Source organism: Taudactylus pleione, unplaced genomic scaffold, assembly GCF_031769625.1.
Source record: "Taudactylus pleione unplaced genomic scaffold, aTauple2 ptg000499l, whole genome shotgun sequence".
In the NCBI taxonomy this organism is placed as follows: Eukaryota; Metazoa; Chordata; class Amphibia; order Anura; family Myobatrachidae; genus Taudactylus; species Taudactylus pleione.
Genome location: NW_028284901.1, coordinates 217747 through 289835, shown reverse-complemented (window position 1 = coordinate 289835; position 72089 = coordinate 217747). Strand labels below are relative to the sequence as shown.

The window sequence follows — 72089 nt, the reverse complement described above, 5'->3', positions numbered from 1 at the left end:
CCCACTGTGTGTATATTATACAAGCTCCGTGACTGGACTTAGCCAACTGTGTGCACTGTGTATTATACAAGCTCCATGACTGGACTTAGCCCACTGAGTGTATTATTTATATTATACAAGCTCCGTGACTGGGCTTAGCCCACTGTGTGTATATTATACAAGCTCCGTGACTGGACTTAGCCAACTATGTGCACTGTGTGTATATTATACAAGCTCCGTGACTGGACTTAGCCCACTGAGTGTATTATACAAGCTCCGTGACTGGTCTTAGCCCACTGAGTGTATTATTTATATTATACAAGCTCCGTGACTGGAATTAGCCCACTGAGTGTATTATTTATATTATACAAGCTCTGTGACTGGGCTTAGCCCACTGTGTGTATATTATACAAGCTCCGTGACTGGACTTAGCCAACTGTGTGCACTGTGTATTATACAAGCTCCAAGAAAGGGCTTAAGCCCACTGAGTGTATTATACAAGCTCTGTGACAGGGCATAAACCCACTGAATGTATTATACAAGCTCCGTGACAGGGCATAAGCCCACTGAGTGTATTATACAAGCTCCGTGACAGGGCATAAGCCCAGTGAGTGCATACATGCTCCGTGAAAGGGCATAGCCCACTGTGTGTATTATACAAGCTCTGTGAAAGGGCATAAACCCACTGAATGTATTATACAAGCTCCGTGACAGGGCTTAAGCCCACTGAGTGTATTATACAAGCTCTGTGACAGGGCATAAACCCACTGAATGTATTATACAAGCTCCGTGACAGGGCATAAGCCCACTGAGTGTATTATACAAGCTCCGTGACAGGGCATAAGCCCAGTGAGTGCATACATGCTCCGTGAAAGGGCATAGCCCACTGTGTGTATTATACAAGCTCTGTGAAAGGGCATAAGCCCACTGTGTCTATTATACAAGATCCGTGACAGGGCATAAGCCCACTGTGTCTTTTATACAAGATCCGTGACAGGGCATAAGCCCACTGAGTGTATTATACAAACTCCGTGACTGGGCTTAGCCCACTGTGTGTATATTATACAAACTGTGTATTATACAAGCTCCGTGACTGGACTTAGCCAACTGTGTGCACTGTGTATTATACAAGCTCTGTGACTGGACTTAGCCCACTGAGTGTATTATACAAACTCCGTGACTGGACTTAGGGCCTGATTCAGAGCTGCTCGTAACCTGCCGCTCGTTCGCACATCTGCGCATGCGTATGGGTTGTAATGCGCATGCGTCAACCTGTCAGTGCCGTCGGAAATCGTGTGCTCGCAAAATAGCGAATGCCTGCTAATTTGAGTGACAGGATGAGGCGTTTGTGGGTGGTAACAGGGGAAGGTGCTTGAAAACGGGGAGTGGAGATCCGAACGCAGGCATGCCAAACGGTCAAAACGGGCGTTTTAAGGGTGTGCATAATTAACAAAGCAGCGTCATCGACCACGTCACTTGGTTGTCTTTTAGCCTGAACTGCTCGCATGATTGCGGTAGGAAAATGCTACCACAAGCACTGCGAGCAGTTCATACGCCTTTCGATGTACTCGATTGATCTAATAAATAGCGGAGATGACGTATGATGCGAACGGTCAGGGGGCGTCTTTACAAAATAGCGAGTGCATGTTTTGTTCGCTCGTTCAGACATAGAGGCGTCAACAGACCGCAAAGAGCGAGCGCTCTATTTAAATATCCGGCCCCTTTTTCTGAAAGAGCGAGCGCAAATAGCGTCCGGCTCTGAATCAGGCCCTTAGCCCACTGTGTGTATTATACAAGCTCCGTGACTGGGCTTAGCCCACTGTGTGTATAATACAAGCTCCGTGACTGGACTTAGCCCACTGAGTGTATTATACAAACTCCGTGACTGGACTTAGCCCACTGTGTGTATTATACAAGCTCCGTGACTGGACTTAGGGTCTGATTCAGAGCCGGACGCTATTTGCGCTCGCTCGTTCAAAAAAATGGGGTGGCTATTCAAATGAACCGTTCGTTCTTTGCGGTCTGTTCACGCCTCTATGTCTGAATGAGCGAACAAAACTTGCGGTCGTAGATTTGAAAAAAACGCCCCCTGGCCGCTCGCACCATAGGTCATGTCCGCTATTTATTAGATTAATCGAGTACATCGAACAGCGTATGAACTGCTCGCTGTTCTTGTGGTTGGTTTTTCCTACCGCAATCTTGCGAGCAGTTCTGACTATAAATCAACCAAGTGACGTGGTCAATGACGCTGCTGTATTAATTATGCACACCCTTAAAACGCCCGTTTTGACCTTTAAGCACGCCTGCGTTCTGAATTCCACTTCCCGTTTTCAAGCACCTTCCCCTGTTACCACCCACATACGCCTCCTCCTGTCACTTAAAATAGTAGGCATTCGCTAATTAGAGAACAAACGATTTTCTGCCGCACTGACTGGTTCGCGCATGCGTATTACAATCCGTACGCATGTGCAGATGTGCGAACATCACTCATAACGAACGAGCGTCCGCTTACGAGCGGCTCTGAATGAATGCCTTAGCCCACTGTGTGTATATTATACAAGCTCCGTGACTGGACTTAGCCCACTGAGTGTATTATACAAGCTCCGTGACTGGGCTTAGCCCACTGAGTGTATTATACAAACTCCGTGACTGGACTTAGCCCACTGTGTGTATTATACAAGCTCCGTGACTGGGCTTAGCCCACTGTGTGAATATTATACAAGCTCCGTGACTGGACTTAGCCCACTGTGTGTATTATACAAGCTCCGTGACAGGGCATAAGCCCACTGTGTCTATTATACAAGCTCCGTGAAAGGGCATAAGCCCACTGAGTGTATTATACAAGCTCCGTGACAGGGCATAAGCCCACTAAGTGTATTATACAAGCTCCGTGACAGGGCATAAGCCCACTGAGTGTATTATACAAGCTCCGTGACAGGGCATAGCCCACTGTGTCTATTTTACAAGCTCTGTAACAGAGCATAAGCCCAGTGAGTGTATTATACAAGCTCCGTTACAGGGCATAAGCCCACTGAGTGTATTATACAAGCTCCGTGACAGGGCATAGCCCACTGTGTCTATTATACAAGCTCCGTGAAAGGGCATAAGCCCACTGAGTGTATTATACAAGCTCCGTGACAGGGCATAAGCCCAGTGAGTGCATACAAGCTCCGTGAAAGGGCATAGCCCACTGTGTCTATTATACAAGCTCCGTGAAAGGGTATAAGCCCACTGTGTGTATTATACAAGCTCCGTGACTGGACTTAGGGTCTGATTCAAAGCCGGACGCTATTTGCGCTCGCTCGTTCAAAAAAAAGGGGTGGCTATTCAAATGAACCGTTCGTTCTTTGCGGTCTGTTCACGCCTCTATGTCTCAACGAGCGAACAAAACTTGCGGACGCAAATTTAAGAAAAACGCCCCCTGGCCCCTCGCACCATAGGTCATGTCCGCTATTTATTAGATTAATCGAGTACATCGAACAGCGTATGAACTGCTCGCTATTCTTGTGGTTGGTTTTTCCTACCGCAATCTTGTGAGCAGTTCTGACTATAAATCAACCAAGTGACGTGGTCAATGACGGTGCTGTATTATTTATGCACACCCTTAAAACGCCCGTTTTGACCTTTAAGCACGCCTGCGTTCTGATCTCCACTCCCCGGGGATCTTGCGGGTCAATGGCAGAAAAAAAGGTGGATGGCCAGGATTTCCTGTACTACAGTAGCTTTAGCACCTTGGCAGACCCTCCAGTCATTCAGTGGCAGAAGGGCTAAACAAGCCTAGGGGGGTTTACGACGAGTTGAACGGGATGATGTCAGCATTCTGGTTCAGGATTCTTCTTCCTCCACACCACTCGAGTGTGCAGCACTGAGTGACATTGAGATCAGCACCACTTTTTACAACGCACAGGAAAAACACAACTTCTTCGAATGCTGTGTGACAGAAAACTAACTGTACTAGAGGGGTGAAACGCAAAACCGCTTTGGGATAGTCCAAGGTCAATGTTCCCCCACTCCCTTTTAATTCACGCAGTATAGTTTATATTTTTACAAGTACAGTCTTGTTTTTTAATAGTCACACCTGTATACTCACTGAGCTGTTTAGAATCCTGCTCGGCTCAAGTTTTGCTCCATTACCAGTCTGCATGTAACAGTGAGTACAGCTGTACCTACTATATTTAAACAAATCAACACCACTGGTTAAGTTACTAGGCTTTTCAAAGAGTCATCTGCTGGTGTGTGCCTACATAACTCTGCAATAACAACACCTGCACACAAGTAATTTCCAACACTAGAATCCGATTGGTTGCTATTGGCAACTTCTCCACTTTATCTCTCTACAAGGCTTGATAAATCTCCACTAGAATGAGGTTAGCATACTCACTGGTGACATCATCACTGACAACCTCCTATACACATCCCATAAATGTTGCAGTCCTCATATGTATTTATCAGCATTTATACTTTCTTATGTTACTGGGGATACATTCAATCTCATTTTTACTGATACCCATTTATATTAATCTAATCAAATTATCTCCACTCGGCTCAAAGATCTGTAACTAAACAAAGAATCCACAAAATCACTAACCCATTTACAGAGGGCGGGTTGCAGATTTGCAGCTATTGTACTGTATATCGTGCCAAGACTTTTGTAATGATTTACAAATAAGACATCACACAAACTGGTCTCTGCTGCATATGTACATGCAGGTCTTTATTGTTTTAGAAAAACCTGTTTATGGATCGACGTCCAATTTAGAAAGCAAATTTCTATTTTTTTCGGCTTTTCTAAACAATACTAAAGATTGTGTAAAGACCATGGCCCTGATTGTTTTTTTTTGAGTCCGTCCTTCTGGACGCTCGCTTTAGCGAGCGGCCAGGTGATGGTCGCGATTGTCCCGACCATCGCGGCTTGCGACGAGATCCTTGTGGTAGGGTCTCGTCTGCCACAAGCCCCAGTGAGCTTCCGGCTCTAATAGAGCCGGAAGCTCACCTCTGACATCACTCGTGATGTCAGTGGGGCCATCCCCAAAAGGCAGGCGTTCCTTCGGGAACGCCTCCGTTTGACCAGCCACCCCCCCCACCCGCCTACCAAACGGGGCGAGCTGTCGATCAACATCGACAGCCGCCCCTTTTGGATGTGAGCCCCATAGCAAGTGATGTCTCGCTCGCTCCGGGGCTCGCGCGTGCGCACTGCCCGGCCATCGACCCGCTTGTGAGCGCATAGCGCTTGCGAGCGGGTCTGAATCAGGCACCATGTGCATACAACAGTGTGAAATGGACCTAAAACAGGGAGCCAAATTCATAAATGACTGATTTCCTTGAGAACATTAAACAAGTTTCTACAGGTCTCCTTTATGTGGAAACCTTGTTGTAGTTGGTTTATAGATGGTATCTTGAGCCATTAAAACTTCACATCCTTCTTTCTCATTCAAACTTATGATGGAGAACCTTTAACAATATATGTTGTTTATCTCGTCTGTTATGGGACTGTACAAAAGTCAAACCAACACGAAAATTTGTATATCATCACGAGAGGCATTTTGGAGGGGGATTGTGTGCAGACGTCCGTGGGCCCCCTCTCCCAAAGAAAAAAAAGCAGGCGCCAGCAGATTATGATATTATGTGCATATCTCCAGTATAGTCTACAGAAACATGGCGCCTGTGCCATAATTACAAAGCCAGTGCCGGAGACCTGCACATGCAGCGGCCAGGTGGTAGGTAAAATGATGGGTGCAGGGTGTGCAGTGTAGGCCCCTCTGGACCAAGAGGGCCATGTGCACGGTGCCCATTATAGATATGCCTATGATCATAACCATTCAACTGGTCTGCTAATGTTTTGTAAGATACATTCTGACCCGTACTCCCTATCCTGCAATCAGACAAGATCTTCAATCAAATTGTTAATGCAACTAAATACACCGTCACCAGTGTTGGAGGATACCAAACCCTCTGGTTCTGGTACAGCGTTGGACGCAATTTACTCTTAAATGCTGATATAAATTGATTCCAGAAAAGATCTGCATTTTGCGCAACGGGGAGAACCTGCAATTCTGCATAGTATTAAAAATGCTAATTTTTCAGCATGATACATTAATAGTGTAATATGTGCTTTAAATATATCGGAACTGAATCAGAGTAGTACGCAAACACAATGGCTTGCGTACAACTCCGATGTTTGAAGTTCTGCGCATACGCAAGATCTGTACTGCGCATGTGCAGATCTCTCCTGATCAATAAGCTGCGGCTGCTGAGTGGCGATGCCAGGCAGCGTCCCAGAAAACAGAGTAGTGTCGACCCACGTTTTCTGGGCATTCTAAAGTCAGTGGCTTCACTGGCTTGCAAACACCGACCGTCCTGAGTAACCTGAAGGTTCACGAAAACAGTGATCTGATGCTGCGTCTACACAGTGGCTGCGCCTTTAACGTCGATCTCTGAATCAGTCTATGAGTCGGCAATTGCATCGCCCCTCGAAAAAGCACTTATGGAGCAAGTCAAAATGCTTGCCCACTTTCCCACTTATTCTAGGTACACATTGAGATGACAGGGCCTGATTCAGAGCCGCTCATAAGCGGCTGCTCATTCGCGCCGAGCGATGTTCGCACATCTGCGCATGTGTATGGGTCGTAATGCGCATGCGCCAACCAGTCAGTGCGGTCAGAAATCGTGTGCTCGCAAAATAGCGAATGCCTGCTAATTTGAGTGACAGGATGAGGCGTTTGTGGGTGGTAACAGGGGAAGGTGATTGAAAACAGGGAGTGGAGATCCAAACGCAGGCGTGCCAAACGGTCAAAACGGGCGTTTTAAGGGTGTGCATAATTAACAAAGCAGCGTCATCGACCACGTCACTTGGTTGTCTTTTAGTCTGAACTGTTCGCATGATTGCGTTAGGAAAATCCAACCACAAGCACTGCGAGCAGTTCAGGCGCCTTTCGATGTACTCGATTAATCAAATAAATAGCGGAGATGACGTATGATGCGAGCGGCCAAGGGGCGTCTTTACAAAATAGCGAGCACATGTTTCGTTCGCTCGCTCAGACATAGAGGCGTCAACAGACCGCAAAGAGCGAGCGCTCAATTTAAATATCCAGACCCTTTTTCTGAACGAGCATCCGCAAATAGCGTCCGGCTCTGAATCAGGCCCAGAATGTTTTTTTTTCAGATGTGGGCACCATTCTTGAGCATTGGAGCAAGTCCGGGAGTCTGAGGGAGCAGCAGAAGAACTTAGCACTGCCCTGGACATATATGTGCATATCGGTCTCCTTATGTACTGGATAGTGTATTATTTTACAGTATTAATTATTAACCCTATTGATGGTCTATAGCAGTGCACCCCTAACAGTGCATGTTTTCCACATCTCCTAGTTGGTGCACAGGTATATTTATTACTGGCTGACACATTTTAAAAGATCCACAGTTGGTGCTAATCATTTCATTTGTGATACTGAGAAGAACATGCAGCACTAGTAACATTCTATTATATTACTATTTCTATTGTGGTCATGGTGTGTGCTGGAGAGGGGGGTTTCCAGGCAGACAGAACCCCCCCCTGCGTTTGCCTATGAGCATCCCGGCAGCAGTGGAAATCCTGATCGTCCTCAGGTAAGTATTAGCTAACCTAATTCTACCCCCTAACCCTCCCTTAGGGGTGCCTAACCCTAACCTCCCCCCCAGTACCTAACCCTAATCCCCCATCTAAGTGGCTAACCCTAAACCCCCTTCCCCTAGCCTAAACCTAACCTCCCGGGGGAGTGCCTACTAGGTACTCCCGGGAACCCTAAACCTAATCCTCCCCCCCCGCGGCTATCCACGCTCGGCGTCCCTTCGATCGGGATGCCGGGCGTCGAGCTCCTGCTGTATGTCTAATGACAGGCGTCGGCATATCGACGCCTGTCTTTAGACCCTTGCCGGGATATGACAGTCGGGAAGTCGGCTGTCAGGATTAAGCCTGCCGGCTTCCCGACTGCATACCTTTGAAATATGGCTTCCATATGTACACACCTTATCAACCACAATAAGGGAGGTTTAAGGAAATGCTTCAATCTCACATCATGGTACAATATGGAAGTACTTAGTTCTAGAGTCCCTTTTTGAGATGTGTATCAGATTACGTTCCTTTTTATTTTTCTCATACTATGTATATCGTTAATTGGTGTACTTTATGGTGTAATTCACCCATATTTGAATGTTTCAATTTATATTGAGTGGATAATTATATAATTTTTCTAGATTGTTGTAATATGACTGTCATGTTACTGTATTTTGGTTGTGAAACACATGCCTTATGAATTATATATACCTGTCAATAAAAATTTGTTGAAAAAAAAAAAAAGTTGAAAAAAAAAAGTTTTCTTTTGCTTCTGATATCCACCAGGGGGCAGTGCAGTCTCACTTTAAACTACACAGCAGCCAGTGTGCTTGGCTCAGAACTGAAATTGCTTTATATCTGTACAATTCCTCTCACGTCTGACAAACTACTGAAAAGCGCAGTGTTTTTCTGCATTGAAAAAACAGGGAGGATTGTAGCCGCTGGGAGGGACAGTGCAAGGTATTAGCATGCATATAGATGTTTTGCTGCATTCAGCCTGCTTAATGAATATGTTAATACATAACATGTACACTTGACAATAAATATGTTTACAAGAAACATGTGTAAGCCAATTCCATCTTTATTTTGTTTGCTGCACTCATGTATATAAAAAATGTGTATGTTTAACTATTCCATCTTAGATTACAAGGATTTCATTATAAAACAAACAAACAAAACATTGAAGTGATTTCCGCAGGACGTAATCTCCAGTTCACATCAAATCTCTATTTTGCAACACTCCCGAGATGTAAAGAAAATTATGCATTTTAGGAACACAGAAGCACTATACCAGGGATGGGGAACCTCAGGCCCGGAGGCATTTGGTCTGGCCCTCAGAGCTCTTTTCTGCTAGCCTCATCTGGCTAGCAGGGTGCCTAGAATGGCACACTGCAGCTAGAATCTATGCAGCAGTGCTGTCTGCAGCATCCTTAGGACACTTCAGACAGTCACACCGCTGCCCTTACATCTTCAGGATGCTCCGGGCATTGCTGTAATCACAAGCGATTGTGGCCCCGCCCTATGTAATGTCACATGCAGGGGGCGTGGCTTGCACCAGGCCCGCAAATAATGTTATATATATAGCAAAATGGCCCTCGGCAGCAAAAAGGTTCCCCACCCCTGCACTATACAAACATTATTGCATGTTACAATGGCTCCAGAACAAACAAGTGTATTTAGAGATGTTTGGTTCCAGAATGTTTGAGGACAGACCACAGAAGGCTTACTAGATCACTTTGACATGGTTATTACATTTGATAAAAGGGTGGAGTGGAGATGATCTATTATAGAATAACTCAACTGATTTCCCAGAGCGTCCTGGAGACTCCCGAATTTCAGGAATGGACAGGAGACCAGCCCTCGAGATACTTCTCACTTCCCCAGGGAAGAGGGCAGTCCGGGACCTATGACTTGCAAATTGTGGTGCTACGCTTAGAGCTCTGATCACTTGGGCGTATCCTCGGGTATTCTTGCAGAGTGTAAATTTAGAAAGTCATAAAGAAGTATGTATTACAGCATTGCAGTGATGGTCAACTGTAGGCACATTATTCTGTGTACAATTTTTAAAAAATGGCCATACTTTTGGACTGGATATCAGCTTACTGTATTTGAAAGTGAATGGGGAGGTTTGAGAGGATGTCGGGAGAAGAAAGCATATGATTGGGCCTCATCAGAGGCTAATAATTCAGAGGACACCTTCATCCCAAGACATCACAATACACCGGTTAAAGCTTCCTTGTTCCAAGAGATTAGGAATATGTATACAGCATGCACATGTGTGGAGTTTAGTCACTGGATGTGTAATGTCAATTGTAGACAATGTGCTGTTCCTGGACGGCACATCGCTAACACCTGTATCGCAAATTTCCTGCCCCACTCTAGAGAGGTGCGAGGGAAAACGCAGTAACTGGCTGATATGTGCTTGGCAACATACAAATGAATTCCCCCAAAGACAGAGGTTCCCAAATGCGGTCCTCAAGATTCCCCAGCAGTTCAGGTTTTTCAGATATCCATGGTTGAGCACAAGTGGTTAAAACAAATTGACTGCGGTACTAATTAAGTCACCTGTGCTCAACCATGGATAGCTCTAAAACCTGAACTGTTGGTGAGCCTTGAGGACTGTGTTTGGGGACCTCTGCCCTAAGAGGTAGATTTACTACCACTTCTAAAAAAGAACACTGGAGGTGTCGCCCCACAACAACCAATCAGGTACATTCTAGAAAGGATTGGCTGCAATGGGAAACTCCTTCACGTCTTCTTTTAAGTACATCCACAACAGGGATGGGGAACCTTTTCTCTGCCGAGGGCCATTTTGGTATACAGAACATTATTCACGGGCCTGGTGCAAGCCGTGCCCCTTCCGTGTGACATGGGGGCAGGACCACAATCGTCGATGATTACAGCAATGCCTGGAATATCGTTAGGATGCTCCGGAGAGCTATAAGGGCAGCGGTGTGACCATCTGAAGCATCCTAAGGACCCTCCAGGCGGCCCTGCTGCCTAGATTCTGGCTGCATGATGCCATTCTAGCCACCCAGCTAGCCAGAGGAGTTTAGCAGAAAAAAGCTCAGAGGGCCAGACCAAATGATTCCGCGGGCCTTATACGGCCAGTGCTCAGGACCCCGGTGGTGAGAATCCCTACGCTGGCATCCCAGTTAGAAATCCGACGCCCCCAGGTAAGTAAGCCTAACCTAACCCCTAACCCTAAGCCTCTCTCCCCGATGCCTAAACCTAACCACCCCCCTAGTGCCTAACCCTCCCTCCCCGCAGCCTAACCCTAAACCTCCCCCTAGTGCCTTACCTTAACCCTAACCACAGTACTTAACTTCGGGATTCCCGGCATTCTCACCTCATCCCCTTTCAGATATATCGCTTCTGCCATGCTGCATGACCGATGCGATATATCAGTAAAAGACATTGTACACAGATATATCGTTCAGTGCATCGGGTCGTGTGTGCACGCGATACATCATTTGTCGGCTGTACGCACGATATGCCACCCAGTGTGTACCCAGCATAAGGGAAGCAGCTACTGTCTCTATTGGAATAGCTACAGTATTTATTCTCAACTAATACCAAATAAATGTGATGCGCTTAGATCGGATCATGTAATAGTCATCTTACAATAGCATTCAAAGATTTATACTATACCCGATAACAACATGTAAAAAATTCAATAAAAAAAAATCACATTTCTAAAATCTTCTAACAATTAGAAATACCTGTTGGTAACTATATAGGAGACTTCCATGTGAAAAATAGCATCATAAACACACACAAGTGTATTTTTCCAGACTAAGGGGGAAATTTACTAGGATGGAAGTTCTATTTAACCAATCAGATTCCAGGTATTATCTTCTAGAAGGTGCTAGATAAATGAGAAGTAGAATCTGATTGGCTGCTTTAGGCAACATCACTTCTTAAATATAACTCCCATCTTAGTAAATTTACCCCTAGGTGTAATGTTATGCTGCACAAATCCAAGATAATTAAATTGTGTGTACTTTTATAAGGTATATAACACAGCAGTCCAACAACTGGAGAAGAGACGTAATATCCAGGTGAATGTAGATCAAGAAGAGTCCTCCAGTATTAAATGGTGAATACGCCACTAACTTCCGAAATGTTTCTACGGGATAAAATTGTCCGCCTTGTGCCCCGCTGGGGGGTCTTACTTTGGGGACTGATGTGAGCACTCCAGTTTCACGTTAGATGTCTTAAGAGTAGTGGTGTAAATTTGTCAGAGACAATCAATACGAGTAGGTGGGATTGGGTTCACAATTGAATAGACCCACGGGTTCCAATCTTCCCTTTTGGGACCTAGAATGAGACTTTTGCCGGATATAGTCAGTGCCGGAAATGTTAATGCTTCAATGTTGTATGTGACCATACTTTTGCCGCACAGCGGGAACACTAGCTGAAGAACAAGGGGTTAGCGAGTATCAGCCACAGAGTTATTCCAGCAACAACAGTGCCAGGAGCCATTTAGCGAGCTCACAGGCTGAAGGGAAACGTCCTTCCCCCTCTCTCGATCTCCATCATGACCTTTCTATATGGGGTATATTTAGTAATGTTAATTTAGATTATTTTTTTTTTGTGATTTGCTAGGGGGGGGGGGGCTGGCTCCTGCAGCGCCCTCCCCATTCCCACTTTCCCCCACACAACTAAGTCGTTTGTGGCATTTTTATTTTTTACGGAGAGCAGCAGCAGCATTGCTGCTGTCTCCTTCAGGTTAGGTTGAGCCAGCGGCGAGCACTAGGACCCATCGCGGCTCTAACAGCCGTGTTCCATCCTGCAGCGCACAGGCGTGCCAATGCCCCAAATAGGAGACAGCACTGCAGTGGCACGCAAAGCAGGTAAGTTCAAATGCACTGACAGCATGCAGTGCTGTGCCTTTAAAAGAGGAGGGAGGGGGCTCGATACACAGAAGGGGCCTGGCTGTACACTCATGAGATGGGGGCCTGGCTGGACACTCATGAGATGGGGCCTGGCTGGACACTCATGAAAGGGGTTCCTGGCTAGACACATAGACAGGGGCTGGATGGACACAGACAGGGGCTGGCTGGACACACAGAAGGAGACTGGATGGACACATAGAAGGGGGCAGACTGGACACACAGATGGGGGCTGGCTGGACACAGATGTGGGCTGGCTGGATACACATGAAAGGGAGGCCTGGCTGGACAGACATGAAAGGGAGGCCTGGCTGGACACTCATGAAAGGGAGGCCTGGCTGGACACTCATGAAAGGGGTTCCTGGCTAGACACATAGACAGGGCCTGGATGGACACACAGACAGGGCCTGGCTGGACACACAGACGGGGGGCTGGCTGGACACATAGAAGGGGGCTGACTGGACACAGATGGGGGCTGGGTGGACACAGACAGGGGCTGGCTGGATACACATGAAAGGGGGGGCTGGCTGGACACACAGATGGGAGCTGGCTGGACACACAGACAGGGGCTGGCTGGACTCACATAAGGGGGGTGGCTGGACACACAGATGGGGGCTGGCTGGACACAGACAGGGGCTGGCTGGACACACAGATGGGGGCTGGCTGGACACAGACGGGAGCTGGCTGGATACACATGAAAGGGGGGGCTGCTGGACACACATAAGGGGGCTGGCTGGACACACATAAGGGGGCTGGCTGGACACACATAAGGGGGGCTGGCTGGACAGATATAAGGGGGCTGGCTGGACACACATAAGGGGGGCTGGCTGGACACATTAGGGGGGTTGGTAGTACACACATTAGGGGGCCTGGCTGGATGCAGAGAAATGGGGTCTGGCAGGTTGCACATATAGTAGGGGCTGGCTTAAATCAGAAGATGGCAGGTTTGATATTTTTTGGGCAATTTTTTTTTTGTGTAGGAATAAGGTAGCGGGGGAGGGCCTGCCGATTTTGTCAGTCCTGGGCCCCACAATTTCTGATGGCAGCCCTGGTGATTTGTCATTAGATTTGCATTTGGTTTGCCTTTGTAGATTTACTTAAGGCAAAACCGAATGTCAAATCCAAAATAAAACCAAATCCCACCCAATATCGAACATCGGCAAAACATCTGTATCTTTTACATAGACCAACATACAAATCCCACATCTACTAATATTTGATTTGAAAAAGAACACCAAATCGAACTTCAAATCCCCAAAATAGTAGACCTGCTTCAACATAAAATCAACTGCAAAATCAAACTTTGATAAATATACAGCGCCCCTATATCTCCCTCACTGTCCCTCCCTCTCTGTCTCCCTCCCTCTATTTATGTTTCTCTCTCCCCCACCCTCCATCAGGGTACATCTATGGAAAGGGATCTTGCTATAACCCTGCAGCAAAAGGACCCGGGCACCTCCTCGATTCGTTAGGCTCCACCCTCTCAAAGTAATGACCCGATTCACAGGGATATGGGGGTGGGGCTTTACATATTGGCTCTGACCCCAATGTGGCCAGTGGAGAGGAGGTATCGGTGGGGGGGGTTATGCGCTAGTGTAAAGCTGGCTCCTCACCCCCCACTAACCGTGCTGCTGCATGCAGTTTGTCGAACAGCCACGACTTCAGAGCCACTACCCGGGTGCCGCAGGACACTTGTTCTCGGCAGGGCCACATAGATCCTGTGTGTGGGCTCCTCTGTATGTGGGGGCCCTGGGATGACTACTCCTGTCGCCCCCCCACCTTAATCCAGCCCTGATTGTGGATAATATTATATTGTGGTGACTGGTGAGTGCTTGCAGATAATATATTATGGGGACTGGTGTGTGCTTGCAGATAATATATTGTGGGGACTGGTGTGTGCTTGTGGATAATATATTGTGGGGACTGGTGAGGGCTTGCATATATTATATTGTGTGGACAGGTGTGTGCTTGTGGATAATATATTGTTGGGACTGGTGAGTGCTTGCAGATAATATATTGTGGGGACTGGTGAGGGTTTGCAGATAAAATATTGTGGGGACTGGTGTGTGCTTGCGGATAATATATTGTGGGGACTGGTGTGTGCTTGCAGATAATATATTGTGGGGACTGGTGTGCACTTGCAGATAATATATTGTGGGGACTGGTGTGTGCTTGTGGATAATATATTGTGGGGACTGGTGAGGGCTTGCATATATTATATTGTGTGGACAGGTGTGTGCTTGTGGATAATATATTGTGGGGACTGGTGAGGGTTTGCGGATAATATATTGTGGGGACTCGTGTGTGCTTGCAGATAATATATTGTGGGGACTTGTGTGCGCTTGCAGATAATATATTGTGGGGACTGGTGTGTGCTTGTGGATAATATATTGTGGGGACTGGTGAGGGCTTGCATATATTATATTGTGTGGACAGGTGTGTGCTTGTGGATAATATTTTGTGGGGACTGGTGAGTGCTTGCAGATAATATATTGTGGGGACTGGTGAGGGTTTGCAGATAATATATTGTGGGGACTGGTGGGTGCTTGCGGTTAATATATTGTGGGGACTGGTGTGCGCTTGCAGATAATATATTGTGGGGACTGGTGTGTGCTAGAGGATAATATATTGTGGGGACTGGTGAGGGCTTGCATATATTGTATTGTGTGGACAGGTGTGTGCTTGTGGATAATATATTGTTGGGACTGGTGAGTGCTTGCAGATAATATATTGTGGGGACTGGTGAGGGTTTGCAGATAATATATTGTGAGGACTGGTGTGTGCTTGCGGATAATATATTGTGGGGACTGGTGTGCGCTTGCAGATAATATATTGTGGGTACTCTTGTGTGCTTGTGGATAATATATTGTGGGGACTGGTCTGCACTTGCAGATAATATATTGTGGGGACTGGTGTGTGCTTGTGGATAATATATTGTGGGAACTGGTGAGGGCTTGCATATATTATATTGTGTGGACAGGTGTGTGCTTGTGGATAATATATTGTGGGGACTGGTGAGGGTTTGCGGATAATATATTGTGGGGACTCGTGTGTGCTTGCAGATAATATATTGTGGGGACTTGTGTGCGCTTGCAGATAATATATTGTGGGGACTGGTGTGTGCTTGTGGATAATATATTGTGGGGACTGGTGAGGGCTTGCATATATTATATTGTGTGGACAGGTGTGTGCTTGTGGATAATATATTGTGGGGACTGGTGAGGGTTTGCAGATAATATATTGTGGGGACTGGTGTGTGCTTGCGGATAATATATTGTGGGGACTGGTGTGCGCTTGTGGATAATATATTGTGGGGACTGGTGTGTGCTAGAGGATAATATATTGTGGGGACTGGTGAGGGCTTGCATATATTATATTGTGTGGACAGGTGTGTGCTTGTGGATAATATATTGTTGGGACTGGTGAGTGCTTGCAGATAATATATTGTGGGGACTGGTGAGGGTTTGCAGATAATATATTGTGAGGACTGGTGTGTGCTTGCGGATAATATATTGTGGGGACTGGTGTGCGCTTGCAGATAATATATTGTGGGTACTGGTGTGTGCTTGTGGATAATATATTGTGGGGACTGGTGAGGGCTTGCATATATTATATTGTGTGGACAGGTGTGTGCTTGTGGATAATTTATTGTTGGGACTGGTGAGTGCTTGCAGATAATATATTGTGAGGACTGGTGAGGGTTTGCAGATAATATATTGTGGGGACTGGTGTGTGCTTGCGGATAATATATTGTGGGGACTGGTGTGCGCTTGTGGATAATATATTGTGGGGACTGGTGAGGGCTTGCATATATTATATTGTGTGGACAGGTGTGTGCTTGTGGATAATATTTTGTGGGGACTGGTGTGTGCTTGCGGATAATATATTGTGGGGACTGGTGAGGGTTTGCAGATAATATATTGTGGGGACTGGTGTGTGCTTGCGGATAATATATTGTGGGGACTGGTGTGTGCTTGCAGATAACATATTGTGGGAACTGGTGTGTGCTTGCGGATAATTTATTGTGGGGACTGGTGAGGGCTTGCATATATTATATTGTGTGGACAGGTGTGTGCTTGTGGATAATATATTGTTGGGACTGGTGAGTGCTTCAGATGATAAGATAATATTTTGTGGGGACTGGTGAGTGCTTGTGGATAATATATTGTGGGGACTGGTGTGCGCTTGTGGATAATATATTGTGGGCACTGTTGTGAACTTGCAGATAATATATTGTTGGACTGGTGTGTGCTTGCAGATAATATATTGTGGGACTGGTGTGTGCTTGTGGATAATATATTATGGGGACTGGTGTGTGCTTGCAGATAATATATTTTAGGGACTGGTGTGTGCTTGCAGATAATATATTGTGGGGACTGGTGAGTGCTTGCGGATATTATATTGTGGGGACTGTTGTGTGCTTTCAGATAATATATAGGGCTCTATTTATTAACATTATTTTTACTAAAATAAAGTGAAAAAGGGTGTTTTCACACCCTTTTCACATTATTTTAGTTTCACCTGTTGTTATTACAGGGCAATTGGAGTAGAATTAGTAAAATTCTACTCCAACCCCCAGTATCACTTATTTTTAGTAAAGTAGATCGCATTTCCCATAATTGTAATAGGAAATGTGATCCGACCATAGTTACTAAAAATAAATTGTAAAAAAATACCGGGGGAAGCCCTGTGATAATAACACCACCTGGAGGTGGCGTTATCCAGGGTCTTCCCCGGTTACCGGGCTCCCACTCTGCTCTAACGGGGAGAGGAGAGGCGGGAGCAGGTACCAGTAATCAGCTGTGTGGTCTAAGCAGACCGCAAGCTGATTGCTGTAAAAAAAAGAAAAAAAAATTAAACATTTTTTTTTTACTTACCTGAATCCAGGGACCGGTTATTGGGCCTCCGGTGATGGCTCCTCTCCGGTCAGCTGGTCTCCCATAGTACACTGGGGCCTGGTCATCAGGTGATCGGGCCCCAGTGCAGTATGGGAGACCACCTGATCGGGAAGCCCCGAGAAGATCACCGGAGGCCAGGAGGATGCAGGTAAGTGTAATGAAGGGAGGGGGGGGCGCGGGGGGGATGGGGGGTCACGGGGGTCCGCGATCACGGGGGGTGGAGCTTAGTGCCAGGGGCGGGGCTTAGCATTGGTGGGGGGTAGTAGCGGTGGTCGGTTGGCGCATGCGCGGGCTCTTAGTCGCGGTATTTTTTCCGAGAATACCGCGACTAGAGTGCGGATGGGATCCGCAGGGACAGAGCAGTATCGCAAGCTCTGTCCCTGCAAGGGATTTATAGTAAATCCCTGTGATATTGCCTGAATTCGCAGTGTGAATTCACTCGGTAATATCACACTACAATCTGCATTCAATATGTGGATTGTAGTAAATAGAGCCGTCAGTGAGGACTGGGGTTAATATGGGGTTGAAATTATTTCTTTCTTGTGTCAGTAAATAAATGCAGTTTTGCAGAAAACTGGAGGCAGCCCAGGGGCACAGTGATTAGCATTGCTGCCTCACTGCCCTAGGGTCAATAGTTTAAATCCCAAGCAGGACCTTTTTTGTGTGAAGTTTGTGTTCTCCCTCCGGGTGCTCTGGCTTCCTCAGACTCCGAAAACTGATGTGCATAACAATTATTCTCTTTATAGCGCTATTTAGTGGCATTATAATACTACTACTACTACTACTACTTATAATAATAATAAAAAGCTTATAGTGTCAATTGGAGCAGTACCTCAAGGCAACTGTAGATGTCACCATTGTATGCAGTAGCCACTGCTGACCTGCACTGTACAAAACTTTAGGATCATTTTCCATTGCTTTTGGTGTCATTTCAGGTAGCCAGAACAGTGTTTAAAAAGTGACACATTATTTTATTTATTGCAGATTCAATAGAGCAGTGGTTCTCAAACTGGAAAACATGCACTGTTTGGGGTCCTGAGGACCCAGTTTGAGAACCTGTGCAATAGTGGTTCCAGCACAGAAATGTACAGCATACAGAAACAGAAAATAAGCGTATAGTGTACACTGTGGGGTTCAATGCAGAGCAGAGTTGCCCACCCCGGGAGAAGCCTGGGGAGGGGAAGCAGGTGGGCGGAGCTGGGGATGGGGTCGGCCGAGTCACATAATTAAGCCCCGCAACCCCCATGGGAATTGCCCGTGACTGCCAGATATTTCCAAGAGGGGGTAAGGCCTAATGACGCGATTCTCATAGAATTGCATCATTAGGTCCTGCCCCCAACATGCGGACCCGCTGATACATGGTAATATCTCCCCATTCTGCCCACTTCACTAGGAAGTGGGCAGAATGCGAGAGAAGTGCCTACCCTTCAGGGGGTGTGAGGGGTTACCCAAAGAATCGGGAGCCTCCTGCGACTTCCGGGGGGTAGGCAAGTATGATGCAGAGTTGAATACAAATCATCCATATTTGTGTGCATGGAACTAAGGGCCTCATTCTGAGATGTATGCTGTTCCGATTTCTATGCAGTTGAGCAATTATTGGTGCAATGTGCATGCCGCCAAGCCCCCTGTGCTATGCCTAAAGGGATCGCAGTGTGGCTGACAAGAAGACATCGTTTGGGGGAGGAAACTTTGGAGTGTTCGGCAAAACGCAGCCAGGTCGCTGCCGTTTTGGGGTCAGGTCGTAGCAGGTGTCTCTAATTCCCTACATAAGACAGGGGTGCCGATATTTTGGCTGCCCCTTCCGGGAGGAAGCAGCCAGACCGGAAGGCAGGGGGTGTGGCCATAATAGGGGGCGTGGCCGGACAGGTTTGTGAGCAGCGCAATCAGGTCATTTTGGCCCCAATGCACAATGCAGAGATTACCGCCATTGTGAAGCAAGGGGCGGGGCCAAAATTACATGAATCGCATCATTGGCTGTGGGGGTTTCTCTTAAAACTGCGCGGGAGGGGGGCCGGAGCACCTGCCTTGTTTGGGGGCCAGGAGCACCACCCGATTTTCATCCAAATTGGGAGGGTAGGCAAGTATGACATAAGATGGCACCAGCGTCTCAGTCTAGACGGCCATGCTGCATGACCATAAGGTTGCGCACAAGGGCTATTATCGGAGATCCTGTGTACAGGTTGCGAATGTGTACACAGTGCTGTTTGTGTTTACTCCGGTGGGCGTCTCAGTACTGTTAGAGGAGGGATCTCAGTACTGTTAGAGGAGGGATCTCAGTACCATTAGAAGAGGGATCTCAGTAATGTTAGAGGAAGGATCTCAGTACCGTTAGAGGAGGGATCTCAGTACTGTTAGAGGAGAGATCTCAGTACTGTTAGAGGAGAGATCTCAGTACTGTTAGAGGAGGGATCTCAGTACTGTTAGTGGAGAGATCTCAGTACAGTTAGAGGAGGCATCTCAGTACTGTTAGAGGAGGGATCTCAGTACTGTTAGAGGAGGGACCTCAGTACTGTTAGAGGAAGGATCTCAGTACTGTTAGAGGAAGGATCTCAGCACTATTAGAGGAGGGATCTCAGTACTGTTAGAGGGATCTCAGTACTGTTAGAGGAGGGATCTCAGTACCATTAGAGGAGGGATCTCAGTACTGTTAGAGGAGAGATCTCAGTACCGTTAGAGGAGGGATCTCAGTACTGTTAGAGGAGAGATCTCAGTACTGTTAGAGGAGGGATCTCAGTACTGTTAGAGGGATCTCAGTACTGTTAGAGGAGCGATGTCAGTACTATTAGAGATCTCAGTACTGTTAGAGGAGGCATCTCAGTACTGTTAGAGGAGGGATCTCAGTACTGTTAGAGGAAGGATCTCAGTACTGTTAGAGGAAGGATCTCAGTACCATTAGAGGAGAGATCTCAGTACTGTTAGAGGAGGGATCTCAGTACTGTTAGAGGAGGGATCTCAGTACTGTTAGAGGAGGGATCTCAGTAATGCTAGAGGAGGGATCTCAGTACTGTTAGAGGAGGGATCTCAGTACTGTTAGAGTAAAGATCTCAGTAATGTTAGAGGAGGGTCTCAGTACTGTTAGAGCAGGTATCTCAATACTGTTAGAGGAGGGATCTCAGTACTGTTAGAGGAGGGATCTCAGTACTGTTAGAGGAGGGATCTCAGTACTGTTAGAGGAGAGATCTCAGTACTGTTAGAGGAGGGATCTCAGTACTGTTAGAGGAGGGATCTCAGTACTGTTAGAGGAGGGATCTCAGTAATGCTAGAGGAGGGATCTCAGTACTGTTAGAGGAGGGATCTCAGTACTGTTAGAGTAAAGATCTCAGTAATGTTAGAGGAGGGTCTCAGTACTGTTAGAGCAGGTATCTCAATACTGTTAGAGGAGGGATCTCAGTACTGTTAGAGGAGGGATCTCAGTACTGTTAGAGGAGGGTCTCAGTACTGTTAAAGGAGGGATCTTAGTACTGTTAAAGGAGGGATCTCAGTACTGTTGGAGGAGGGATCTCAGTACTGTTAGAGGAGGGATCTCAGTACTTTTAGAGGAGGGTGTTATTTTACAAACAATCGCACGTTCGCAGTATACAAAATCGCAGCTGTGATTGCAACACCATCTCTGAACCGGGCCCTAGATGGGTACATTCGTTCATATGCAAATTTGTATACATCTGCGTCCGGACCGCAGCTATCCATGTGCTTGGTTCACCGCCATCATCGTTATCAGTGCGCACTTATACCATCTCTATGACTGGTGCAGATCTGTCTGAAAACAGTTATAATTACGCTTACACACAACTCTACATCATACTTGCCGGGGAGTAGAAGCAGCTGGGTAGCAATGGGGGTTGGGGACATGACGGTCCGCATCATTAAGCCCCGCTCCCTCACGGTAAATTGCTGTGATGCATGCATATTTAAATATGGGGTGGAGCCAAATGACAAGATTCTATTAAACCCCGCCCCATACACGGGGACCCGCGATCGCCGCATAAATTCTCCCCATTCTGCCCACTTCACTAGGAAGTGGGCAGGAATGCGGGAGAAATGCCTACTCTACCGAGGGTGCAGGGGGTTACCCGAAAAAACGGTGACTTCCGGGAGAGTAGGCATGTATGCTCTACATATACTGCTATTCTGTTGATGATCCCCCTCCAAATTTTGCCTACACCCCGTTGCAATCCAGTTACTCCCCACCAGCTGCAAGTGGAGATGCAACTGGATCGTGTACGACTCTGTATGATCCATACTTGTGTACGATTGGTTCCAGAGCACGTGCAGTACAAAAAAACGCAAGTAATGCTTGTCAGACAGACTTGCAATGAACTCAGCCCGTGTTCCTCCACAAAAATGTATTCAATAATTGAAGCACTCAACACGGGATGGGAGAGTGGTAAGATATATTGGTATGGTCGGCTTCTCCAATAATGTCCTCGGCGCTAAAGATTTCTATAAACCTTCTATCGGATGAGGTGTTGTCATGTGTGCAAACCACTTATCATACTAAGATAAAATAAAGACACTGAGACGTGGATTTGGCAGATAACTTGATGGCGATTTATTGGAGCAATAATAATTATTATTTATTTATTATTTATTTAAGGATGTATGGTGGCAAAGAAAGGACGGCCAGAAATCAGCCAGATCTGCTATGCCCACACACAAACAACAAAAGGCATAGCAGGCGTAGATCGCCCAGAGTGCATACACATAACCATGTAAATCATGTCAACAACAAAAGGTAACGCTCACCCCCATCTTGACTTCCCACCCGTTTAGGTGGTGATACTGCCCCCCGTTAGGTTGGTACAGCCAACTACCAGTCAACGAAGGTAGCGCCCTTAAATCATAATTGCACCCGGACTGGCGACCTGCCGTTCTTTCCCGCCACCCAAAACCAAACCCACCACATACAAAATTTATAGGGGAGGGAGGGTGGGGAATCTGGAACAAAGAGGCTTTGGCCCACACTTTTAGCCGACTATATAATGTTCCTGTTACAAACCCGCCCCTGCTTGCCATAGGCTAACTCCCACAAGTAATTTGCATACATGCCTGCCCCCATCCTAGATTTTTAAAACACCTCTTTTCTTATGCAATCTTTCGGTTTCTCTGACCTAAAATGAGAATCTATCATCGTGTAATATTTGGTGTGATCAAATTTAAAAATGTCATTTCTTACGGCTCTCTCCCCACTGAGGAGCTTCATTTATACAGCTCTACATTTTTGCACAGAATCATGGGGCAAACTTACCTACTTTCAATACAAAGAATTCGGGAGAATCCCGTAGGGGCAACCAGATGTGAGGTGCAGGAGTGAAGGTGGGCACGGCGTCACAATTGCGTCATTGTTGCTCATCACCCCGCGGTATAAAGTCACGTTATGTAATATTGTGCAATGTGAGCAGGACCAGGATAATGTGATTCGCAATAAATTGCGTCATCAAGCCCCCGGACTGCCCACTTCACTCAGGAAATGGGCAGCATTCAAGAAAGTGGCTAGCACTCTAAAGGGGTATATTTACTAAAGTGCGGGTTATTAGAAGTGGAGTTGTTGCCCATAGCAACCAATCAGATTCTACTTATTTATCTAGCATCTTCTAGAAGATAAAGGCTAGAAGCTGATTGGTTGCTATGTGCAACAACACCACTTCTAAAACCCACACTTTAGTAAATATACCTCTTAGGAGGCCAGGACAGTTCCCCAAAATGAGTGAGTATCCCGACCATTCCTGGAGAGTAAGTAAGTAGGAGATAGGGGTGAGCAATTAGCCCACATTTCGTGCTCTAAAACATTTGGGGATCTTTGCCTGTATTCAGATTTTGCTTCATCTACTGTACAGTATGTAACTAGACAGCCCTATACATCCGTTTGTGAGAGTAGCACTCTTCATTATCGGTGCACAGACACGAGTGGCGTCACAAGAGGGGTGTGGGCCGCACACGGATGTCACCCGGGGTGACACCAAAGTACAGACTCCCCCTCAGTGACAGAAGCCGAGTGCTGCACTGTAGTATTAAGTGCAGCACTCGGCCCCTGACATTGTGAGGGAGCCGGCACACTGCACACAACACAGTCCGCACTTCTTGCACCCCCCCAGTAGAAGAACTGGACCACAGGGGTTCATTGCAGGGCCGGATTAAGCCCTTGGGGGGCCCGGGGCATTTAATACAGAGGGGCCCTCCCCCTCTTCTCAGCACTACCCCCTGGCTTTGCCTGCTGTGTGCCTCCTCCCCCAAACATTTTCATGAGGCAGCAGCGCAGGTGCTACCTGCACTGGGGGTAGACTTGGAAACCTCCTCCAGGCTCCATCACCAGCAGCGTGCCATTTTGTTGTGTTGCTGCTGGGAGAGCTGCTGCTGGCAGCTGAGGCTGGAAAGGAGTAGAATCGTCCGTGGACCTGTGGCAAACACAGGAAGGGGAGGGTTTATATATATATATATATAATATATATATACATACACACACACACATACATACACACTGTACATGAAAAGTCATGCGCACTGATTGCAGCTGAATACATTATCTTTTACCTTGTAGCCAATCAGGTCGGTTTCTATGATATTGGAGGTTCAGTAGCACATAATTCATTTAGAGACAGGAGAAGACTTATGGAACATATTGTAATTAGTGCATAATGCTACAGCCATTACCCTGGAGGGAAATCCGCCTCCCAGACAGACAGTGGAGCATGGTGCCCACACTACTCACCTCCTGAAGTCAAATGGCAATGGCAATGTGTAGTGTACTGTCTGCCACCGACACTAGCTGCTGACTTGCAGGGGCTCCTGCGTGCGAGTCACAGTCTCTGCAGGGTAGACACAGAGGAACTGGCATCCGCAGTGGGTTGATAGTAGAATCTATCCGACCTAACCATCAGCGGTGCTCAGGAGCTCGCTGTGATTGGGAGCTGAGCGGAAGGCAGAAAAGAAGCATCCGGCCTTGGATACATGATAAATTCAAGTCAGAGAGCTCTGCTCTGAGGAGCTGCCGTCTGCCACGCATGCGCAGCAGTGCCGATCAAGCACCGCAGGCAGCGCAGTGACAGTCCCCAACCAGTGTGAGAAGGAGTGTGTCCAGATCGGACAGCAGTGCAAGTACTCAGTCAAGGTGTCTCTGAGTATGGCTGGGAAGGGGGCCCCTTAAGAAAGGGGGGCCCGGGGGTACTAGCCTCCTATGCCCCCCCCTTAATCCGGCTCTGGTTCATTGTCACCCAGTTACACCCATTTAGCCAGAAGTGGAGATGTGGCTAAATAGCCTGCAGGTCCACAGAGGTACATATGCCCGCCTCGGACACATCCGCAGTGCGAAAACTTGCAGATGCAGCCAATTTGCGTACGACTCTTACTCAGGCCTACAGTGAGCTCTTTACGCGTATTGACTTTTTACACATGTAGTACATTTCTGCGCCAGAATCACTACTGGGTTTGTCAGGTAATTGAGATTGAAAATCTATTACATCTGGCTTACACCAAAGCCACCATTTAAAAAAAAAAAAATTATATCGTATTAATAGGTGGAAAGTATTTTTATCGGGTTTCCAGGGAACATGTCGACAATTCAAATGTTGACACAGGAATGTCAACATGTTCTGAATGTCAGCAGACCACATGAGAATATCCACAATGTCAAAATTTTCAGTATGTCGACATTGTGAATGCGGACAGTAACGGCATATGCAATTAGGGTTAGCGTTACATTACAACTAGGGTTAAACTGTAATTAGAGTTATGGATAAGCTGCAATTAGGGTTAGGCTGCAATTAGGGTTAGGGATAGGCTGAAATTAAGGTTAAATATAGGCTGCAATTACGGTTAGGCTGCAATTAGGGTTATGGATTAGCTGCAATTAGGGTTAGGCTGCAATTAGAGTTATGTATAAACTGCAATTAGGGTTAGGATGCAATTACGGTTAGGCTGCAATTAGGGTTATGGATAAGCTGCAATTAGAGTTAAGGATAAGCTGCAATTAGGGTTAGGCTGCAATTAGAGTTACGGATAAATTGCAATTAGAGTTAGGCTGAAAATAGGGTTATAAACTGCAATTATGGTTAGGCTGCAATTTGGGTTATGGATAAGCTGCAATAAGGGTTAGGCTGCAATTAGAGTTATGTATAAACTGCCATTAGGGTTAGGGATAGGCAGATATTAAGGTTAAATATAGGCTGCAATTAGGGTTAGGAATAGGCTGCAATTACGGTTAGGGTGGTATATGTTCAAAGTGTCGACAAAGAAGGGGTGTCAACATTCACAATGTTGATGATGACATAATGTCAATTAAAAAGGAAGGAAGAGGGGAAGACTTGGAAAAACAATTGCACAGGAGTAAAAGTAGGTCAGAAAATAAAGTCTACTCAGGTAGGGTCTCTACTTCAAGGAAAAGATGGGGGAGCTCCCAGTCCAGACATAATGCTGAGCATAAAGCTAAAATGAAGTCTGTTTTCCATGTAAGGAATTTGAGGGCAACAGATTCTAGTAGCTCGAAAAGTGGAAACTGAAAAGCTGAGGACTAAATTTAGGTACTAATGAGCTATCGGCAGATCAGAAGGTAACTAAATGTGCAGGGGTCCATATGTTCTTGTGAGAAGGGTACACATAGGCACCTCAATCCTGGGGAGCCTACACTGCACACCATGCACTCATATAATTATTATAATTACTTTTCCAGAGTTCCACATGGGTCGGTTCTGTATACTGAAATCACTGGGAAAATGGCGTGGCAGCCATTTTCCAGGTGACATCATCACGTTGTAGAAAGCCAGAGTCCACTATACTGCCGGAGAAAAGGAGGCCCGCCTGTGGGCTGCACACGGGCCCTCTCCTCTCCTAAATCGTCCCCGATATTAATGGTTGACCTAAGAAATTACTGAATCTGTTGTTTGATCAATCTGAGAGAGAAATATGACTAACTATAACAGTTATTAACCTCTGTGATAATATGAAAATAGGGCATGTTCTAATACAGCTTGGATAATCAGGTTTATTGATGATGGTACATGTGTGGAGTAATATATGCACTCCATGTACTTTTCAATATTATGAAATAGTGATTTCTATTAATTTCTGTCTATTTCACACATATTTATACAGATTACCCCCAGCGCCATCATCTCTTTTACCCAAGCCCGGGCCTGTTGAAGGGGCCTGGTGGGGACCCGGGTCCAGCAGCCCGCCCCCCACCCCGTCCAAGCTGCCGTTGCTGCCGTCAACTTATGGACAGCAGAGAGAAGGGACTGACTGCTGCTGAAGCAGCCTCTCCCCAGCCCACACGCTGCTGTCACGCTGTTTGCTGGGCTAGGGAGACCTCTCTCCATGCGTTAGTCAGACCTCCCTTCCTGTATTATATGCGGGAGTGGGGAACAATTGCGCCCCCACCCCCTAACACCTGCACACCCTATGCAGTACGTGCACAGCAAATGTAGTCTTTTTTTTGGGATGGAGGGGGTCTGGCCACACCTCCCCAGTAGGCCATGCCCCCTCCCTATACCTGGGCCCGGCAGAGCTGTTGGCAGCCCTGCTCAGGATACCGGCAGTCACAATCCCAATGCCAGCATCCCGACAGGGTTAGGAAACCGACAACTGTTGGTATGTATCCTAACCCTGCCTCTATCCCTAAACCTAGCCCTCCCTCCCCGCAGCCTAAACCAAACCCTCCCCCCACAGCCTAAATCTAACCCCCCCACAGCCTAATTCTAACCCTTCCCCTAGTGTCTAACCCTCCCCCTAACCCCAATACTTACCAGTAGGATTCTGGCGGTCGGGATGCTGGTGTCAGGATTCTGGCACCGGCATTCTGAGCACTGTCATCTGGACCGCCAGGATATAAACTACATCCGGAAATCAGTGCTATGTCCTCAGAAGGTCACATTTATGGGTGATAACAAAGAAATGGGCATTAATCATGGACAGATAGTCATTACACCATAGAGAATATCATTTTTTTATTATAATAACTGGACATAGTGCAAATATCAGCAGCTCACACAGTATATAAAGCAGAAGCTGGTGGAAATTGGGTCCGGCCTGTGGTGGGTGCGCACCCGCGCACGCAGGGGGGTTTCTGAGTACCTAGAAACCCCCCCTGCCAGCTGCTCCATCGCTGCGCAGCTGAACTATTTTTTTTTTTTTTTTAAAGAGAAGCTCAGGCAACTGTGCCTGCTGTCATACTGTGCTGGCTGTAGGGGGAGCTGCAGCGGCAGCGCACAGTCCCTCCTAGGCAGTTCACATGGCAGCACCAGCATTGTGAGAGGCTGAGAGGGAGCTGCTGCCGGGTGACAGAGATCTGATGGTACTGCCGGCAGTCTCTCCTGGACTCGAGCTGCACTGCAGGTCTGTGTATAACATGTGGGGTGTAATGATGCCAGAGCTGTATTTATTTGTGTTTTTAAGTGAGAGGTGTGTGTCAGTGTAGTCTTTGTCAGTGTGTGTGTCTGTGTCTTTGTCAATGTGTGTGTCTGTAGTCTGTGTCAGTGTGTGTGTGTGTGTCTGTGTCAGTGTGTGTGTCTGTAGTCTGTGTGAGTGTGTCAGTGTGAGCCAGGACTTATTGCAGTGATCACTATAGGTTTCCTGTCCAGGCCAGACTCCCCATTTATAGTAGACTCTTCTGTGACTCCTGTTCCCATGTAGACCCGCCGTCATTCTCCGCTGCCAAATGCTCCTCTGCTCTGCAAGATGAAGGCAGGATCGTTTTGTTATAAATCAGTCATGTTTATATGGGGCTACTCTGAGACTGATATTAAATCATTAGTTTATTTAAACATGGAAAAGCTGTATGGTGACTCTTCTTTTAGCACCCAAATACTGTACCACTGACCACACTACTGAGCAGAATACCCCAGAACATCACACTATGTATGGCATTTCTCATTCATACAGGGGGCATAAGCAAAACCCAATAATTTTTGAAAGATGACTCCATGAACCATTAACAGTGCTTTATACCTGCCCTCTTACCCCCATTCATAACCATGTACCATTATCCCTCATTATACTGCCCCTCACACTTACCTCCAGCCATAAGTACAGTGATCCCTCATTATACTGCCCCTCACACTTACCTCCAGCCATAATAAGTACAGTGATCCCTCATTATGCTGCCCCTCACACTTACCATCAGTGATCCCTCATTATACTGACCCTCACACTTACATCCAGCCATAACTAAGTACAGTGATCCCTCATTATACTGCTTCTCACACTTACCATCAGTGATCCCTCATTATATTGCCCCTCACACTTACATCCAGCCATAACTAAGTACAGTGATCCCTCATTATACTGCTTCTCACACTTACCATCAGTGATCCCTCATTATACTGCCCCTCACACTTACATCCAGCCATAACTAAGTACAGTGATCCCTCATTATACTGCTTCTTGTACTTACCACCAGTGATCACTCATTATCCTGCCCCTCACACTTACCTCCAGCCACAACTAAGTACAGTGATCCCTCATTATACTGCTTCTCACACTTACCAACAGTGATCCCTCATTATACTGCCCCTCACACTTACATCCAGCCATAACTAAGTACAGTGATCCCTCATTATACTGCTTCTCACACTTACCATCAGTGGTCACTCATTATGCTGCCCCTCACACTTACCTCCAGCCACAACTAAGTACAATGATCCCTCATTATAATGCCTCTCACACTTACCTCCAGCCACAACCAAGTACAATGATCCCTCATTATACTGCCCCTCACACTTACCTCCAGCCATAACTAAGCACAATGATCCCTCATTATACTGCCCCTCACACTTACCTCCAGCCATAACTAAGTACAGTGATCAGTCATTATACTGCCCCTCACACTTACTTCCAGCCATAACTAAGTACAGTGATTCCTCATTATACTGACCCTCACACTTACCTCCAGCCATAACTAAGTACAGTTATCCCTCATTATACTGCCCCTCACACTTACATCCAGCCATAACTAAGTACAGTGATTCCTCATTATACTGACCCTCACACTTACCTCTAGCCACAACTAAGTACAGTTATCCCTCATTATACTGCCCCACCTGTCACTTATTATACTATTAGTAGTTCAGGTTTTTCAGTCGGTTTGTGGACGGCTAATGGTCAATTTCAAAACCGACTGTTAGTAAATCTTCAGTTTCTATAGTCGTCTATGTGAAAGTATCATTTGTTTGTCCAATGTTCTAAACTGTTGTAAAGTCAGATTTCTGGTTGGTTTTGCGTCGTTTTTTTACTTTAGTAAATCTCCACTTTGCACACAAGACAGCAAAATGCACAAGAATGCAAAATCAACCAAAACTGACTCTTAGTAACTTTAGCCCATAGTATGGAAAGGTCTTATGTACAAAGTAGTAATATATATTTACAGTTCTTCTCTCTCTATCTTACATCTGTCGAGCAGACAATTTATTACATGGGACTAGATTATAGGCTTGTTTATATCTGTGATTTATGAGTACGAGTAGCCAGTCATTGAATTAGGGTAAATAATGTATTCTGTAATCTGATAATACTGAACATTTATTTCCTATTAGTAATTTTGTTGGAATATTGACCATAGATACATCAGTGTCACTATAATGTGGTATATTGTGTTGGGGTGTGCACCATTATACACATCCTGTACATGGTGTGATTAGGGTGTAGAGATGCTGGTGACTGGTGGACCTCAGCAAATACAGAGTTGTGTACACAGCAAATCATTCTACAATCTAAATGTTATAATTTAGTCAAATACTGTAATAGAGTTGATTGTATATAAAAATATTACCTCTGCTGTCCCAAGTTTTGAAGTACAGAGGAACTGCTGCTGCAACTAACATGCCAGTTTTATGGAATGCCGAGATTATCCAGGTGCAAGAAATAATGCTGCTACAGACTTGAGGAGGACACAGCAGATGTTACTACTGTGATTGTTGGTAAACAGCAGATGTTACTACTGTGTTTGTTGGTAAACAGCAAATGTTACTACTGTGATTATTGGTAAACAGCAGATGTTACTACTGTGATTGTTGGTAAACAGCAGGTGTTACTACTGTATTGTTGATAATCAGCAGATGTTACTACTGTATTGTTGTTAATCAGCAGGTGTTATTGCTGTATTGTTGTTAATCAGCAGATGGTACTATTGTGATTGTTGGAAAACAGCAGATGTTACTACTCTGATTGTTGGTAAACAGCAGATGTTACTACTGTATTGTTGATAATCAGCAGATGTTACTACTGTATTGTTGTTAATCAGCAGGTGTTATTGCTGAATTGTTGGTATTCAGCAGATGGTATTGCTGTATTTGATGTTAATCAGCAGGTGAAAATTGCTGTGATGGAACCAGGCAGGATGTTATGCCGATCACTGGTTGTCCATGGTTCTCCACCGGTCACTTACAAACGAGAATCCACGGAACCGGCGCTCCTCCACCTTAGATATTGGTGGCTCCCGTGATGCTTGAGGTGGTACCAAGTCATCCAGTTTATGATGTTCACAGGTGGTAACTGGGGTCTAGGAACAGGAGACAAATCAGATCCATCATGTAAACACAAAATAAATACACAGTAATTGGGCTCTTTGTCACTGTGTCATAATGAAAAATAATTAGGTAATGTGCAAACTCTGCTTACTAATATTATGCTATACCTGTATGTTGTGTGATTATATAAGCAATCAGTATATTAATAGTAGATAATACTGTAACCTGCACATTAGGTGGCAGATATATTTATAATGGTAACTAGATGCCTCACTGACTTTGGGTTGCTGTATAATTACATTGTAGTTTGGATTTACCCTTCTACAATATCAATGCATGTTGCATGTGAAAGGAAGAATATTGCCATAGGCAAATGCAAGGGTTTTTTTGGTTGCCCCTCTCCAGCCCACACCATGACCACAATAGAAATAGTAAACTAATAGAATTATACTAGTGTTGCATGTTCTTCTCAGTATCAGAAATGGTCAGCACCATCTGTGGATCTTTTAATGTGTCAGCCAGAAATAAATACACCTGTGCACCAACTAGGAGATCTGGAAAACATGCACTAAGGGGTGCACTACTACAGACCATCTATAGGGATCATTAATCAAGTGCACAAGGAAACTAATGTGTACATATATGCCCAGGGCAGTGCTAGGTTCTTCTGCTGCTCGCCTAGACTCCTGGACTTGCTCCAATACTCTGGAATTGTGCCCACATCTGAAATAAAAACATTCAGCTCAGGCAGGATGGCCCTACTGCCACATCTAATGGGTTAACTATGTTTGCTGGCCCTTTATATGTCAGAATTATGACACACACAGTACTTTGGGCCTGATTCACTACCGATCGCATCTGAGATTACTTACGCAATCGACCGATCGTTGCATTCTGCGCATGGAACGCAGTGTGTGAACTGAACACTGCGATCGCAGTGACTATGCAGATCCATTGCAGAGTGATTGATAGAAAGTGGCGTTTGTGGGTGGTCACGCGAGGTGGTTGGCGAAACACAGGCGTGCCAGTGCGTTGGAACGCCGTTGCCTGGGCGTGTAAAAATTATCCACTGCAATGCCGTATGCAGCCTGAGGCCTCATAGCGTGAGCTGAAGTTAGCAATTCCTGAGTAAGGTCAGAGCTTGTGCAAGTGTGCGTGAGGCTGCGATGATACTCAATAGTACAGATGGTTTTGCAGTCGTACTAAACAGTACATATGTATGTGTGTAAGGTAAAGTGGGCGTCCTTATGTTCTGCGATGGCATAGTGATCGCAATGGATTAGCATACTACTATCGCAGTGAGTCTGCGTGCATAATCGCTATTGCATTCGCAGTTACGATCCTTGCTGAATCAGGCCCTTTGTATGACACAGTGTAAGTGCTAATGATGCCCTCTCCATGGACTGGCCACACTCGCTCAAAATCAAGGATTTCTAAACTCCCTCTAGAAATTCTGCATTTGCCACCGATTGCAATAAATTGGCTGAAAGTAACATATACGGCTGATAATAAACATATACTGTCCATGTGTTTACAATTGAATTTCAAAAACATTCTACAAAATATTCTCCACATTCTGCATTTGGCCACAACATTTTTACTGCAGTCATTTAGCCATACTGTGGGCCTGATCCAGCAAGGATGACAAGTAAGAGATTGCATGTACTTGTCCGCTGCGAGAATATGCTAATGAATGTTATCTCAATGCCATCACACAGCCAGCATAGAGATGCCTACTGCTACCGAGTAACATCGGCCCCTCACGCACAATTACAGCAGGGTTGACCTTACTCAGAAATTGCTAACCTCATCGCACGCAGTGTGTGCACAAGCTGTGTATGTCGTTGCAGTGGCTAATTTATGCACGCCCATGAAAATGGACAGACACGCCTGCGTTTCACCAACCACTCCCCCGCCACCATCCCCAAATGCTCACGGCCTGTCACTCACTCTGCGATGGATTCCTATCTGTGAAGGTGAACGCAGTGTGATCGCAATGCTAACTCGTGCAGTGCATGCGCAGTACGCACCATCGGCCGATCTGCATACACTGTTGCAGTTGCGATCTGTAATGAATCAGGCCCATTGTCCCTCTAGATTGGCATTTGTGTGACCATTTGTACTATAACATTCATCTCTCCTGATCACCAGCATTGTCTATGAGATAATAGGACTGTATGATGGAGCACATATTGTGTACATTCCTATATTGTACATATACTTACCGGCGGCATTATGAATGGGGGACATATCCTGCCAGCCTCCAGGTCTTCCCAGTTAATGGCCCAGAAAAACTGATGATCTTTGATGTTAATATATAGTCGCTGCCTTCTTTCTGGGGATTTGCATAGGAACTATCAAAGGAATAAACAGAAAAGTATAGAGTGTTAATGGTAGATAAGCACTAGCTGACCAATGTCATACCTTTTCCTTATGCTACTTTATTCTCAGGATGACATGTATAAAATATTACATTTTGTCTTACAACTACAGCCATGGCCAAAAGTTTTGAGAATGACACACGTATTGGTTTTCACAAAGTCTGCTGCTTCAGTTTTTGCATATACTCCAGAATGTCATGAAGAGTGATCAGATGATTTGCAATTAATTGCAAAGTCCCTCTTTGCCATGACAATGAACTTAAGAGCTGATTCAGAGCCGCTCGCTAGATGTGTATGCAAATTGCGTAGGCAGTGCAATCGCACAGCAATGCATTTGCACGCCCAGTATTTCTTAAGCTGCATACACACACAACGATTTTTTTAATGAACGATTTGAGTAAATGATTTTTTCCCTTGAAAAATGTACTAAAATCGTTTACTAAAGTTGTTCATTTACTAAGTGTCATGAACGATTTTTATGAACTACAAACGATTTTTGCATATTCCCTTAATGAAAATCGTTGAGTTGACAAGTCTGACTGAACGACAAACTACAAACGTGAACGCGCATGAACGATAATCATTCATCGTTTGACTCAGAAAGTGAACGATTTTTGCCATCAATTTTTGTTAAACGATATCGTTTAACGATAATCATTTAAAAAATCGTTGTGTGTGTATGCAGCTTTAGAGAGCGATCACATAGTGTATGCAGACATCCCCCAGCCTGTCTTAAGATCCTCACTTGTGCACATCATGCCCAGGAAGTGTATCCAACCATCGGTACATGACCATACCCTGCCGCAAGCACTGCGAGCACTTCTGTGTAAATACAAGCCAGGTGACGTGTACTATGATGCTGTCTTATAATTATGCACACTACTAAAATTCAGTTGAGATGCTCAGGCATGCCTGTGTTTGCACCTCCACTCCCTTGTTTTTAATGGCCAGCCCCTGTTACCACCTACAAACTGCTTCCCCTGTCACTCACTCTGCTGGGCTGTCTATGCGCAGTGAGCAAACACATTGTGAGCTTTCGCTAAGGTATGCGCACTGCAATGCATACACACTGCATACCATCGGCAGCAGCGAACGTTTGCATCTTAGCAAGTGGGTCTGAATGAGCTCCTTAATCCCAAAAACAAAGGCCCTCATTCAGAGCCGTTCGCTATTTGCGGTCGTTCGTTTAAAAACAAGGGGTGGCTATTCAAATGATCCGTACGCACATTGCAGTCTGTTCACACCTCTAAGTCTGAACGAACGAGCAAAACATACGCTCGTTTATTTGTTAAAAACGCCCCCTGGCCGCACGCATCCTACGTCATGTCCGCTATTTATTAGATTAATCGAGTACATCGACCAGCGTATGAACTGCTCGCTATTCTTGTGGTTGGTGTTTGCTACCACAAATTTGCGAGCAGTTCTGGCTCTAAAATAATCCAGTGACGTGGTCAATGACGCTGCTGTTTTAAATATACACACCCATAAAACGCCCGTTTTGACCTTTAAGCACGCCTGCGTTCGGATCTCCACTCCCCATTTTCAACCACCTTCCCCTGTTACCACCCACATACGCCTCATTCTGTCACTCAAAATAGCAGGCACTCGCTATATAGCGTACAAACGATTTTCGGCCGCACTGACTGGTTCGCGCATGCGTACTAAAAAGCGTACGCATGCGCAGATGTGCAAACATCGCTCGGAACGAGCGTACTGCCGCTAACGAGCGGCTCTGAATGAGGGCCAAAATTTCCACAGCATTTCACCCCTGCCACAAAAGGACCAGCTGGCGACATATCAGTGATTCTCTCGTTAACACAGGTGATGCTGATTGAGTTAGAATTAACAGACTGGAAGCTTTAAAAGGAGGGTGGTGCTTGAAATCATTATTCTTCCTCTGTTAACCATGGTTACCTGCAAGGAAACACGTGCAGTCATCATTGCTTTGTACAAAAAGGGCTTCACAGGCAAGGATACTTTTGCTAGTAAGATTGCACCTAAATCAACCATTTATCGGATCATGAAGAACTTCAAGGAGAGAGGTTCAATAGTTGTGAAGAAGGCTTCGGTGTGCCCAAGAAAGTCCAGCATGCACCAGGACCGTCTCCTAAAGTTGATGCAGCGGGATTGGGGCACCAACAGTGCAGAGCTTGCTCAGGAATGGCAGCAGGCAGATGTGAGTGCATATTAACGCACAGTGAGGCGATGACTTTTGAAGGATGGCCTGGTGTCAAGAAGTGCAGCAAAGAAGCCACTTCTCTCTAGAAAAAACATCAGGGACAGACTGATATTCTGCAAAAGGTACAGGGATTGACTGCTGAGGACTGGGGTAAAGTTATTTTCTCTGATGAATCCCCTTTCAGATTGTTTAGGGCATCTGGAAAATCACTTGTCTGGAGAAGGAAAGGTGAGCACTACCTTCAGTCCTGTGTCATGCCAACAGTAAAGCATCCTGAGGCCATTCATGTGTGGGGTTGCTTCTCAGCCAAGGGAGTGGGCTCACTCACAATTTTGCCTAAGAGCACAGCCATGAATAAAGAATGGTACCAAAACATCCTCCAAGAGCAACTTCTCCCAAGAACAGTTTGGTGTCAAACAATGCCTTTTCCAGCATGATGGAGCACCTTGCCATAAGGCAAAAGTGATAACTAAGTGGCTAGGGGAACAGGTCCATGGCCAGGAAACTCCCCAGCAGAGCTGTAACTAGACTTTTTGGTGCCCTGAGCCAGAAAGGACATTAGCACCCCCCATTTTTCAAATAGGGACATAACGCACCCAAAAAAAGGGGAAAGGCCTCATGGGAAAGGACCAGGGAAGAGATGGGGTAGGCCAGAAAATGCTTGGATGAAATAAGAGGAAGCTAGAAGTGAGAATGATAATAAACAGAAAATTAACAGGCCTGAACATTGCCGCTTGTCCTGCGGAGCCCTAGTTACAGCCCTGCTCCCCAGACCTTAATCCCATTGAGAACTTTTGGTCAATCCTCAAGAGGCGGGTGGACAAACAAAAACCCACAAATTCTGACAAACTCCAAGCATTGATTAGGCAAGAATGGGCGGCCATCAGTCAGTATGTGGCCCAGAAGTTGATTGACAGCATGCCAGGGCGAATTGCAGAGGTCTTGAAAAAGAAGGGTCAGCACTGCAAATATTGACTCATTGCATAAATAAACTTAATGTAATTGCCAATAAAAGCCTGACACTTATGAAATGCTTGTAATTTTACTTCAGTATACCATAGTAACATCTGACAAAAACACAGAAGCAGCAAACTTTGTGAAAACCAATACTTGTGTCATTCAAAACATTTGGCCATGGCTGTACATTTGCTGGGAGTGTATTCATTAGTATTAATGTATGTTCTCAGACCTGTGCCTTATTTCCCCTGTGACAGTATAATCTCCTGACCCTGTGATAAGCCTGTATACTGCATACTCACTCGCTTTAGGATGTTACTGATGCCAGGACTGAGTTCCTTTGGGTAGACTGGGTTATCATTGAGGACAGATTTTATAACCTCAACAGACTCTTCACCACAGTAAAAGGGTTGGTCTCCTGTGGCCATCTCAAATACCATGACACCCAAGGAAAAAATGTCTGCCATGGCATCATACGGCTTCTTTCTAAGCATCTGTAAAAACATGATGGAGAAACAGATGATTAGTACATTGTCCAACCTGGCAGGAGGCACCGGGTTATGCTGACAGCTCTCCTTTTTGTGCATAATGAAACATCTGATGGAAGGAAGAATATCAATGAACATATACAGGCAATTACACAGACAGCATTCAGCTGAGGGTTTATATGAGGGAAATCAATTACTAAATTAAAATAACTGTTATGATAAATAATGACCGTGTATATTATACTAGAGAGCCAAAGCAAACACCGAGACAAATGAGGCAATCACAGCAATAAATATGGAGAAAGTGCAATGGTTACTGTTATATAGAAATATGATCATGTACATAAAGCTGTGGTGCCCAGTAGAGTAGTCAGCAGTTGGTATACATGGAGCTGCAGCGTGATGCTGGCACATTAGTGGGTGGAGAGACTTGGCAGCATTACTCGTCAGTGGAATCTTCTGTGAATGATGGAAGACAGAAGACACAAGTGACGGGGAAGCTACTGATACTTTCAGCCGCTTATGTCACAGGAAGCGCTGGATAAGCTGCAGCGTGCAGAAGTACACCTGGGGGACTGCAGAGGAAGGACAGCTTGGCCATCTTTTTGGAAGCTATTTAAATATGGAAGTGGGAACATCAAGAGGGGTGAGAGCTCCCTGACTGAATGTACCACAAGGTCATAAGACTCATTTGGGGAATGAATACCCTGTGGAAGCCATTCATACACTGTACTGCTTACTATATATTGTTACTGAATCATTCCTGGTATAGGCTTTTACTCTTTGGTAAAAGGTTTTTATTAATGTAAACTCACTCATCTACTAAGCTCTCACCCACACCTCTCCTCCCTACATCTCCAGCCTCATCTCCTCACATGCTTCCTCCCACCCTCATCTCTCTGCTAATCTCCCTGATCACCACTTCCCACTCTCACAGTCAGGACTTCTCCTGGGCCTCTCCTAACCTCTGGAACTCCCTCCCTCACTCCATTAGTCTTTCACCTGCTTCCCAGACTTTACATGTATTGTTTTCATTCTACCCTACTACCCTCCCTACTACCTCTATAGTCTCTGCCCATCTCTACTTTACCCTCTGCCCCCTATTGTGTCCACCCATATCCCCTATAGATCATAAGATCGTGAGAGCAGGGCCCTCTTCCCTTTTTTCATCTCTACATAATTATGCTAAGTGAACATTGCAATGCTTGGGTCTATTCATAAATAACAATGTTCCCACACCATGTTGCCGCATATCACAGTGATATGCAATATGACATCTTATATAGGAAGAAGCAGTGATAGCCTCTTTCTCTGGCCAAAAACTCCACTTCACTGCCTAATAATTACACCCCTATGTGACTATGGGCCTAATACAGAGGTGAATGCAGTGCAGCGATTTTTTTCCACATACTGTGATTGATTAGTAACGATGGGGGGAGGTAACGGGTGTGAAGATACAAAAACACAGGCATGTCACCACCGTATTCTGGGCCCCTCCTAGTCAGTCTCTGCGCATTTGTTTGCAGATGGACTGGGCCCGGCCTCTTAGTTGAGACGGACATTATGAGACACCGTAGGGTTGCTCAGAAGTTCAATTCTGGGACCGATGTTGGGGCTATTGTATGTAAGCGGCGGGTCCGAGACGCCAGCCGGTGGGCATCTCTGTACACAAGACAGCGGCTGAGTCATTAACATATTTTCACAAGTCCGCTGCATCTGAAATCTCAGTTACAGTACGAATGCAACAGCTGCCACCTCTGCATCAGCCCCTATGTAACATTGCTTACTTGGATATATTAGTCTGTACTTATATAATTTTGTGTCACTTCTCTTCCTCTTGAAAATATTCTTCTGGACTATAACCTGATTCAGAGATGGACCCTAATCGTGCTGCAAATGTGTACACAGCGACTGTGCAAGAATATGCAAATGTCACAGTCACCTAGATTTGTATTGAGCCGCCCACCGGTGACTTCACAAATCCAAGTGACTGTACAAAGACCCAGCATTAGTCATAGATCAGTCGATTATAGGAGTCCTGAGTAACCCTATTGTCACACAGAGTGTCCACGGCAACTGAGAACCATTTTTCTGCGTACGGGATCACAGACAGCGACATGTACCCAAAATGGTCACCAAATGCCTCCCCCTTTACTCCCCCCAAATGTTCCCGGCCTGTCAATCACACTGCAAGAAAATAGTCGCTCAGACAGCTGGCGGTAATGGAACTTGATACATGCTCAGATTCCGATAATTGCTCAATTGCGCAAACATCTGCATTGCGGTCCTGATTCAAAGTAATATGCAAACCCGATGGTATGTGTACTATTGCGATGTTAGAAAACTGGTGCATGAGCAGGATCTGTACTACACAGGCGCCAGTCTCTACTGCAAGATCTCTCACAGTTCCCCAAAGCTAGAGCCTGATTCACAGGCTGCGGCCATTTGGGGGTGGGGAGTGGGTGGAGCTAGCCTCCATGTCTTGTCCCATTATTGTAAGAGTGTTGAGGCCAGGGTCTGCGTCTTCCAACACAAACTTCCTGGCCTTGACTACGCAGCTGCTAGGGGCAATCTGAGTAACCTCAGGGTTACTCAGATTGCAGGTTGTCTTGAAGAACATCTGATGCTGCATCTTAGGGCACAGCAATTGTATATGCGATGCTGTCATGAGGCCTCTATGTACACAAGACGCTTCCTGCTGCATTAGTATATCAGCTGTACGGTATTGCACAGCTAATTCCCTGCAGCTGTGCAATACCACACAATGCTGGCTTAGGCCCTGACTCAGACCCTGCGTCCATCCCTGACTCAGACCCAGCGTCCATCCCTGACTCAGACCCTGCGTCCATCCCTGACTCAGACCCTGCATCCATCCCTGACTCAGGCCCTGCGTCCATCCCTGACTAAGACCCTGCATCCATCCCTGACTCAGGCCCTGCGTCCATCCCTGACTCAGACCCTGCATCCATCCCTGACTAAGACCCTGTGTTTAGATATCATTAAGAACCAAGATGTTGTCCGATTAATAGTGAAATGGAGATACAGTATGAGAAGCCTGTAGCCAATTAATCTGTTACTCACCTCAGGGGCCATGTAACCCACCGTCCCAGCAGCTCCTGATATCTTCTGGCCATTGGTGTTTTTAACTGCGAGGCCAAAATCACCAATTTTGGCATGGCCAACAGCATCCAGGAGCACATTCTCTGGTTTGATGTCCCTGTGAGGAGAATGAGTGTAAGTTCTGCCTGTCAGACAGCTACCAGCTGTACAACTTTGTTTGTTACAGAGAAAGATTCCCAGAGACACAATAAGAACCATGTCAGCGACACAGTGGGAAAAAGGGATCAGTGGTGTAAAACATGGTGACTGTAGGGAGGCAATCACTGTGACTGACAGCTGCATAGAGTCACTATGGGGCCTATTTATTAGTTATCAGCTTTTAGACCTAATAAACATAATTTCTTATCTATATCTATAGAGGCAGCCATTGCCGTGCAGACATCCTATGGATCCCTTTCCCAATAACTATCTGAAGATGGTGTTAGCTACTGGGGCCAAGCTCCAGAATACTTCACATTCCAGAGCTTGGTAAAATCGGCATATACAGTATGCAGCCCCCATATAAACCTATAGAAACCTATGGGGGCTGCTTTTGTGATTAAACTGGGGGATTGCAGCAGATATCCCCAATATGTGCTGAGATTCCCTATACATACATTCAGGGGTTACTTAATATTTGCAGGTACCACCTAAAAAATTGTATTTTCAGGGGAAATCTATGATAAATAGGCCCCTATGTATGCGGTTGGATAAAGAGGGAGATAAGAGGGTGTGTGAAGCAGTCACAAGAACCTCGCCCTACATATCATGTAACTCAAGAATGAATGATCCCCCATTTGCAGAAAAGGGCAGCGACACTTCTCTATAGCCTGACCCCCAGCAACATAATAGCTATACTGTAACTGCATATAGGGGGTTACTGTATGTGATCATTAGAAATAATGAGTTACCTATGGATAATGCCCCTTGAGTGGAGGAATTGGAGCCCACAAAGGATTTCTGCTGTTAAAAATCTGATGAGGAAGAAAGAACATAAATATTAATAGCAAATATTTTTAAAGTAAAATGACCAATAATGAGATAGTACATTCCCCCTGATATAGTATCAGAGTATAAGAGTGACACGTGACATATTATTATCACACATGGGGCGGGATGCATGATGCATTGCACTCGCGATGCATTCCACCGGTCATCGCATGCATGCTGGCGTTGGTATAGCTGGTATGCATGACGATCACCGCAAAGGACCGCTCTGTCGGTACGAGCATCCCTTTGCGAAGGAGGGACATTCGGGTCTTTGACCCAGAAGCCCCTCTGGCATGTGCTGTGGAGGATGCTGGGAAGGATTCAATTGGAAACCTCTCTCAGCACTCTGCTGAGAGAAGCCCATGGGCTCCTATTGATAATCCCAACAGGAAGATGTCGTTACCCACCGCGCCCTCCGAGGCTAGGTGCATATGAGAAATGCACATTTTCGACCACATTTCTGCCCTTGATGAATCCCGCCCATGCTCTTTGTATAGCTGAGTAACACAATGGAGCCCCTGTGTCCAGGAGACTCTGTATTATACACAGACCTGTCACCATGGACACCTATAAAGGCCCAGCCTGGATTTGTTAGGCCGCATAGGCCGGGTCCTACTGCAGCCCAGGTGCAGGGATGGAAACACTGATGTTACTATTTGTCATATCAATAATAATAATAATAGTAATAATATACCCACGTTCTTTCTTACCTGCTAGTGGCATCACCTAATGGGGCACTCTTCTCTATTAGCTGGTATAGATCTCCCCCACTCAGGTACTCCATGATGAATATGATGTGTTCCTGTATAGGAATCAGAGAGTATGATATAAGTTACATTATGGACATTACTCTGACACACAGCAGATTATAATCAGTAATACTCAGTCACCACTAGTGATGTGAATGAGCCCAATGTATACGCTGTATACAGCCCATCTTCTGTCTGAGATGGGCCTCTACATATATAATGCCCACAGGACACGGGGTAAGTGATTGAGTCAGTGCTGGACAGTGAGGAGCACGGGATGAAGGATCCCAGATACTACACAAATGTACAGAATTAGGATAATAAACCTCTGTGTCAGAATAATGCGTCATACAATATGTGCCATTGGAATTATGCGGGGGTCCAGTAATGGTAAAATAATTGTCTTATATTACAGAAGCTGTGATATTCAGAAGTTAGTTACAATTATGACAGATACAGAGACTCTTACCGGGGTCTGGGATGCTGCATAGCCATGGGTGAAGAAAGTGCTGTTGCCAGTGACTTGCAGGATGTCCCGCTCTATAAATATAGGGTTCTTGCCCCTGAGTAGTGTCCTCTTCTTCACCAGTTTTACTGCCAGCTGCTCTCTGCTGTTGGGGTGGGATGCCAGCAGTACCTGCATGAGACAGATAATTTTACTGGTATGAATACCCCTTTCCCACTGCTGCAATAACCCTGGTTATTGCCGGGTCGATCCAGGTCACTGCTGAGTGGAAAATGGTCCTGGAAAAATAACCCAAGTCAAGTGACCGAGGAATCTAACCCAGGTCACGACCAGAGTTGATATCAGAAAGGAACTGAGTATCGGTCCACTATAAACAGCATGACCAGAGTCACGATGACCCGGGTCATTCCTCAAACCAGGGGTTGGCCTGGCTTCAGTAACGCTTGGAGAATACATCAGCTTCAAAAGTCCACTGTAATGCCGGACCTGGGATATAACTCAGGTCCAGCTGCTGGTGTAAAAGGGGTAAAACCTGGCTCTGACCCGTGCTTACTCTGTGCTCAGTGCTCACAGCTGGGTTTTTGGTGGGATAGGGTATAAGAGTTAGAAGAAATTTGCAATGTTATTTAGCTGTGGAACCTGCCTGGCTGACACTCCCAAAGATCATTGTACAAACAGGAGACAGCAAGATAAATTGATAACAGCAAGGTGAGAATGTCCCATCACCCCGTATGGAAAGTACAGGGGATGAGCGTCTTCCCTGAGCCCAGGATTGTAGATCTTTTGTGCCCAACATTTATTACAGAAAGCCCAATCTCCCCATCTAGTAGATCCTTGTGGGTCTTCACTTGTTCCTGAGATACCAACCATCACCAGCTTCTCAGCCCCTATAGTCTCTGTAATAGCCTGTACACAAACAGGACATTGAAGTGAGGTTATTTGGTGACTGTTCTGGGCAACAAAATGTAAGAACAATGGAGCCCCAGTTTTGAGCAGACAGCACCATATCCATACCTCCCAACTGTCCTGCATTCAGCGGGACAGTCCGGTTTTTCTGGGACTGTCCCACTGTTCCACCCACGGGCCGCAGTGTCCAGCGGTAGGGGGAAGTTGGGGGAAGCATACACCACTGCTCTGCATAGCAGAGCAGCGGATATGCAGAGCACAGCATCTATTCACAGCATCCGGGGGCAGCCCAGCATCTCGGAGATGCTGGGCACGCCTTTTCGTGATGTAAATGGGGGTGTGCCATTAGGCCACACCTCCTTTACCATCTCGTAATGCCCCCTTTTCGGGCGCGCATCTCCAGTCACAAATGTTGGGAAGTATGCCATATCTAACATTGGCCTATTACATGTACTATAGCTCAGCTCTGTTAAAACGCAGAGCAGAACTGTCCCCTAGCACCTCAGAGGTAACAGAGGATTTCAGAGCAGGGAGTGGTACAACAGGCTGTATGATAATAACTAATATCATTGCCATGCATGTGTGACCTAGCTCCGCCCTGACACCTACACTGGCCACGCCCCTGTCAGCTGTTCTAAGCAACAGTCCAAAACCATATATGGAGGTGAGTGTGGGAATGTGCCACTGTATCCTCTATATTTGCCTATTTACATAGGCCCCATTGTATTTTTAATGGAGAGCTCCCAATGTAAACACCTATGTGCATGTAATGATAATTATATTTAGATATGAGCGGTAAAGATTCTGTGGAATCCAAATCGCTCTGAACATAGGGGATCCGAGTCCACCCGAACCCTGTTCAAGTGTTCCCTGCCTGACTCAGATCCCCGTTAGAGGCCGAGCCGCAGCCTCCTGATGTCGGATTCTCGCGAGAGAATCCAACGTCAGGGCTCCTCTAGTGTAGGGCAGACCACTGTGATAGCTGTCTGCCCTACACAGACACAAACACACAGCCGCCAGCGGCAGCTGTGTGTTTGTAAAAGCAGCCAATGAGAGTCAGGCAGACTCTTATTGGCTGCTGCACGGAGGGAGACGGTTGGAGCTCACTCATGAGCTCCGTCTTCCGCCTCCCTCCACGCGTAACAGAGTAGAGCAGAGTGTACGGAGACAGGAGCGGGGATTCAGGTAAGTACTACTGGGGGCCTGCTAATGGGGGCACTACTACTGGGGGCCTACTACTGGGGGCACTACTACTGGGGGGCATACTACTGGGGGCATGCTAATGGGGTCACTGATACTGGGGGGCATACTACTACTGGGGGCATGCTTATGGGGGACTACTGCTGGGGGCCTGCTACGGAGGGCATACTACTATGGGGCATACTACTGGGGGAATGCTAATGGGGGCACTACTACTAGAGGGCATACTACTACTGGAGGCATACTACTGGGGGCCTGCTAATGGGGGCATTACTACTGAGGACCTGCTAATGGGGGCACTACTACTTTGGGGCATACTACTATTGGGGCTTGCTACTGGGGGCACTGCTACTGGGGGCACTGTTACTGGGGCCTGCTACTGGGGCATGCTAATGGGGGCACTACTACTGGGGGCCTGCTAATGGGGGCACTGCTACTGGGGGGCATACTACTACTGTGGGCACTACTATTGGGGGCCTGCTAATGGGGCACTACTACTGGGGGCACCACTACTGGGGGCATGCTAATGGGGGCACTACTACTGGGGGCCTGCTAATGGGGGCACTACTACTGGGGGGCATACTACTAGGGCATGCTACTGGGGGCATTACTACTGGGGGCCTGCTAATGGGGGGCATACTACTGGGGGGCACTACTACTGGGTGCCTGCTAATGGGGTGCACTGCTACTAGGGGGGCATGCTACTACTGGGGGCACTGCTTCTTGGGGCATACTACTGGGGGCATGCTAATGGGGGCACTGTTACTGGGGGCATACTGCTACTGGGGGCACTACACTGGGGGCCTGCTAATGGGGGCCTGCTAATGGGGGCACTGCTACTGGGTGGCATACTACTACTGGGGGCACTACTAATGGGGGCACTACTACTGGGGGGCATACTACTGGGGGCCTGCTAATGGGGGCACTACTACTGGGGGGCATACTACTGGGGGCACTGCTAATGGGGGCACTACTACTGGGGGGCATTCTACTGGGGGCACTGCTACTGGGGGGCATACTACTACTGGGGGCACTGCATAGGGAGCCCTCCTACTAAGGGGACTGCATAGGGGGCACCACTACTAGGGGCATTGTGTAAGGGACACCACTGCTGTGGGCATTGTATAAGTGGCACTACTACTGTGGGCATTGTATAAGGGGCATTACTACTTTGGGCTTTGTGTATAAGGGGCATTACTGTGGACATTGTGTAAAATGGTCACTACTGTGGGCATTGTGTAAAAGGGTCACTACTGTGGGCTTTGTGTATAAGGGTCACTACTGTGGGCATTGTGTAAAAGGGTCACTACTGTTGGCATTGTGTAAAAGGAGCACTCCTGTGGGCATTGTGTAAAAGGAGCACTCCTGTGGGCATTGTGTAAAAGGGTCACTACTGTGGGCATTGTGTAAAAGGGGCACTACTGTGTCGTAACATAAATAAGAGACACTACTTTATGGTGTAATGTGAATCAGGGGCACTATGTGCTGTGTAATGTGAATAAGATTGTGCACTGTGACTCCTAAGGCCGTAGCCCACTTTGTAAACAAGTACTGTGATTCTGCTGGCCGTACCCCACTGGGTGGGTGCACTACTTTTCATTTCTGCCACTGCTGTGTGGCAATCTGTCATTGATGTGCTTTATACTGTGGTGTCTGCGCCGCTGCTTTGTCGCTTGGTAACCAGTCAGATCACTGCAACCTTTGGCCAATAATGGTGAAAACTATAATTTAAACTGTGAGGTGGTCTAAATTGACTGTAAATGACTGGAAATCAAGGTTATTTAGGTTAATAATACTCTAGGAAGAAAAAAAAGCCCAATTTATGTGATTTTAGCTTTTGTTTGTCAAATTTTGTAAAAAAATCCAAATCCAAATCCAAAGCAAGACGACGAATTAGAACCAAATCCAAATCCGTCAAAAATGGTCCTGCGCACATTCCTAATTATATTATATAGTTATTAAAGCAAAGTTCTTAAGATATATTTGCTGCATTGTTTACAGGTAAGTCACCAAATATGTACTAATCACTTACCTTCCCGAAACCGCCCTCTCCAATAATACTGTGGTAGATCAAACATTCCAATATATGAGAGGCAGCGGCTGTTTCCAGGGGGCTGGCTGGAGGGGTCCCACTTACACCTTGTGGCATAAAGAGAAATCACATTTATTGACTGATATAAACATAGATATTTGGCAATATTTAATTTAAAGGTTTGAGATAATTATATCATAGAAAGTATTTATACCCTGTATTATATAGTATCTGGTAAGAATATTGTTATGTTGCCTAATTATATGTTGTTGGGGTGTAAGAGAAATGAAATACATGAATAGGGAATAGCTGCCAGCATTGGATAGGACAATGTAACAGTCACAGGTGCTGCAGAATAGTAATAACAAGTAATAAAGATGTTGCAGAGTTAGGTGATAGGGAAAGGACGTGAATGGTGGTGAGAGGTGAGAACATGACGTCACCGTATTGCACGTAAGTACTAACCTACACCTCACTTACTTCTCTATTACATTACATGTGGGGGGAGATGTATCAAACCTATAGCAACCAATCAGCTTCTGTAATTTTAAAGCTTTTTATTGTTAGACAATTTGATACATCTCTCCCTTATTAGTGTTTTCAAGCAAAAGGCTTTTTACCTGCTGTTCCCTTTTTAAATTTCTTTTGATGGTCTGGGTCTTCACTTTTGTGAGTTCTCTTATTGCCCCTCCAAGCTGTGAGCTCTATGATGGGAGCACTGGGTCCCTCTCCTGGGCTGTCATGTCTCAGCTCCTTCTTCTTTTTCTTATTGCAGCCAGTGTCCCCGGTCTTGTCTAAGGGTCTCTTTACAGCTGATCTCTTGCTGATGGTGTTGTCTACCTTGGGCCTCTTATTAGGGGCCTTACCTGGCTGCTTTGATGTTCTAGCCTGGTTCCTGTTGTTCTTACACTGATGGTCCTCTCTCACCTCAATATCTCCTCCCTCTGTGATATTGGGAGAATCTCCTCTTCCCACACAGATATCCTCCTTATTACTCCTACTACTCTCCTTAATAGGAGACCTGTTGTTATCTGGTCGCCTTTTCCTCTTTCTTGATCTCATATCAAGATAAATCAAGAAAAATAAACAAAAATTCGCTAAGCACGAATAAAATCGCCTTCACACTGCAATAGGTGAAAACACACAAATGTATCTTGTGCAGGTAAGCAACTGAGCCAACAGCTCTCTGACATCATAAAGCTTTGTGACATCACCAGCTGCTGTAGGCCCAGTGTCACTGCCTGTTACCCACAGTGCCTATAATACAACCATGTTTATATAAATTACTGGTGGGCCCTGTCCCAAGCACTGTGATGGGAATCTTTGGGGTCCAATGTGTCACCCAAATCTCATATGTAATTACTGTACTTATTTAGCCTATCAGGGTCAGGTGATACCTGTCTGCTTGTAAAAAACAATAAAAATGGGCTGCTATAGTGTGATCCACAGGTTACATTCAGCTTTTATTTTATATCAGTAAAATTATATACAAAATTATTAAAATTTAGCAAAATATAATAATAGAGCAATCTTAGGGCCTCATTTACTAACGAGTTTTATCACCAAAATGAGTGATAAATGTCACTGTGTATGATAAATGGTGCTCCAGCCAATCAGCTCCCAACTGTCATCTGTTAGAAAAATGACAGTTGGGAGGGAGCTGATTGGCTGGAGCACCATTTATCATACACAGTGAAACTTATCACTCGTTTTGATTATAAAACTCGTTTGGAAATGGGGGCCTTAGTGTCAAAAAGATAGGAAATTATGAAATAAAAACTACTGTATTTTTATTCCTGAGATATCTCAAAAACTTTCTGGGGCTGTTTCAGAGTTGGGTGCAATGCAAAGAAAAAAGGAATCACTTTGCACCAGGACAAACCATATTGTACTGCAGGTGGGGCGGATTTATAATATGCAGAGATATTTAATTTTGGGAGGGGCATGTCCTATCTGAACTCTAATTTGAAGTGTAAAAATAAAGCTGCCCAGCATTGTAGGCTACATGCTAAATCAGCCATTATTTACCCTGCATTCAGAAGGACAGCGTAAGGCAGGTGCAATCTGACTGAGCCAGGTTAAACCCTGTGGTTGTGATAGCAGTATACCTATGAGAATGTTGTTGTTAGTGTCAGACATTAGAATTAGCCTATAGGGTTCCTAGGGGGTGTGGCCTTGCTGGTATATTCGGTCTGATATGCATACAGTAGATTCAGCCTCTTTGTTTCTGGAAATAATGTTTTTGTTTTTGCATGTTTGTTTGCTATGAGTGTTGTGGCGGAAAGAACGGTAGTGTGTTTTTAGTCGTTATACAAGTTAGATGGGTGCGCTCTCCTTGTTCAATTATAGGCCAAAATGTCCTACAGGGAAATGACACAGCCCGTCTGGGTGTGCTTTTTCTGGAGAGTTGAACTCTAACGAGTGATGTGTTTGGTCTGCCTGTTTTTGTGGGAGTGTCCGTTCTTTGTTGTCCACCACCATACTAACTTTAAGCTCACAATCAATTTCAATTGGCAAGATCTAATGGTCTAATTCGATAGCCCAAATTCAATATTTAATTAATTATTATTAATTATTAATAATCTGTTGTCAAATAAAATTGACCTTTAATTTTAAATCCAACTGTTGTTGTCCGTGTGTTTAGTTTTAGATACGTTTTTAGTCGTTTTAAGTCTGTAAGGTATAGTGCACATATCAACCATTAGGGAGTTTAATAAAATACATGCATTTGTACCTTTGCATTGTAACATGGTTTGTCCAGGTGCAAAGTTACTGGCTTTGTTTTAGTTGACTTTGCTCCAAATTTAGAATCAGCCCCTTTTTCTCATATTAGGGGTGTTGCAAATAAGGGCCAAATGTAATTGCAAGCGAATTGTGGAAGCCGCCATGATTCCGGCGAGATAGTCTTTACATTTAAAGTGATAATTAGTTTAAAGGCAATATCAGCTTTAAACCTAGTGACTATCTCACCAGAATTGTGCCGGCTCCTGTAAATCGCAGGCTATTACATTTGGCCAAGATACTTTAATATCTACACTAGGGGTCAAAAGATTTACAACACCCCCATTTTTTCAGTTTTTATTGACATTTTTTTTGCAATTCAAGTCCAGTTAATAACCTTACACAGGGAAGCCCTGAGCTGTTAGAGGATATGGAAAAGAGTTTAGCTTAGCCAAAACTGTGTAAATGTTACAGTTATAAGAAAACACCTTTTTCAGGGAACAAGCAATGGGCTAAGGGCCTGATTCAGAGCCGCTCGTAAGCGGCAGTACGCTCATTCTGAGCGATGTTCGCCCATCTGCGCATGCGTAGGGTTTTTAATACGCATGCGTGCAGGGCCGCCATCAGGGGGGGACTGCCGGTACTCGAGTCCCGGGCCCGGACCCTGGCAGAAAGGGAGGGGGTCCAGTGCTGCTCCTGCAACTGCTGCATAGTCCCCCGCAGTGCCCGCACTACCCCCTTGAGTGAAAAGGGAGTGGGGCACTGCTACCAACCTGAGAAACCCCTTCCTTCACGATTCCCCTACTTCCCCCTTCAGTCGGCTTGAAATGGGTGCGGAGCCAGTGTCAAACCCCGCCCCCCGAACACCCGCGAATCGCGTCGTTCCTTGGGGGCGGGGCCTAATAATGCAAGATGCCAGCCACCCTTTAGCAACCAGGTGCTGTGCAGAATTGTAAGTAATAAATATTTTTGTGTTTGTCTGTGTTAGTGTGTATGTACTGTATATGTCTATGTGCTAGTGTGTATATATGTGTATGTACTGTATATGTCTGTGTTAGTGTGTATATATGTGTATGTACTGTATATGTCTATGTGTTAGTGTGTATATACGTGTATGTGTACTGTATATGTCTGTGTTTGTGTGTATATATGGGTATGTACTGTATATGTCTGTGTTTGTGTGTATATATGTGTATGTACTGTATATATCTGTGTTAGTGTGTATATATGGGTATGTACTGTATATGTGTTAGTGTGTATGTACTGTATATGTCTGTGTTAGTGTGTATATATGGGTATGTACTGTATATGTCTGTGTTAGTGTGTATGTACTGTATATGTCTATGTGTTAGTGTGTATATATGTGTATGTACTGTATATGTCTATGTGTTAGTGTGTATAAATGTGTATGTACTGTATATGTCTGTGTTAGTGTGTATATATGGGTATGTATTTCGGTATGTGTTAGTGTGTATATATGCGTATGTATATCTGTATGTGTTAGAGTGTACATATGTGTATGTATGTTTGTGTGGATGTATGTGTATGTACCTATGTTAGCGTGGATATATGTATATGTGTTATATATACATGTACATGTATGTTATGCTGCATATATTATATGTGTATGTGTGTGTTTAACTATATATATATATATATATATATATATACACAGTATATATATATATATATATATATATTTATTTTATTTTAATTATTTTATTAGAAACCCCCTCCCTCTCCCTCAGAAAATCCTGTATTTGCCCCTGCACTTGTTTAATAAATTTTCTTTTCCTTTGGCGTTGGGGTGCATGACATCACGCCACTGGATGGGAGATGTCAGATGAGCCACGGCATGTGAGGAGCAGCGCCAGCCAGCCCTGGAGGAGAAGAAGCCAGAAGGAAGAAGCACAAGGCGATAAGGTAAGTCATAATCAATTAGACCTAGCAGTAGCGGGAGGGGGGGCACAGGGGCCCTGCCTATTTTGTCAGTCCTGGGCCCCACAATATCTGATGGCAGCCCTGCATGCGTGAACCAGTCAGTGCGGCCGAAAATTGTTTGTTCGCTATATAGCGAATGCCTGCTATTTTGAGTGACAGAATGAGGCATATGTGGGTGATAACAGGGGAAGGTGCTTGAAAACGGGGAGTGGAGATCAGAACGCAGGCGTGCTTAAAGGTCAAAACGGGCGTTTTATGGGTGTGCATAATTAATACAGCAGCGTCATTGACCACGTCAGTTGGTTGTTTTATAGTCAGAACTGCTCGCAATATAGTGGTAGGAAAAACCATCCACAAGAATAGCGAGCAGTTCATACGCTGTTCAATGTACTCGATTAATCTAATATATAGCGGACATGACGTATGATGCGAGCGGCCAGGGGGCGTATTTTTCAAATAAACGTCTGCATGTTTTGTTCGCTCATTCAAACATGGAGGCGTCAACAGACCGCAAGGAGCGAACGGTTCATTTGAATAGCCATCCCCTTTTTCTGAACGAGCGAGCGCTAATTGCGTCCGGCTCTGAATCAGGCCCTAAGACCTTACAGCTGTTCTGCAGCAATGACAAAGAGACTTGCCTGGGCCATGATGCACAGTCAGTGCACTACTGAAGACTGGGAGAAGGTCTTTTGGGCTGATGAATCCAAACTTTAAATCTTTGGCTCATCATGCAGGGTTTTGTACACTATCGAGTAGACAAAAGGATGGTTTATCAATATGTGGGGTTTATTTACTAAGCGTTGGCTTGTAATAGCCACCACTTCCACACATGTTTTAGCCAAATATTTAAAAGGCCAATGCTTTTAATAGCAAAGCTCTCCATGTTTTGTAGTAAAAGCATTGACCTTTTTAAATTTCAGGCTGAAACACACCAGAGTAGGAAGCGAGATCGTCTGGGACTCTTTTGCTGGAACCGAAGCCAGCAACTTGCATGAAGTTACTGTCACCTGGAACCAAAAGGGTGACCTCAGCATTTTGCAGTGCCATGCAATACCCACTGCTCTGCATCTAATTGGTCAAGAGTTCATCCTATAACATTAACCTGAAACATATGTCCAGGCTATGGGGCAGATGTACTAAGCTCTGGAAAGTGATAAATTGGAGAGTGATAAACTACTAACCAATCAGCTCCTAACTGTCATTTTTCAAACACAGCCTGTAACCATGACAGGAGCTGACTGGCTGGTAGTTTATCACTCTCCAATTTATCACTTTCCAGAGCTTAGTACATCTCCCCCTATGTCAGAACTGCCTTCCGAGGAAAATAATTAGACGGTAGGCTTCATATCATGGAATGGACAGCACAGTCTCCAGACTTAGGGCCTGATTCAGCTTTGGGAATAGAGTAAGATATAGCAAGTAACTGTGAACCTGGACAAACCATGTTACAATGTAAGGGGTGCAAATAGTATTACATATATTTTGTGTGGTAAATACTGGCTGCTTTTGCATGTAGCCCACAAATACTGCACAACTTTATTTTTACACTGCAACTTAGATGACAGTTTGGGCTCATCCCTCCCAAATCTAAATCTATCTGCACATTTTACATCTGCCCGACCTGCAGTGCAGCATGGTTTTACCAAGGTGCACAGTTACTTGCTATATCTTACTATATTCCCAAGGCTGAATCAGCCTGTTAAACCCAATTGAGCTGGCTTGGGATAAACTGCACAGAAGGGTAAAAACAACTAACCAATAAGCTCAATACATTTGTGAGAACTTCAGCAACAGTGTTGGAAAGAACTTCCCGAACTCTGAGCCTTATACAGAGATGCACGCCATGCTGATATTTACGCAGATTGAGCGATTGTTTACCATCGTACATGCATGTAAGCTGCATTGTGCATGTGCATAGATTATTTTGTGACTGCGCTCGCACAGAGGAGTCAATCGCAGAGTGAGTGACAGGTAGTCAGCATTTGGGGAGGTAACGGGGGGGCGACTAGGCATATGCAGGTGTGTCTGACCGTTTAAATGCCATTTCATGGGTGTGCATAAATAAGCCATTGCGATCTCCTTCGCAGCATGAGAGCTCTCTGTGTGTCAGTCGCTGTGTTTGAGACAGGTCAGACTTGCCACCTATGCTGCATGGCTGCCCGATCTACATCGATGTTACCGATGTTTATGCTGGTGTGAGACATTGGATGCATATGAGAAGGCAGCAGTGAGCGTCTCTATGCTTGTGCAAGGTTTGGAGACATTAGCATATTTCTGCAATTGCGACCCATGCAAAATCGCAGCTCTGAATCAGGCCCTCTATGTGATTTCCATGGTAGAAAGAATGACTATGAGTAAAAAATGTAGATTAAAACTTGTACAATGAGACAATAAACTGCAAGCACTTCACTAAGAACTGGAAACATGTGGGTGTACTAAATCTTTTGAATTTGTACCCCTATATTGGGCCTGATTCATCATAGATCACAACTGCATAAATTAGCCACTGCGATGCCATACAAAGCCAGGGCCGAAATCAGGGGGGGACTGGCAGGCCTCGAGTCCCGGGCCCGGAGACAGCGGAAAGAGAGGGGTCCCGGGTGCTGCAGTCCTGCACTTGCAGCCCTGTTCAATGGAAATACAACACTGCCGGCTGCTTGTCATTTATTGTGCCGCCGCGAGCCAGCCGGAGCTCGCGGACCGGCAGCCAATCAGGAGCAGCCGCTCCTGATTGGCTGCTGGTCCGCAAGCTGTGATTGGCTCACAGTCACGCCATATTGGAAATGCCGATGCACGGATGCAGCGCTACTACTAAAGCCACCCCGGCCCCTCCCTCTCTCTGCACTCAGCGCTGACTCTGGTTGGCTGGCTGCACCAGCGCAGCCAGTTGAAAAAAAATCGAAAAAAGGTACCATACTACTCACCCCCCAGTCCAGAAAGCTGTCCCTGCCATTCTTCCTTGCCCTGTGCTTCTCCCTAGTCCTACCAGCCTTCCCTGTCCTGCCCCCTCCTCACAGGTCTTAGTAGCAATTGTAGTAAATAAGTATATGGAGTAGTGTCTCTTTATTTACTACTATTGCTACTAAGACCTGTGAGTGCCACTCGTGACTCTCTTTTATATATATATATATATATATATATATATATATATATATATATATATGCTGCCTTACTGCTTTTCAAATTGGTTTACGCAAATTGGTGTCCGACCCTCTGGTGTAGCTCCACCCACCTCTGCCAACTCTCCCCCCCCCTCCTTGGTGGGGGCCCTGCCTATTCTCTCCCCACGATTTCTGATGGCAGCCCTGTACACAGCTCAGGCTTGCCTACCCTCCTGATTTGGCCAGGAGCCTCCCGAATATCGGGTGCTGCTCCCGGCCCCCCAGAAAGGCAGGCAAGCATCCCGACATTCCCCAACCCTCCCGACCTCCCCCCAGAATACACTAGAAATCCCCACAGCGGGGAGACTGTTGACACGATTCGCGCTGAATCGCGTCATCGTGGCCCTGTCCCTGCTTCACAGTGCTGAAAATAACGGCATTGTGAAGAGGGGGCGGGGCCACGATGGTGCGATCGCACAGCCCCGCTCTCGGCTCCACCACCAAACGTGTCACAGCTGTCCGGACATGACCCCCCCTGTTAGCCGACAATCAGCTCCATCCCGGAAGGAGGTAGCTGATTGTCGGCAAGTATGACACAGCCTGAGGTTACATTGCATGCGATGAGGTTAGCAAATTCTGAGTCAGACCTGTAATTGTGTGTTAGGTTCCGATGGTGCTCGATGTTACCGATGGTTTTGCAGACTTGCAATGTGTTACGGATGTGAATAAGGTGAAGTGGGCGTCCTTATGTTAGGCTGTAACGGGATTGTGATTGCAAACATTAGCATATTTTCGCAGTGGGTCTCCGTGCGTAATTGCAGCTACGATCGCAATAGCAATTGTAATGAATCAGGCCGTGTGTTACTTATCTCAGGGGGAACACTGATGGTAAGTCTGGTCACTGAGTGATCCTTAAATGGACCCAGTTTTCCAAAATATTGATTATGTTTTATTTTTGTAGTTCAAATACCTAAATAATATTATGGGGTGTGTCCACCATTATATATGTGAGAATTATATTACACAGTGGTGATACTGACATGCATTGTGCTATTGGTGCTTCAATAAGTTTTATTTCTTATGTCTGTAAGTATTTAATAGAATATTTATTATTGAAATGTTAGAACTCGGGGAGAGAAGATCCCTGACAGGTGCTCACTGTCATAGTGTCCCTAGTAGGGTCCTCCTCCTAAGCGCCATTGAAGACCATCAGTAGGGACCTCCGGCCTTTGTCACTAAGGAAAAAAAGAATAGAATTAACTATTCAGCGCGTTTCGTCCTTTAGGGTGACAAGCAAGGGAATAGTCACGGGTGATGGTGACCTTCACCGGGAGGATAAACGGTCATCACAAGCACTGGTGCCTCAGCCACCCAGGTATCACCTAATAGTACTTGTGCACTGAGGGTGAAATGTGGGTGTGCAAGGATCACTGATACCGGAAGGAAGGGGACAAGGACAGGACACACACACGGAGTGTATACTCACCATTCTAATACTTGTCACCTTGATTGAGGGTCAGTCAGCACCTGTGAGGAGATATTACACAGCCACCCACACAACTACCTCCATACTAACCTAAGTAAGACCGAAGGCTGTCAATTTAAGCCTAAGGGACATTAAACCACAAGTGTTTTGAGTGTTGCCAGTTTAATAACGTGTTGGTTATTGCCACTTTAAGTGTAGCTGGTCTTATGCAGCCAATAAATCTTTCATGGGGAGTGGTCTAAGAGTATATAATGGAGTGATGTATGCAAATCTGCCTCTTTGTTACAGTTTTTTTCCAGGACAGGGAAGTACAATGTGTGATGTGAATCTCCTGTATTTATCTCCTTTTTTCCTTTTCTCTTTCTCCTGTTCTCTACCCTCCAGCTATTCTTTTGTTCTCTTACCCTATACTTTCATTCTTTTCCCTTTTCTTCCATGCTATCCCTCAATCTTCTATACCCCTGGGATTCCTTCCTGGTCTCTCCCTCTTGCCCTTCATAATGTCCCCCCATCCACTCCTGTTAACACTGCCCGCTATGTGTGCTGCTGGGCTAAAACAGCAGGCTCCCATGCTGCCCAGCTCTTTCTCTCCCCCCCCCCCCGAGCAGGCCGCCGCGCTTATCGTGGACAGGGCCTGAGGCAGCGCTTGTGCAGTAGGGCAGGGCCGCAGCTATGGCCGTGGCTGTCGTTCCTGACCTTTATCTTTGCTGTACGGAGGCAACTGGCGGTATCCACCGCCTCCGATGCTGCCTCCACATGGTGCCCGGCGTGGCCGCGCGCCTTAGCAGAGCCGAGGCCCGAAACTTCGGCCCCGCCTGTGCTGTGAGACGGAGCGCGGCATGTTGCCGCTGGCTCCGTCTCTATTTTGTTTAACCAGAGGCAGGCAGCATTGGCTGCTCCGCTGGTTTGGTTCAGTGAGCGGCCTGCGGGCCGTTGGGCACCCGCTATTGGGGTGGCGAAGGGCGAAGGGGGTATGGCTTTGCCCCGAGTGCGGCCGCCATCTTAATACTGGGGGGCTGCTCCTGCCTGCTCTAGGCGCGGCAGGAAATCCTCCCAGGTTCCACAGTCTGCCCTATTTGTGCCCCATAGTATAAGGGACCATACAAAATTAGGATCCCCTTAGTAATGTCACTAATTAACTAACTGGCACACTTCAGTCCCTGTTGATCTTTTAAAATGTGTTACTAGGAGATCTGGAAAACATGCAATGAATATGGTTGTGCAGCCGGTAGTAAATAAATTGGACAGCCAGTAATAAATAACGTGGTGCATCGACTAGGGGATCTGGAAAACATGTAATGAATATAGTGGTGCAGCAAGTAGTAAATAAATTGGAAAGCCAGTAATGAATATAGTTGAGCACCGACAAGGTGACCTGGAAAACATGTACTGTTCGGGGTGCACTGATATAGCCCATCTATAGGATCAATTATTAATACTGAATAATACCCTATCCAGTACATAAAGAGACCAATCTGTGCATCTATGTCCACGGCAGTACATGTTTCTTTTTCTGCCCTCCCCCAGATTCCCCAACTTGCTCAAATGATCTGTAATAGAGCCCACATATGTAATAAAAAGATTCAGCTCAGACAGGATGACTCTACTTTTTACATTGAATTGATTACTGAAGCTGTTTGTCCTGGCTGTATATGGAAGAATTATTTAATTCTGTATATTCGTATGATGCCTGTTATAGCTGGTTTTCAGTGCTGATTATGCCCTCTTAGTGGTAACATGCTAAAAATCAGGCATTTGAAAGCCCCTCTGTAGAAATTCTGCGTTTGCCTCTGAGCCCTATCCCCCTTTACAAACAAGGGCTGTTAGGTTTGCCCAAGTGGGAGGCACAGGCAGGCCCCTCCTACATATATTTAGCAGAGGTCGCGTGTGTGACCAGTAGCAGTGGGCTCTCCACTACCACAGTACGCAGTTACGCCAGCAGTTATTTAGTCTCCTATGCATAGAACTAGGCAGTCCTGGCTCCGCTGACCCAGAGTGCTGCCTGGTCGGCTGCCCAACACTGCATCAGTTGTTACCAGAGTTGGGACCATGGCGCCCGTAAAAAGTGTATGTCATAGCACCCACCCCCCTGCACACACACTCCCTGTACTGAACCGAGCTAGTGGGGTATGGCAAGCTTGCGGGGGAATACTGGAGTGAAGAGTAAAAACAGCAAACAGTGGCAGTATCCAGTATCTGGGCACTGAGGTCCTATTGGTAATAGAACATTTTAGTTATGCACTATCTGACATTAATGGGTAGCTGCTTTGACACTGCTTATTTAAGTATAGCACCTAGGATCTAACTGTGATCTCCTTTGAATCATTGATATCAATTGATGAAAGAGCTTGGCCCACAAAGTCACGGTGCTTGTATTTTTGGGCCCACAAAGTCACGGTGCTTGTATTTGTTATACACAGAGGGCTATGGCCCACATTCACGGTGCTTGTATTTGTTATACACAGAGGGCTATGGCCCACAAAGTCACGGTGCTTGTATTTGTTATACACAGAGGGCTATGGCCCACAAAGTCACAGTGCTTGTATTTGTTATACACAGAGGGCTATGGCCCACAAGTCACATTGCTTGTATTTGTTATACACAGAGGGCTATTGCCCACAAAGTCACGGTGCTTGTATTTGTTATACACAGAGGGCTATGGCCCACAGTCACTGTACTTCTATTTGTTATACACAGAGGGCTATGGCCCACAAAGTCACAGTGCTTGTATTTTTTATACACAGAGGGCTATGGCCAACAAAGTCACGGTGCTTGTATTTGTTATACACAGTGGGCTATGGCCCACAGTCAAGGTGGTTGTATTTGTTATACACAGAGGGCTATGGCCCACAATGTCATGGTGCTTGTATTTGTTATACACAGAGGGCTATTTTTTATTTTTTTTACACACAGCCACTTCTTGTAGTCAGTGTGCCCCCTTAAACAGTCACCTCCACTTGTGAGTCTCTGGACACCGCACTTAATCAGCAGAGTATAGTGCAGCATACATCAGCATGCAGTGTGCCCCCTTACATACACAGTCACTTTTGCCAGCGCAGCCACTTAGCAGAGTATAATGCAGCATCAGTGTGTGTCCCCTTATACAGCCACTCAGTGATCAATGCTAGTGATCTAGCCACTCGGTGCCCCCTCAGCCCAGTTGCAGAGTAGCGCACTATCGGAGTGTGCAGGACAAATGGCGCTGAGTCGCGGGACTCGGCACCTTATGTAGAGGCGAACTCTTGCCTCTCGCGAGAGTTCAGCACTCTTGCAAGATCCCATGTCAGGACGCAGACGTCTGGCTCGCAGTGGGGATCAGAGTTGGCAGGAACACCCGAGCCTCAGCTCAGGTGGACTCGGATCCCTACTGTTCTGAGCGGTTCGGATTCCACAGAATCCGAACCGCTCATCTCTAACTAAAATTCGCACCAACAGCCAAGATGGACAAGTTTGACACATACATGGACCTCAAATAATTATTTGCTAAGACACCCATGCCCCCAACACAAACCAACAAGTAACGACATATACAAACACACCAATCATAAACCCACCTATCAATTCTACCCCAGTTACATCATGGAGAACCATATACAAAGGAACAAAAACATCATTATCAAACCGGCAGACAAATGGGGTGGAATAGTCCTACTAGACAAAGCTGACTACCTTAAAGAAGCGTTAAGAATACTTAGCGATGAAACCACATATAGTAATCTGAAACAGGACCCCACCAAAAATTTTTAGTCAGTACTTCAGAGATTACTTAAAAAGGGACTTCTTGAAAGAATACTCACGAAACAAGAACATGAATTCATTAATATAAAAAATTTGGTAATTCCTGTATTTTACTACTTACTCAAAATTCATAAAGACCAGACACAACCACCAAGCAGGCCCATCATATCCGGAATTAAGTCACTCACCGCCAACCTCTCACAATATTTTGATACCTACCTACAACCATATCTAAAGGCGCAAAGAGCATACCTCCGAGACACAACAGACATTCTCAACTGACTAAAAAGCATGAAATGGAATGAAGACTATTGGTTAGTTACTTGTGATGTGGCATCTTTATATTCCATCATAGATCATGAACAGGGTTTAGAGATCACCAGACACTACCTCACTTTGGACCCAGAAATGGAAGAAAAACAAATAGACTTCATCATTGAAAGCATAAATTTTATCCTAACACACAACTACTTTTGGTTCGGCGATGAGTTCTACATACAGACCAAGGGAACCGCTATGAGAACAAGGTTCACGCCAAGCTTTGCAAATCTCTTTATGAGTTACTGGGAGGACAAAAACATCTGGTCCCATCCTAAACTCGACGCGAACCTCGTTACATGGACGAGATTCATAGACAATGTCTTTTTTATTGGAAAGGAGACATCATTTCACTCACAAACTTCATTACATACGTCAATGACAATGAAAACAACCTTGTATTCCCCACCAAATATAGCAAATCCCTAGTAGAGTTCCTAGACTTAAACATCTTTATCGAGAACAACAAAATCCAGACAAACACGTTCCGCAAAACAGTTGATGTGAACAGTATGATCTTAGCCTCAAGTGAACACCACCCCAACTGGTTGAATAACATACCAGTTGGGCAGTTCAAGAGGCTAAGACGTAACTGTTCAAAGCTAACAGACTATGACAAACAAAGCACGACAGTAAGATCACAATTTCTGGAGAAGAACTACAACAAAGACCTAGAACAACAAGCATACAAAGAAGTGAGAGAACAAAATAGAGAACCACTTTTAGAATATAAATCAAAGACAGAATCAAATAAGCAAAACAAAGTCCTCTTCATCACACAGTACAATAGACAAGCAAGTCAAATCAAACATGTACTGAAAAAACACTGGCACATATTACTCCAGGACGAGACCTTGGGGGACATCCTACCAAATGTACCAAAGATAGTGTTTCGTAAAGCACCTGATGTGAGAAGCTAAGTAATCAAAAATCACATTCCCCCCACCAAAACTATCCAAACAACACTAAAACCAAAACCAATTACAGGGGGTTTCTACTACTGTGGGACATGCATAGCATGCAAAACAACCAAAGAAGCACAACACCCATACATGCAATAACACTCACTAGCAATGGAAAGGAACTTAAAATAACACTGAATCTCATAGTCATGATTGAGTAACACAGGTCTAGAGACATTTAGTATTGTACACATTAGTTTCCTGTCCAATGACAAGTACCAATCCACCAAGGGAAGAGCGCAATCAGTAACCTTATGGTTATTTTCACATAAGTTACTGTAGGGACCTGTGATCGACGATCGCGGGTCGCTACAGTCATCGGTAAGTTGGTGGTGTGCTGGATGATCGATATTGATCATCGAGCATACCAGGGAGGGTGCATTTCGATCTGCCATCGATATCGTATCACTGGCAGATAGCTACGTGTGTGCGCATCATTACTGAGTGTTGGAGAACAGCTGCCACAGACAAGTGTGTAACTGTATCCGCCGAGAAGCCGCTTCTTCATATATATAGCCCCAAGTGTCAAGATGAAAATGATATGGTAATAAAAAAGAACTGTAAGAATGGCCCCTGAAATGTGCTGATATTTGCATGTGCCTAGTTTGCCTTTAGGGTGAAAACGAACTACAGCACTAGTCAACATACAAACCAGATGCCATATAAACTTATAAAGCTACATATATACTAAAAATTAAAATGAATAGTCATGTATCGGAATGGATCTGAGAGGACTTGAACATTTGCTCAATGGCCTCCCCTCATGTCTTGAACTGCAGATGGTTCACCTATTTACAACACAGCAGTGTTACTGAGGTATGGATAGGTTACTGTACTCAGTGCCTCTCAAATTCAATACACGGACACACTAACAGTGCATGTTTTCCAGGTCTCACAAGTGAAATAATTAGAATTACCTGTGGATCTTTCAAAACACATCAGTTGGTAATGAATACACCTGTCTCCAACAAGAATATATTGAAAACATGCACTGTAAGTGTGTCCCGAGGGCTGGATTTGAGGAGCACTGCTCTACTATGAGCTGCAGCCAATAACCTGATCCAAAATGTAATCCTAATGCATGTTTTCCAGGTCTCCTCATAGAATCACAAGTTAAATAAATAGTACATTTTAAAATATGTTAAGTCAGTCAGTAATGAATACACTTGTGATCCAGCACAGAGTATGGGAATCATGCACTGTTTCCTGAGACCTGGGGATATATATTTTAGAAGTGGAGATGTTGCCAATAGAAACCAATCAGAATCTACTTAACATTTAACTAGCACCTTCTAGAACAGGGGTGGGCAATAAGCGGCTCTTCAGCTGTTGTTGAACTACAAATCCCAGCATGCCTTGCAACAGTTTTAGCATGGCCAAATAGAAAAACTATGGCAGGGCATGATGGGATGTATAGTTCTACAACAGCTGGGGGGCCGCTTATTGCCCACCAATATTCTAGAAGGTTATAGCTAAAATCTGATTGGTTGCTATGGGCAACATCTCCATTTCTAAAAACTCTCACTTTACTAAATAGACCTCCTGGAGAACAGAAAAACTGATATAGTCTAAACATGGGCACACACTATACCAGAGTTTATCAAACTCCGCCTCTACATACTAAGTTTTAAGGATATCTATGTTTGAGCACAGGAGACATAATTAGTAGCTTAGTCAATTTGATTTACCTATCTGGACTCAAGTATGGATATCCTTAAAACCTGGACTGTGGCGGCGTGGCTTGGACGCTGAAGATTACGGCAGCATGGCGCCGGAGCTCCGCTGTTTTTAATCTTCAAACAGCGCCTGCCGCCATGCTATCCCATTCCCCGGGTCAGTCCTGCACTTTCTGTCAAATTAAAGACCCCCGGGCAGATAATTCACCTGCCAGACAGCCTCTCTAGCCTCCAGACAAAGGGCCCTGGGAGCCAGCAGCAGCGGAGACGCCAGTGCTGAGGCTCTGACTTCTCCCTGACACGCCGGGATAAAAAGCTGCCGCATCCCCCGCCGCCGATTTATATCCCCGCTCATTACTCACCACAGCTTGCGGAGACATGAGAGAATGCCGCCGGTCGGGCCCTCGCTCCTGTCCCAACATTACAGGTGACAGTTATTCAAGAGAGGGAACTCCCTGGGGAGAAAGGAGTTCCGGGCGCCTTTTTAAGTTTATACAAACTCTCACTTTCTCACTAAGCGCTCCCATTCTATTTTCAGAGCGGCATTTGAGCACAATATTATCTGAAAGTTCTCTAATTAATTACCACAACAGCCTTAGTGCTCCTAATTAATAGGCACCTAAAGAGCTCTACATTAACCCCGGTATTCCAATCCATAAAGCTGCACTAGCAGCACCTTAAATACAGCAAGATATCCCAGTGTTAAAAGGAGTTGAGGCTCTAACATCAGATGGAGCATTCTGGCCCTTCTCAAAGGCAGCCCAAACAACAAAGAGCTCGCTCTGAGAAAAGAAGAGCTGAAATCAACATGGCTTCTGCCTCTGAGACACAGTGCTCCATTGCAGACATGGATACAAGCACTGCTATATCTCAGCCCGCTTCCCCTGCCTCAGATCATCAAGATAACCCTGTTACCTATGGAGAAGTGGTTAAAGTGATCCAGGAGGCTATGGGCCCTATAATGGACACTCATTCAGCTAAAGTAACACAAGCGGTCTCGGACATAAAATCTCAGATTTCAGACCACTGAGAATAGACTGGAAGTCATGTTCCACGATGTTGATGAGTTAAAAACCAATACTGCTTCTCTACAAAAATCACATTACCAAGTATTGAGTAAACTTGATGATTTAGAAAATAGATCACGAATGAACAACCTTCGCATCACTGGCCTACCCGAAACCCTTAAGGGCACAGAACTGTCTCGATTTCTTATGTCGACCTTACCGGAACTACTGAATATAACGGATATATGTTCTGATATGGTAGTGGAAAGGGCGCATAGAATTGGCCCAGTGCATGACTCTAAGGACTCTAGACCACGTGTTATTATCCTCATATGCTTAAACTTTCTCCACAAGGATGCCATTTGGAGCGCTTCACGCTGACATGGAGAACTTCAAGACTATTCTGCAGAGGTGACACGGGCAAGGAGAGAGTTTTCTCCTCTTTGTTCCTGTTTATACAAGGCCAATCGCAAATTTGCTCTGCTTTACCCTGCGAGACTGCGATTGTTTAATGGAGATTCCTTTAAGGACTTCACTTTGGTTGCTGATGTGGATCTATTCATTTCCGAGGAGATGGTGTCTTTCTCTACATTTGACCCATGAATCTATTAAGCCATCCACGTGAGCTGAAGTCAAAGTGCAGTTTAGTTTTCTTCATATGTCTTCATATATTTGTTTTTGAAGTCTAATTTAATACAAAAAGCTAACGTAAGGGGACTTATTTCTATGCTGTCTGATTATTAGAGGTCTCTATAAATTTCTTAGACATATCTTTTTTATTAAAATTAGACTAGGAAGTTCTAATAAGTATAATGGTAACGTTATATTATGTTATGCTGTATGACGATTTATTTGTCTTCAAATGCCAGGGTATGTCAAATGCATACCTAAATTGTTAAAGAGATGTTTTTGCGCTCTAATGCATTGAAAATCTGTCTGTATTCAAATCTTAGGGAACTTCTTGACCCTAACAGTTTTTTGTTTGTCTTCACCCTTTTTTTTCATTTTAGTAATCCTCATGTGTCTTGTCTTGCTTATCTTATGATACGATCTATATGGTGTTCTCACTATCTGATGATATTAAAGTGGCTCAGTGGTTACTATGCTTCTTCCATATTTCATCATGACTAGTTTTGTTTATGGTACCTGGAATGTGGGTGGGATTAGCTCCCCGATAAAAAGAAAGAAAATCCTCCTTTATGCGAAAAAACTTAAACTTGATGTTGTTTTCTTACAAGAGACACATCTCCTCCCTCCTGAAGTGATTAAATTAAACATGCTGGGATGGTCAGTCTTAGCCTCCTCCACACATTCTTCTAAGGCTAGGGGGGTAGTCATCTTGGTAAACAAAAATCTTAATATAATTGTCCACTCAACTACTACCGACCCACGTGGCCGATATGTTATTGCAGACATATCAATCAATAATTCTAGATTTACTCTATGTAATATATATGCTGCTAATTCACAATCCAAGAAATTTTTTCTACATATTCTTTCTAAATTACATATGTACTCAGATGCACCTCTTATTCTTGGAGGAGATTTCAATTTAGTTACCTCAAATGTATTAGACAGAAATACTATGTTAACAAGACCTTCCCCCCCAAAGATTGGTGTGCCCTATGTATGTGACCAGCTGGGATTGGTAGATGTGTGGAAGGTGTGCCATCCAGTGGAGAAGGATTTTACATGCTTATCTGCGGCTCATGGCACTCTCTCCCGCATCGATTACTTATTGATCTCCAACCATTTGTTCTCCAGAGTAATAAACTCTAAAATAGAACCAATACATATATCGGATCACGCTTTGTGTTGGATACCGATATTGGGTACTACAGATAGGGATCCTGTCCGCCAGTGGCGTTTTCCATCTTACTTGTCTAGTTCTATTAAGTTTCGTAATATGTTGGAGTCCACATGGAGTGATTTTAAACTTAATAACTCAGATTGTGAACATACTGACCCGTTCCTCTTTTGGCAGGCCTCCAAACCTGTGATGAGAGGTGCTATTTTATCTTATTGCAAACATAGAGAAAAACAAATAGGATCAGATTACTTGGAATCCCAGGCAAAATTTACATCTGCATACCAAGATTTTAAAAGTAATCCTAATCTGATATCCAAACAATCATATTATCTTCAAAAAGCCCAGTTTGACAATGTTTTATCCTCTATGGAGTCTAAATATACTTTCAGTAAAGAATCGAGATATTATACCCATGGGAATAAATCAAGTAGATTATTATCTAACTTAATAAAAGGACATCACTCCCCTACAATTATTAAAGCCTTAAAAAAAGATGACGGTACATTGGTCAGATCCAATGCAGAGATGATAGCAATTCTTAAATCATTTTACTCTCAACTATATTCTGATCCGGTCCTGGATGAGTAAAAAAAACAGCTTTTTGGTCCAACTTGCATGTACCGGCTATGTCCACAGATCAGGCTCTATCTTTGATAAAACCAGTAACCACAGATGAAATAATAGCAATCATTTCTTCTCTAAAAAATGATAAAGCCCCAGGTCCTGTTGGCTATTCTAATGATTACTATAAGATTCTCTACTCAAAAATTTCTGAAACCCTTATGGTAATATATAATTCAATTCTAATGGGTAATAGTCCTCCACAAAATTTAAATTCTGCCACCATCAGAGTTCTACCAAAACCAGGTCGGGATCCAGAACTCCCCAGTTCATACCGTCCGATATCATTATTAAACACGGACTATAAGATCTTCACAAAGTTACTAGCAAATAAACTTAAATTAGTCCTACCATCCATCATCCACGCTGATCAAACTGGATTCATCCACGGCCACCAGTCTGTTGCAAACATTAGGAAGGTATTTTCAGTTATGCAATGGGTGGAATTCACTGGTTCTCACCATGCCAATGTAATACTATCAACTGATTCCGAAAAGGCGTTTGATTTAATCATGTGGGACCACCTACTTGAGTTATTGCGAAGGTTTGGGGAACCGGCGGAGTTCACTCAATTAATAGCTAATCTATACTCAGATCCTATGACACAGGTAATGAATAATGGATATCTGTCCTCACCGTTCTATATAAAGAGGGGTACACGCCAGGGTCGCCCACTGTCGCCCCTACTTTTTGCACTAGCTTTGGAACCCCTGGCGATTGCTCTACGAGAATCCTCACTTTTTACTGGTATTATGGTGGGGAAGGTAGAGGCTAAGATGGCACTGTTCGCAGGTGACATGCTTCTACTAATATCTAAGCCTAGTGAATCTATTCCAGTAATTGTCTCTTTAATTGAAGATTTTGGGAAGTTTGCTGGTTATAAAGTAAATTATACTATATCTGAAATGCTTCCCTTATCAGGAGATGTAACAGGATTTGATTTGCACCCAATACTTTCCCTGTTTCCAGTGGTCACAACTACTCTCACATACCTGGGAATTCAGATTGCTAGGTTATTAATAGATTTATACACGGCTAACTTTAGACCTGTATTATCAACCATTTCTAAGATATTGTCTGGTTGGATGAATTTGCCCTTGTCTTTGTTAAGCAGAACTACTGTGATTAAAAGTATTGCCTTTCCCAAACTAGCATATTTGTTGCAGATGCTTCCTTTGGACCTCACAAAGAAAGATGCTTCCCATGTGGACTCTTTATTCTCAAAATTTCCATGGAATAATAAAAAACCAAGAATAGCTTATTCTAAGATGCAGCTGCCCCACTCTGAAGGTGGGGTAAATTTACCCAATTTACAATCATTTAGTAGAGCATCACATTTTAGATATATTTTGGATTGGTTTTGGTGTAGATCTATATTTGTAAATTTTGACCTAGAAGTAGAACTATTTTTCCCTTTCTCCCCGGGGGCACTACTTCACTCACCCAAAAAAGACATTCCAGCACAGATATTTTTCAGTACTTTATTTTTTACTACATATCATTCCTGGAGGTACACCAATATCAAATTACAAAGAAATACTTGCTCCTCCAGGTTTACGACCTTTTGGGGAAATCCAGCTTTTAATCCAGGCCTGCAAAATTATGTATATAAGAGATGGAAAGAGGCTGGCATTGTATCGATCAGAGATGTTTTTGATCCGGGGGGAGTCTTGATGTCTTTTTCTGAATTAAAAAATAAGTATGAGTTAGTAGACAGACATTTCTTCATGTATTTGCAAATTAGACATTTCATTAATTCTATGCCCAAACCTATGTCCAACGCTGAGACACCTGACCCTTTGCAGACTATTTTTTCATTTTCCCATACCAGTCCTTATAGACTTAGATATTATAATATGTATCTCAGATATTCTCAGTATGGTAAATTTTGGGAAAACACTCTTAAAAAATGGACAGCTGAGGGCGTGGCCTGATGGTCTTTCAGCACAGACGTGCCTTGCTGGAGCTCCTGATAATTAACATATAAAAGTGCTTTTTATCCTATTATTTTATGACCAGCGCTGCGCTCCTGTATGACTGGGGGTTCCTGCTGCCCTCCTGCCTGGATCTCCTTCTCCCCTGTGGCCGCTGTGATCCCCGGTGGATTGTGGCCTACCTGCCGCCCAGAAGCCGCTGCCTTGAGTTTGGAGCCTTGCCCGGGTCCCGAGTGCGGCTGAAGCTGTGACCGCCGACTGGTTGACTCCCTCCCTGGAGGCTCCGAATTCCCCCTGCGTGGCCCTCCGTGTTCCCTGAGTCCTCGCTGACTCTGTTGCTGCGCTGTGACCCCCGGTGGTTCGCGGCCTACCTGCCGATCAGAGGCCGCGGATTCAGGTTTGGAGCCCGGCGGATACCCGGGTGACGTCACTCCCGCAGACGCCGCCTTGCTCCTCTGCATAGAGGTCTTACCTGACACAGCCTTCACGCTTGCCTGTCGACCTGCTGGGCTGATTCCTTCCCTCTCAGGGGCTGCTGGACTTGGTGGCTGCTGGAGATCTCCCTGGGAAGCGGTGGGTGCCATCTTGGATCTGGGCATCCCAGTTACTGCTCACCTGCAAGCAGCACATATCCTGCCTTGTCTTCACCACTTCTCCATGCAGTCTACATGGCTGCCTTACCAAAATATGATATGGCTATTTGAGGGTGAATAAATGTTTCCTCAACACTCCTCTACCAGCAAGGTACAAATATTCTACTTTGCCATGTTTTTTCAGTGATATCTATTTTCCATCCCTATGAGACCTCTACAGTTCATGTTTACTTAATGCACTGACCGCAACGGAAACCATTTGCCTTTTCATCATCGTTTATACTTAATTACCGAAGAAGCCATCATGCCTAACAAACGGAGTAAGCTAGCCACTCTTGCGCCTCCAATCAAATTTGTACCCCAGAAAACCGCCGATTCATTGTCTGCGGAAAGATCTTCACTGACAACCAAAGCCACTCCCACTCCTAGCCCTGCAGATTCTCTTGATCTAACTACTGATACTCCGCTGACAGTCCGTACACTCCATCAAATGCTTCAGGCATTCCTTACGGACCTTACCTCCGACTTTCAAGTCTCCATTAAACAGCTGACCAGTGAAGTGACCGGTATCGGGGATCACACGAATAACTTGGAGACTAAGATGCAAGAATTAGTTTCCTCCCACAATGACCTGCTGACATCCTATAACTCTGTCTTAACGGAGTTGGTTGCTGTTAAAGATAAATTGGCGGACCTCGAGGATAGATCCAGGAGGAATAATATTAAAATCAGAGGCATCCCGGAGTCCATAATTAATGCCGACCTCCAGAACTTTGCTTTGAATATCCTTCAAAAATTGTTGCCCTCCGTGGAAGCTCGTGATTTGCTGATCGATCGCATCCACCGCCTACCTTAGCCCCGATCAGCTCCGGCAGGTTCTTCTAGAGATGTCCTTCTACGGCTTCATTTCTTCCACATCAAAGAAGATATATTAAGGGCTGCCCGCGAATCGGAGGATACGGAAGTTCTTAATAACCTTCAATTATTTCCTGATCTCTCGGTCCACACTATTAATAAGCGAAGAACGTTCCAACCTCTCACGAAAGCACTCTGGGATAATGATATTCAATATAGATGGGGTTTCCCGGTAAAGCTTTTGGTGCGAAAGGATGGCTCCACGTTTATTATCTCCTCCTTGGAAGCTGGCGCCAAATTACTGGCTGAATGGGAAATACCTGTCTCGATCCCAACATCCTCCCAGGGTCCCCTTCTACAACCGGAATGGTCTCGAGTGGGATGAGGCAGTGTCGTTTTGGTCATTTTGGTCTTTTAGGACTTTTTCAATATTTCCTGGTTTCCTACTGGCCAAGAGCGGTTCAACATTGGGCCATTTCGGAACATTTTAGCATTTGCTACAATTAAGTTCCTTCCTCAAGAACATTATTATTTTTGTATATTTAGCTTTGGTTCATTAAAGTGAACATTCTCTGCTGCATTTTATACGATGTGAGTGTTCCCGGTGTAAGGTTTGTTGCATCCTTACAATTTCAGATTAATGTTTTGCTTAAAGTAAATGTTTTTCAGAATTATGACCATAGATTCCTCCCTCTCCCCTTCATCCTTTAAAATTACAGTTTTTTACTATGATTATTTTTCTGTATTTAGGACAAGAGAGGGATGGTAAATGTGATTTATTGGTCTTTGTTATACTATGTTTTATAATAGGTCTCAGGGATGAGGAATGACACAGTCCTCCCCCACATGTTAACTATTTTGCCGTAATGCTTTTTCGCGGCAACTACTAAGGCCCGATATACTGGGTCTTTTGGGTTCTATATTCTCTATATGTGTTTTTGTCTTCTGTTTTACGTGTTTTGGTTTTACTTCCCATTTTTTTTTTTTATCTTTTTGTTTTATTTTCTTTTTATTTTATTTATTTTTCGTTATATGACAGGTACATTTGGGCCATTTTTACTTACACAATATCTTATTACGCATAATGGTTAAAGTCCTTTCATTGAATGTCAAGGGCCTTAACTCTCCTCATAAGAGACATCTGGCCCTTTCTACATTCCACCAACATGGGGCCAATGTTGTGGCTCTTCAGGAGACACATTTCTCATCCTTAGCTCCCCCCATATTTAAGGATCACAGATATCCTTTATGCTACATGGCTAATAGTCCACTTAAACGTAATGGTGTTGCCATACTGTTCCATGCTAACACCCCATTTATATTGCACAGGAAGATAGCGGATGGGAACGGTAGATTTCTCATTCTTATTGGTAAAATTGAAGAGACTCTTGTCACCCTGGTTTCCCTCTATGCCCCTAATTCTCGCCAGATCCCCTTTCTACGAGAAACTTTTGAGGAGATATCTAAAGTTAGACAAGGAGCACTTATTGTGTTGGGCGACTTTAATTTGGTCTTAGACCCTAAAATAGACAGATCTTCCCCCCAGGGCCTTTCCTCCACCCCTCGTGATATAGGCCCCTCGCTGGCTTTTAAGAAATTGCTGGCAGAGTATGATCTATATGATGCCTGGCGCACCCTATTACCGGATGAGAGAGACTATACCTTTTTTTCCTCAGTTCACAATAGCTACTCCAGAATAGACCTTGTCCTTTTAGATAAAAGAATTCTCCAATCTACAAAAAAGGTTAAAATTCTCCCCATTACTTGGTCAGATCACACGCCGGTCCTATGGATTTGGGATATAGGTTATCATCTGGCTCCCAACCATCCCTGGCGTCTTCCTGAGTATCAATTAAAAAACCCGGAGATTTTGAAGGCCCTTACCGACTCCCTTATGTTATATACTCAGACTAACTCTCCCTCTGATACCTCTATTTTCACACACTGGTGCACCTTAAAAGCGGTCCTCCATGGTACCTCTATTCAAAAAGGAGCTCAACTTAAGGCTCGCTCTCGCGAATTACAAACTGGCTTAGAATCCACTTTACGGTCCCTGGAGTCCCAAAATCAGCTTCACCCTACTAGAGTGCTACGCAAACAACTCCAAGAGGTTAGATCACAGCTCCAAAAACTTTTTTTGTCACGAATGCAAGTGGCTTTTACCCGATTACGCCATAAATTCTATACGGCAGGCAATAAAGCCTCTCGTCTTTTAGCGCGTAAGCTTTGTGGGCATCAAGCTCGTAACAGAATTAAGTGCCTTTTAACCCCCTCTGGTTCGAAATGTCTTAACCCCCTTGATATAGCAAACTTATTTTCGGACTATTATGCAAAATTATATAACTTATGCGATGACTCCTCAATCCCTCAGCCTTCGATTAATGTAATTTCCTCCTTTTTGGATGATTTATCTTTCCCTACCTTAGATGCGGATGGCCTGGCGTCCCTGAATTCCCCCTGGTCTTTGAAGGAAATTCAGGAAGTAATTAAGAATCTACCCAAGGGCAAAGCCCCTGGTCCTGACGGTTTCTCAAATTCTTTCTATTCTGTATTCACTGAGACCTTGTCCCCGATTCTTTTAAATTTTTTCACAGAAGCTTCTGATAAAGGTTCTTTCCCATCCGAAATGGTAGAGGCACAAATTGTCACCATTTCCGAAACCTGGTAAAGACCCCTCAGTGTGTAAAAACTATAGACCCATTGCGCTCCTTAACATGGACGTAAAATTTTTTGCTAAACTGATAGCCAATCGTCTGAATCTATTGCTCCCACAATTGATCCATCCTGACCAGGTGGGTTTTGTTCATGGGCGACAGGCTCCCGATAACACCCGCAGGGATTTAGACTTGGTTGAATGGGTGACGTTTAATAAGCTGTAACTCCTCCTTCTCTCTCTTGATGCTGAAAAAGCGTTTGACCGGCTACATTGGGACTACATGCGCCAGGTTGTGTAGATATGAAATCCAGGGTGACATCCTTCGGTCTATCAATGCCCTTTATTCTGGCCCTTCTGCCCGTGTTTTTAGTAATGGGTTTCTCTCCTTACCTTTCCCGATCTCTAACAGTAC

The 72089-nt window shown here is 45.1% G+C and overlaps 1 protein-coding gene across 1 annotated transcript; it reads right to left on the bottom strand.

Annotated features, from left to right (window-relative positions):
* Nucleotides 1-30693: 30693 nt before the first annotated feature.
* Nucleotides 30694-59595, bottom strand: LOC148501852 (protein kinase C delta type-like). Its single transcript, XM_088449890.1, has 6 exons — nt 59569-59595; nt 41616-41707; nt 39898-40033; nt 36631-36822; nt 33037-33165; nt 30694-30843 (listed from the first exon to the last, which is right to left on the bottom strand). Exons 1-6 carry the CDS (start codon nt 59593-59595, stop codon nt 30694-30696), a joined length of 726 nt encoding a protein of 241 aa, XP_088306016.1.
* Between the last annotated feature and the right edge of the window lie 12494 nt (nt 59596-72089).

Excerpts from the sequence above, each read along its gene's own strand:
- LOC148501852 (XM_088449890.1), bottom strand. The coding sequence starts at position 59,595 with ATGGAATATAAAGATGCCACATCACAA. Across the intron at positions 41,708-59,568 it reads ATAAAGATGCCACATCACAA|GAACACATCATATTCATCAT; the intron begins GTAACTAACCAA and ends ATTCCTATACAG. Across the intron at positions 40,034-41,615 it reads TTAGGTGATGCCACTAGCAG|GGACATCAAACCAGAGAATG; the intron begins GTAAGAAAGAAC and ends TTCTCCTCACAG.